Source organism: Protopterus annectens, chromosome 3.part1, assembly GCF_019279795.1.
Source record: "Protopterus annectens isolate FY-2018-M chromosome 3.part1, PAN1.0, whole genome shotgun sequence".
In the NCBI taxonomy this organism is placed as follows: domain Eukaryota; kingdom Metazoa; phylum Chordata; order Ceratodontiformes; family Protopteridae; genus Protopterus; species Protopterus annectens.
Window position 1 is genome coordinate 756,552,819 of NC_056732.1, and position 72,089 is coordinate 756,624,907.

Sequence of the window (72,089 nt, forward strand, 5' to 3'; positions counted from 1 at the left end):
AACAGTAACTTTCTTTCAAGTGAAACAAGGAAATAAGTACAGTAAGCAATGCAGATATCACTAGTGATCCACAGAAGCGCTTGAGAAGTTGCGATTAGGTGAATTAGCTTCCAGGAAATAACAAGCAAACAAACAACAAGTATATAAACAAAGCTAGATTCAGTAGGCCTGGATCTAGTCTTTGCTAGAGCAAACAAGGTGAACCAATTTCAGTAAGATACAGTTCAAATATTCAGGCACTATAAACCTTTAACCAGAAAATTCCCAGCTCAGAAGGGCAGAGTCCAGCCTCTTCTCCCACAAGAGTGCAGTCCACGAACCTTCTTAATGTAAAATAACTGGCCTGAAGCCCAAGTGCCTAAACCAGAACTAATACACTTGGACACTGGGCTCTCAATCAGCAGTTCCCAACTTAGAAGGATGAAAGCTACCTGTCCTGCCACCACAGTGCTTGCCACAACCTTCCTAATGTAAAACAACTGGTCTGAAGCCCAAGTGCTTAATCCAAAAGACTTGAATGATAGCTACACTTTAATCAAGTTACAACCAAGCAGTAATAAATACCATTGAATACTTTAGAGAATGTCTGGATTAGTGCTCAAGTTACACAAACAAAGCTAGATCCAGCAGGCCCGAATCCAGTCTATGCCACAGCAAACAAGGCGCACCAACTTCAGTAGAAACAGTTCAGATATGCATGCACTATAAGCCTTTAACCAGAAATTCCCAGCTCAGAAGGGCAGAGTCCAGCCTCTCCTCCCACAAGAGTGCAGACCACGAACCCTCTTAATGTAAAATAACTGGCTTGAAAGCCCAAGTGCTTAAACCAGAATTAATACACTTTTAGAATAACAGACACTGAGCCCTCAATCAGCAGTTCTCAACCTAGAAGGATGTAAGCTACCTGTTCTGCCACAACAGTGCAGACCACAAACCTCTCAGTGCAAAACAACTAACTGGTCCGAAGCCCAAGTGTTTAAACCAAAGGCTTAGAATGAGTTACACCAAGCAGTAATAAATACAATTGAGTATTTTAAGATGATGCAAAAGTAAAAAGAAGTAGGTAAAAACACAAGTACAGTAAAAGCAGATGAAATTTTTTTTTTTTTTTTTCTGAACAAGTGCTGAGATCAAAGAAACAGATTTGAGTGCTGAAACTAGAAAACTGGCTAGTTACAAGAAAAAAAAAAACAAGCTAGAAGGCTTCCCTCAAACACAGAAGGGCTTGGGGGCTCAGAAGCCTACAAATAGTCTGTACCACTTAACAAGAAAGGCAGGAAATAAGCTTAATTTTTTTTTTCTATTTCCCAGATGCTCTCTTTGTACACAGTAGGAGTGCCTGAAATCAGAATATGATCTCACTGCACTCAGTTGAGTGAGCAAATGAGATGGGCCCAGAGGCAGGCTGAGGGGCGGGCAGTTTCAATGCCACTAAGATTAACACAAAAACAGGGCGGGTGGGTGGGAATAACCTGAAGAGCAGAATAACCAGTTAAAAATTCCTTCAACACTCCTTCATACACAGTTTAAATCAATTTAAATACTGTATTTTTTAAAAGAAAAGTGCATAAAAAGGTACTTAAATTCTCTTATACGTCCAGTTGAATATAACCAAGTTCTTAGCTTGCCAAGCTGAAGTTTTAAAGCAGGAATTATTTCACATGCACCAGTTTAAATATGCAAGGACAGGAAATCACTGAATGTGGCTACCCCCACACCTGTAATTACTAGCAAATAACAAAATTCAGCCAACACTAGCTTTTAGTTCAAGTTACTGAAGAGCAGAATAACCAGTTAAAAATTCCTTCAACACTCCTTCATACACAGTTTAAATCAATTTAAATACTGTATTTTTTAAAAGAAAAAGTGCATAAAAGGTACTTAAATTCTCTTATACGTCCAGTTGAATATAACCAAGTTCTTAGCTTGCCAAGCTGAAGTTTTAAAGCAGGAATTATTTCACATGCACCAGTTTAAATATGCAAGGACAGGAAATCACTGAATGTGGCTACCCCCACACCTGTAATTACTAGCAAATAACAAAATTCAGCCAACACTAGCTTTTAGTTCAAGTTACTGAAGAGCAGAATAACCAGTTAAAAATTCCTTCAACACTCCTTCATACACAGTTTAAATCAATTTAAATACTGTATTTTTAAAAGAAAAAGTGCATAAAAGGTACTTAAATTCTCTTATACGTCCAGTTGAATATAACCAAGTTCTTAGCTTGCCAAGCTGAAGTTTTAAAGCAGGAATTATTTCACATGCACCAGTTTAAATATGCAAGGACAGGAAATCACTGAATGTGGCTACCCCCACACCTGTAATTACTAGCAAATAACAAAATTCAGCCAACACTAGCTTTTAGTTCAAGTTACTGAAGAGCAGAATAACCAGTTAAAATTCCTTCAACACTCCTTCATACACAGTTTAAATCAATTTAAATACTGTATTTTTTAAAAGAAAAAGTGCATAAAAAGGTACTTAAATTCTCTTATACGTCCAGTTGAATATAACCAAGTTCTTAGCTTGCCAAGCTGAAGTTTTAAAGCAGGAATTATTTCACATGCACCAGTTTAAATATGCAAGGACAGGAAATCACTGAATGTGGCTACCCCCACACCTGTAATTACTAGCAAATAACAAAATTCAGCCAACACTAGCTTTTAGTTCAAGTTACTGAAGAGCAGAATAACCAGTTAAAAATTCCTTCAACACTCCTTCATACACAGTTTAAATCAATTTAAATATTATTATTGAGCGTTTTCGCCTTGCTAAAATAGCTTGGCTTCCTCAGAGATCAAGTAAAAGTAATTAATTAAACAGGCTTAAATACTAATAGGAAGTGATGTCACTGAATAGCCATTTTTAAAAACCATCATAAAAAGCATATACATATATTTATAATACAAAACAAATTAATTCCCTAAAAATGTAAATATTACATTCTAAGTAAGTTATTCATTTAATATAGCGACTTGGATGTCTGACACAGTGGCATTTATGTTTACAAACACTGGTACTAACAATGTAAGTTCTACGGATGGTGTGAATACTATTACCTTATCGGACAAGTTGAAGCTTTTTGATGGCTACGTGTTGAAATTAAAGAAGCTTCAGCTCGAGTCAGCTTATTTTAAACAATGCATTCAGGAGGGTCTTATACCAAAGGGCTTACGCAATTCGTTTGCACCTTCAGGGCTAATTAATTCAGCTTCTTTCTTTAGTGACCTTAAAGAACTATTTCAAACACAGGGTATCCAATTACTTGACCTTATTATTAAACACTATGAACAGCAAGTGGGTCAACTACTGTTGGACATAGAGGTGCTTGATAAACAATTAAAAGAAGATTTGAACTTTCCAGCGTTCAAAATCGATTACGACCGGACATTAACAAGCATAGAAGCAATGCTTGTTAAACTTAAACAAAACAAGGTTAAGAAGCTTGCTAGAGATAGGCAGGCTTATCAATCTGACACTGCTTATCCTAAACTCCGTTTTTTAGAACGAGAGGGCCTAGCAATTGCTGGGACAAATTTCAGTAATGATTCAGTTGTAAATCACTCTGTAGAGGCTAATATTAATGATGATGTATCTGACCAGGAGGGGTATAATAATTCTGGTGCTGGCCCAAGACGCAGTAATAGAATAAAGAATTATTATGCTAATAACAAAAGAAGCAATAACAACTGGCATAATAACAACAACAATTTTTTAGAACAACGGAATCCACGGCAACGTCCCAACAGGAGATAGAACTGGAATCAAACAGTTCTTCTGGACTGACTTTGACCGAAGGGACGTTAACTAGAAATCAAACGGAGGACATTGAGGGGGGTTCATGTGTTGTGACAAGGGGTCCTGATATACTGACAAATTCAAGTGGTGACTTTAAAATTTATAATTTTACGGACTGTAAATTTGAAAAAGAACTAATTGAATTGTTAGCATATGGATATACTTTTGTCCCTAGCAGGTCTGGTGATGTATCTACGGAACTTATTAATTTGAAATGCTTTATTAGAAAGTTGAATTTGAAACTCTTTTTCAATGAAGAAGCTACCAATTATTGCAGTCTTCCATCTTTGAAACTCCCAAGTGTATTTAATCCACCCCTCCATCCTGCACTCTTGGTTTTTGAACAGGCATGTGAGGTGGATTTGAGACACCTATTTGTTAACAATTTTAAGAGGAGGTCTAAATATGAGTCTAATATTACCAGGGCCCAAACAGAAATGTTGCGTAATCTTCGCAACAAGTCTATTAGACTGCTTAAACCTGATAAAGGGGGCGGCCTAGTGGTACTTGAAGACAATATTTACAAAGAAAAGATGTTTAGTATTTTGGATTCAGTAGTATATGCCGAAGCATCCCTTAACGAGGTTCATTGTACATACAAAAGAATAAGGGGGTATTATCGTGATTTATTCCTTGAAAATAAAATAGACCACGATATATACGATTTTATAGACATAACATCACCAAAAATACCTGTGATGTTCGGCATTCCAAAGATACATAAAGACTTGTTGAACCCACCAATGAGAGCTTTAATAGACGGAAGGTCCTCCATTACTTATCCCTCAGCCAAACTGGTTGATAAAATGTTGTCCAAATATATGGGACATTTACCAGTGATTTGTAAAGATTCCTGGTCTTTTTTAGAGGCCATTAATAGTCAACCCTTCAACAGTGAGTTGAACTTTCTCACTGTTGATGTGGTTGACTTATACACCTCTATTCCTCATAATGAAGCCCTAGAATGGTTAACTTTATTGTTATTGGAAATAGGGGCCCCAAGCAATGAGATTGATGTAATAATTGGAGTGCTGGATATAGTGTTGTCCTCAAACTATTTTATGTTTGACAAAAAATGTTTCTTACAAAAAAAAGGCGTCGCCATGGGCTCCCCATGTGGAGCAGTGGTGGCGAACTTTTTTATGAGCTATTGGGAGAAACATTTCCTCTTTGCTTCATGTGATCTAGTAAAACCTATCAAATATTACACGAGATATCTAGATGATATTTTCATTTTATTTGAAGGGGATAGAATGGAAGCTGATAATTTTGTGTCAAAAATTAATACAACTACAGAATTTTTGAAATTTACCCACAATTTTGCGACAACAGGAATAGACTTTCTTGAAGTGAAACTTGAGAAAGATTTACAAACTAGGTTGTTTGTCTCAGGAATTTACAGAAAGCCAACGTACTGCAATTCATTCTTATATTTTTCTAGTCATCACCCACGTGGACAGAAGAAGGCCATAGTTAAAGGCCAATTTGTCAGGGCAGCGAGAATGTGCAGTACGTTGGATTTATTTTATGTTGAATGTAATACTCTGACTGATATGTTCCTGAAGCGAAATTACCCTTCCAAATTTGTATATGATATTTTGAATGAAGTAACTACGAAAAGAGTTAATGGTTTTTTTAGGGCCATTTTGTCAAGTAATACAGTGGAGGCTGTTTCAACACTTACTCCCATGCAGGAAATTGTTTTGAGTACTGAGAATAGGAGGCTTACTGAAGGAAAAAGGTTTGACTCTGCCCTTTGTTATATAACCACATTTAGCTTTGACTCCAGAGAAATTGTGTCAATCATCCAGAAGAATTGGGATTTCATTTTAAGCAACCCTATGTTAGTTAAGAAACTTGGGGTTTGTCCCAAATTTGTTTTCAAGAGGAGTAAGAACTTAAAAGAGTTACTGCAGATGAATAACCCTGATATACGGTTTAATAAAAGGTTGGGGATGTATTCATGTGGTTTTTGTAACAGATGTAACCTTATTAGGGTTGGTCAGACTTTCACAATAAGGGACAGGAAGTACACTATCAGAATGCCCCTTAATTGTGAAAGCAAAGCAGTGGTTTATGCCGCTTTTTGCAACTGCTGTCCCTCTTTCTATATTGGAAAGACGGACCGCAGATTGTGTGATCGTCTGTCTGAAGCACTTGCACGCCATGAGAACAGAAAATCCTAATAATGCTCTATCTAAACACTTAATGGATTTTCCAGGACATAGTTTTTCTTTCATGGCGATAGATCAAATCACTCCATCGATTAGAGGTGGCCCTTTCTCACTATTGTTAGAATTGAGGGAATTAGAGTGGCAGTTTAGAACGGATGCTTTCCATGCCCCCGGTTTAAATGACAATTGTAATATTTTACCTGTTTTAAAATTAAGAAGTTATTTACGTTGACCTTTTGACATGAATAACAGGAGTTGTCTGTCCTGGCACATCTTCAACTGGTACATACTTGGTCATTAGATATGTTTTACAAAAGTTTTATAAATAAGCTGATAGACATAAATGTTCATTGCTTGTCCTTTTGGATTTACGAATTTTATTTTATATAGATGGCGTGTCCATTGTTATAGATTATTTAGAATGTAATATTTATATTTTTAGGGGATTAATTTGTTTTGTATTACAAATATAGGTATATGTTTTTTGTGATGGTTTTTAAAAATGGCTATGCAGTGACATCACTTCCTACTAGTATTTAAGCCTGTTTAATTAATTATTTTTACTTGATCTCTGAGGAAGCCAAGCTATTTTAGCAAGGCGAAAACGCTCAATAATAAAATTTGCGTTCAGCTTTATTTTGGATTTACTTCGAGTGTTTTGTTCTGCTGGAGCAAGGTTCCGTGGCTTTGTTTTTGTTTTTTACAAGTTTGTTTTTTCTTTTTTATTGTATTACATGAAGGCAACAACAGGCAGTTATTATATAATAATACATTCAGAAAGGTTTGGTGGGGGGTAAAGTAGCATACTTCAGAATGAACTAAGATTTATAGCTAAGAAACCTAAGCAAGAGAGCAATGCAGTAAATAAACACTTGCCAGATTTTAAAGATATACCAGAAAAACTAAATCAATTATTCACAATTGTACAACTGGAAAATTGCCAGTAAAAGCACTTCAGGTATAGCTAGCCCAAGTTATTCAAGTCATAAAAGCACTTCTTCAATGTGTGTGTGCAATTTAAACATTAAAAAACACATGCAGCAAGGAGGAGCTCTGATTATACACTTTCTCTAGGTACAGGTTCAGTTTAAACACAAATATTACCACAGAAATTCAGTAAAGTCACTAGCTACTTATAGAGCCTCTGAAAAAAATAGAGCAGTCTGTGCAGAACCAGAATTTAGCTGCAGGTCATTCAGTTACACAAAAAAAGTAAAAGATCCATACAATGAAGAAACTTACACTAAGTCACACCAGGTCAGCCAAGGGGGAAAGAGAGGAAATCCTAAGCACCAAGATTTGAAAATGATGCCTGTACTGAATTGTAAGAGTTTAACCTGTTTGAGGAAAGAGGGGTGGGGAAAAGAAGGCAGTGGAGTGGTTACAGGAATACCCTGATTGACTCAAGACACCACACCAGAGATAAGTTGAATGTAAGGGCCTAAAATCTGCACTCAGCACTGTGTTATTTGCACTCAGTACTTTAATTTTAATGTTACTTGCACTCAGCACTGTAATTTCACTTATGTTTAGCAGGAAAGACAGACCAACAGTATACAATTTTGGGAATTTTACAAGGGTTACTTGTTCAAATGTCAGGCTATTGCAGTTTACAAGGTTTCCTAAGGTGTCCTAAAGCTATAAGGTAAGTATTACAGCTCTTAATGTAAGAGTCAATTTACTTCAGTTACAGGGGAAGGAGGCAACCACTCAAGTAGAAACAAAGAGCCCTATGGCTGACCAATATGGTGACCTGCTTAATTACAAAGCACTGTAAGTAAAAGCTTAACAAATGCTTTTGTGTGTAACCTACTCTGTTTAAATGTTGAGAGAAACTGATTGCAGTCCTGTAGACACCGTTTTGTAGGGAACTGTAGAGTTCAACTAGGAAAAGAGAAAAGCAGAAATTCTAGGGTAAGCATGAAGGCAACAACAGGCAGTTATTATATAATAATGCATTCAGAAAGGTTTGGTGGGGCTAAAGTAGCATACTTCAGAATGAACTAAGATTTATAGCTAAGAAACCTAAGCAAGAGAGCAATGCAGTAAATAAACACTTGCCAGATTTTAAAGATATACCAGAAAAACTAAATCAATTATTCAAATTGTACAACTGGAAAATTGCCAGTAAAAGCACTTCAGGTATAGCTAGCCCAAGTTATTCAAGTCATAAAAGCACTTCTTCAATGTGTGTGTGCAATTTAAACATTAAAAACACATGCAGCAAGGAGGAGCTCTGATTATACACTTTCTCTAGGTACAGGTTCAGTTTAAACACAAATATTACCACAGAAATTCAGTAAAGTCACTAGCTACTTATAGAGCCTCTGAAAAAATAGAGCAGTCTGTGCAGAACCAGAATTTAGCTGCAGGTCATTCAGTTACACAAAAAAAGTAAAAGATCCATACAATGAAGAAACTTACACTAAGTCACACCAGGTCAGCCAAGGGGGGAAGAGAGAGGGAAATCCTAAGCACCTAGATTTGAAAATGATGCCTGTACTGAATTGTAGCAGTTTAACCTGTTTGAGGAAAGAGGGGTTGGGGGAAAAGAGAAGGGAGTGGTTACAAGGAATACCCTGATTGACTCAAGACACCACACCAGAGATAAGTTGAATGTAAGGGCCTAAAATCTGCACTCAGCACTGTGTTATTTGCACTCAGTACTTTAATTTTAATGTTACTTGCACTCAGCACTGTAATTTCACTTATGTTTAGCAGGAAAGACAGACCAACAGTATACAATTTTGGGAATTTTACAAGGGTTACTTGTTCAAATGTCAGGCTATTGCAGTTTACAAGGTTTCCTAAGGTGTCCTAAAGCTATAAGGTAAGTATTACAGCTCTTAATGTAAGAGTCAATTTACTTCAGTTACAGGGGAAGGAGGCAACCACTCAAGTAGAAACAAAGAGCCCTATGGCTGACCAATATGGTGACCTGCTTAATTACAAAGCACTGTAAGTAAAAGCTTAACAAATGCTTATTGTGTGTAACCTACTCTGTTTAAATGTTGAGAGAAACTGATTGCAGTCCTGTAGACACCGTTTTGTAGGGAACTGTAGAGTTCAACTAGGAAAAGAGAAAAGCAGAAATTCTAGGGTAAGCATGAAGGCAACAACAGGCAGTTATTATATAATAATGCATTCAGAAAGGTTTGGTGGGGGTAAAGTAGCATACTTCAGAATGAACTAAGATTTATAGCTAAGAAACCTAAGCAAGAGAGCAATGCAGTAAATAAACACTTGCCAGATTTTAAAGATATACCAGAAAAACTAAATCAATTATTCAAATTGTACAACTGGAAAATTGCCAGTAAAAGCACTTCAGGTATAGCTAGCCCAAGTTATTCAAGTCATAAAAGCACTTCTTCAATGTGTGTGTGCAATTTAAACATTAAAAACACATGCAGCAAGGAGGAGCTCTGATTATACACTTTCTCTAGGTACAGGTTCAGTTTAAACACAAATATTACCACAGAAATTCAGTAAAGTCACTAGCTACTTATATAGCCTCTGAAAAAATAGAGCAGTCTGTGCAGAACCAGAATTTAGCTGCAGGTCATTCAGTTACACAAAAAAAGTAAAAGATCCATACAGTGAAGAAACTTACACTAAGTCACACCAGGTCAGCCAACGGGGGAAGAGAGAGGGAATCCTAAGCAACTAGATTTGAAAATGATGCCTGTACTGAATTGTAATAGTTTAACCTGTTTGAGGAAAGAGGGGGGAGGGGAAAAGAGAAGGGAGTGGTTGCAAGAATACCCTGATTGACTCAAGACACCACACCAGAGATAAGTTGAATGTAAGTGCCTAAAATCTGCACTCAGCACTGTGTTATTTGCACTCAGTACTTTAATTTTAATGTTACTTGCACTCAGCACTGTAATTTCACTTATGTTTAGCAGGAAAGACAGACCAACAGTATACAATTTTGGGAATTTTACAAGGGTTACTTGTTCAAATGTCAGGCTATTGCAGTTTACAAGGTTTCCTAAGGTGTCCTAAAGCTATAAGGTAAGTATTACAGCTCTTAATGTAAGAGTCAATTTACTTCAGTTACAGGGGAAGGAGGCAACCACTCAAGTAGAAACAAAGAGCCCTATGGCTGACCAATATGGTGACCTGCTTAATTACAAAGCACTGTAAGTAAAAGCTTAACAAATGCTTTTGTGTGTAACCTACTCTGTTTAAATGTTGAGAGAAACTGATTGCAGTCCTGTAGACACCGTTTTGTAGGGAACTGTAGAGTTCAACTAGGAAAAGAGAAAAGCAGAAATTCTAGGGTAAGCATGAAGGCAACAACAGGCAGTTATTATATAATAATGCATTCAGAAAGGTTTGGTGGTGGAAAAGTAGCATACTTCAGAATGAACTAAGATTTATAGCTAAGAAACCTAAGCAAGAGAGCAATGCAGTAAATAAACACTTGCCAGATTTTAAAGATATACCAGAAAAACTAAATCAATTATTCAAATTGTACAACTGGAAAATTGCCAGTAAAAGCACTTCAGGTATAGCTAGCCCAAGTTATTCAAGTCATAAAAGCACTTCTTCAATGTGTGTGTGCAATTTAAACATTAAAAACACATGCAGCAAGGAGGAGCTCTGATTATACACTTTCTCTAGGTACAGGTTCAGTTTAAACACAAATATTACCACAGAAATTCAGTAAAGTCACTAGCTACTTATAGAGCCTCTGAAAAAAATAGAGCAGTCTGTGCAGAACCAGAATTTAGCTGCAGGTCATTCAGTTACACAAAAAAAGTAAAAGATCCATACAATGAAGAAACTTACACTAAGTCACACTAGGTCAGCCAAGGGGGGAAGAGAGAGGGAGAGGGAAATCCTAAGCACCTAGATTTGAAAATGATGTCTGTACTGAATTTTAGCAGTTTAACCTGTTTGAGGAAAGAGGGGGGTTGGGGAAAAGAGAAGGGAGTGGTTACAACGAATACCCTGATTGACTCAAGACACCACACCAGAGATAAGTTGAATGTAAGGGCCTAAAATTTGCACTCAGCACTGTGTTATTTGCACTCAGTACTTTACTTTTAATGTTACTTGCACTCAGCACTGTAATTTCACTTATGTTTAGCAGGAAAGACAGACCAACAGTATACAATTTTGGGAATTTTTACAAGGGTTACTTGTTCAAATGTCAGGCTATTGCAGTTTACAAGGTTTCCTAAGGTGTCCTAAAGCTATAAGGTAAGTATTACAGCTCTTAATGTAAGAGTCAATTTACTTCAGTTACAGGGGAAGGAGGCAACCACTCAAGTAGAAACAAAGAGCCCTATGGCTGACCAATATGGTGACCTGCTTAATTACAAAGCACTGTAAGTAAAAGCTTAACAAATGCTTTTTGTGTGTAACCTACTCTGTTTAAATGTTGAGAGAAACTGATTGCAGTCCTGTAGACACCGTTTTGTAGGGAACTGTAGAGTTCAACTAGGAAAAGAGAAAAGCAGAAATTCTAGGGTAAGCATGAAGGCAACAACAGGCAGTTATTATATAATAATGCATTCAGAAAGGTTTGGTGGGGGTAAAGTAGCATACTTCAGAATGAACTAAGATTTATAGCTAAGAAACCTAAGCAAGAGAGCAATGCAGTAAATAAACACTTGCCAGATTTTAAAGATATACCAGAAAAACTAAATCAATTATTCAAATTGTACAACTGGAAAATTGCCAGTAAAAGCACTTCAGGTATAGCTAGCCCAAGTTATTCAAGTCATAAAAGCACTTCTTCAATGTGTGTGTGCAATTTAAACATTAAAAAACACATGCAGCAAGGAGGAGCTCTGATTATACACTTTCTCTAGGTACAGGTTCAGTTTAAACACAAATATTACCACAGAAATTCAGTAAAGTCACTAGCTACTTATAGAGCCTCTGAAAAAAATAGAGCAGTCTGTGCAGAACCAGAATTTAGCTGCAGGTCATTCAGTTACACAAAAAACAGTAAAAGATCCATACAATGAAGAAACTTACACTAAGTCACACCAGGTCAGCCAAGGGGGGAAGAGAGAGGGAATCCTAAGCACCTAGATTTGAAAATGATGCCTGTACTGAATTGTAGCAGTTTAACCTGTTTGAGGAAAGAGGGGGTGGGGGAAAAGAGAAGGGAGTGGTTACAACGAATACCCTGATTGACTCAAGACACCACACCAGAGATAAGTTGAATGTAAGGGCCTAAAATCTGCACTCAGCACTGTGTTATTTGCACTCAGTACTTTAATTTTAATGTTACTTGCACTCAGCACTGTAATTTCACTTATGTTTAGCAGGAAAGACAGACCAACAGTATACAATTTTGGGAATTTTACAAGGGTTACTTGTTCAAATGTCAGGCTATTGCAGTTTACAAGGTTTCCTAAGGTGTCCTAAAGCTATAAGGTAAGTATTACAGCTCTTAATGTAAGAGTCAATTTACTTCAGTTACAGGGGAAGGAGGCAACCACTCAAGTAGAAACAAAGAGCCCTATGGCTGACCAATATGGTGACCTGCTTAATTACAAAGCACTGTAAGTAAAAGCTTAACAAATGCTTTTTGTGTGTAACCTACTCTGTTTAAATGTTGAGAGAAACTGATTGCAGTCCTGTAGACACCGTTTTGTAGGGAACTGTAGAGTTCAACTAGGAAAAGAGAAAAGCAGAAATTCTAGGGTAAGCATGAAGGCAACAACAGGCAGTTATTATATAATAATGCATTCAGAAAGGTTTGGTGGGGGGGTAAAGTAGCATACTTCAGAATGAACTAAGATTTATAGCTAAGAAACCTAAGCAAGAGAGCAATGCAGTAAATAAACACTTGCCAGATTTTAAAGATATACCAGAAAAACTAAATCAATTATTCAAATTGTACAACTGGAAAATTGCCAGTAAAAGCACTTCAGGTATAGCTAGCCCAAGTTATTCAAGTCATAAAAGCACTTCTTCAATGTGTGTGTGCAATTTAAACATTAAAAAACACATGCAGCAAGGAGGAGCTCTGATTATACACTTTCTCTAGGTACAGGTTCAGTTTAAACACAAATATTACCACAGAAATTCAGTAAAGTCACTAGCTACTTATAGAGCCTCTGAAAAAATAGAGCAGTCTGTGCAGAACCAGAATTTAGCTGCAGGTCATTCAGTTACACAAAAAACAGTAAAAGATCCATACAATGAAGAAACTTACACTAAGTCACACCAGGTCAGCCAAGGGGGAAGAGAAAAGGAAATCCTAAGCACCTAGATTTGAAAATGATGCCTGTACTGAATTGTAGCAGTTTAACTTGTTTGAAGAAAGAGGGGGTGGGGAAAAGAGAAGGTATTAGAAGTGGTTACAAGGAATACCCTGATTGACTCAAGACACCACACCAGAGATAAGTTGAATGTAAGGGCCTAAAATCTGCACTCAGCACTGTGTTATTTGCACTCAGTACTTTAATTTTAATGTTACTTGCACTCAGCACTGTAATTTCACTTATGTTTAGCAGGAAAGACAGACCAACAGTATACAATTTTGGGAATTTTACAAGGGTTACTTGTTCAAATGTCAGGCTATTGCAGTTTACAAGGTTTCCTAAGGTGTCCTAAAGCTATAAGGTAAGTATTACAGCTCTTAATGTAAGAGTCAATTTACTTCAGTTACAGGGGAAGGAGGCAACCACTCAAGTAGAAACAAAGAGCCCTATGGCTGACCAATATGGTGACCTGCTTAATTACAAAGCACTGTAAGTGAAAGCTTAACAAATGCTTTTTGTGTGTAACCTACTCTGTTTAAATGTTGAGAGAAACTGATTGCAGTCCTGTAGACACCGTTTTGTAGGGAACTGTAGAGTTCAACTAGGAAAAGAGAAAAGCAGAAATTCTAGGGTAAGCATGAAGGCAACAACAGGCAGTTATTATATAATAATGCATTCAGAAAGGTTTGGTGGGGGTAAAGTAGCATACTTCAGAATGAACTAAGATTTATAGCTAAGAAACCTAAGCAAGAGAGCAATGCAGTAAATAAACACTTGCCAGATTTTAAAGATATACCAGAAAAACTAAATCAATTATTCAAATTGTACAACTGGAAAATTGCCAGTAAAAGCACTTCAGGTATAGCTAGCCCAAGTTATTCAAGTCATAAAAGCACTTCTTCAATGTGTGTGTGCAATTTAAACATTAAAATTACATGCAGCAAGGAGGAGCTCTGATTATACACTTTCTCTAGGTAAAGGTTCAGTTTAAACACAAATATTACCACAGAAATTCAGTAAAGTCACTAGCTACTTATAGAGCCTCTGAAAACCATTGAGCAGTCTCTGCAGAAACAGAATTTAGCAGCAGGTCATTCAGTTACCAAAAAACAGTAAACGATCCATACAATGAAGAAACTTACACTAAGTCACACCAGGACAGCCAAGGGTAGAAGAGAGAGGGAAATCCTAAGCACCTACATTTGAAAATGATGCCTGTACTGAATTGTAGCAGTTTAACCTGTTTGAGGAAAGAGGGGTGGGGAAAAGAGAAGGCAGGAGTGGTTACAAGGAATACCCTGATTGACTCAAGACACCACACCAGAGATAAGTTGAATGTAAGGGCCTAAAATCTGCACTCAGCACTGTGTTATTTGCACTCAGTACTTTAATTTTAATGTTACTTGCACTCAGCACTGTAATTTCACTTATGTTTAGCAGGAAAGACAGACCAACAGTATACAATTTTGGGAATTTTACAAGGGTTACTTGTTCAAATGTCAGGCTATTGCAGTTTACAAGGTTTCCTAAGGTGTCCTAAAGCTATAAGGTAAGTATTACAGCTCTTAATGTAAGAGTCAATTTACTTCAGTTACAGGGGAAGGAGGCAACCACTCAAGTAGAAACAAAGAGCCCTATGGCTGACCAATATGGTGACCTGCTTAATTACAAAGCACTGTAAGTGAAAGCTTAACAAATGCTTTTTGTGTGTAACCTACTCTGTTTAAATGTTGAGAGAAACTGATTGCAGTCCTGTAGACACCGTTTTGTAGGGAACTGTAGAGTTCAACTAGGAAAAGAGAAAAGCAGAAATTCTAGGGTAAGCATGAAGGCAACAACAGGCAGTTATTATATAATAATGCATTCAGAAAGGTTTGGTGGGGGTAAAGTAGCATACTTCAGAATGAACTAAGATTTATAGCTAAGAAACCTAAGCAAGAGAGCAATGCAGTAAATAAACACTTGCCAGATTTTAAAGATATACCAGAAAAACTAAATCAATTATTCAAATTGTACAACTGGAAAATTGCCAGTAAAAGCACTTCAGGTATAGCTAGCCCAAGTTATTCAAGTCATAAAAGCACTTCTTCAATGTGTGTGTGCAATTTAAACATTAAAAACACATGCAGCAAGTAGGAGCTCTGATTATACACTTTCTCTAGGTACAGGTTCAGTTTAAACACAAATATTACCACAGAAATTCAGTAAAGTCACTAGCTACTTATAGAGCCTCTGAAAAAATAGAGCAGTCTGTGCAGAACCAGAATTTAGCTGCAGGTCATTCAGTTACACAAAAACAGTAAAAGATCCATACAATGAAGAAACTTACACTAAGTCACACCAGGTCAGCCAGGGGGCGAAGAGATAGAGGAATCCTAAGCACCTAGCTTTCAAAATGATGCGTGTACTGAATTGTAGCAGTTTAACCTGTTTGAGGAAAGAGGGGTGGGGAAAAGAGAAGGGGAGTGGTTACAGGAATACCCTGATTGACTCAAGACACCACACCAGAGATAAGTTGAATGTAAGGGCCTAAAATCTGCACTCAGCACTGTGTTATTTGCACTCAGTACTTTAATTTTAATGTTACTTGCACTCAGCACTGTAATTTCACTTATGTTTAGCAGGAAAGACAGACCAACAGTATACAATTTTGGGAATTTTTACAAGGGTTACTTGTTCAAATGTCAGGCTATTGCAGTTTACAAGGTTTCCTAAGGTGTCCTAAAGCTATAAGGTAAGTATTACAGCTCTTAATGTAAGAGTCAATTTACTTCAGTTACAGGGGAAGGAGGCAACCACTCAAGTAGAAACAAAGAGCCCTATGGCTGACCAATATGGTGACCTGCTTAATTACAAAGCACTGTAAGTGAAAGCTTAACAAATGCTTTTTGTGTGTAACCTACTCTGTTTAAATGTTGAGAGAAACTGATTGCAGTCCTGTAGACACCGTTTTGTAGGGAACTGTAGAGTTCAACTAGGAAAAGAGAAAAGCAGAAATTCTAGGGTAAGCATGAAGGCAACAACAGGCAGTTATTATATAATAATGCATTCAGAAAGGTTTGGTGGGGGTAAAGTAGCATACTTCAGAATGAACTAAGATTTATAGCTAAGAAACCTAAGCAAGAGAGCAATGCAGTAAATAAACACTTGCCAGATTTTAAAGATATACCAGAAAAACTAAATCAATTATTCAAATTGTACAACTGGAAAATTGCCAGTAAAAGCACTTCAGGTATAGCTAGCCCAAGTTATTCAAGTCATAAAAGCACTTCTTCAATGTGTGTGTGCAATTTAAACATTAAAAAACACATGCAGCAAGGAGGAGCTCTGATTATACACTTTCTCTAGGTACAGGTTCAGTTTAAACACAAATATTACCACAGAAATTCAGTAAAGTCACTAGCTACTTATAGAGCCTCTGAAAAAATAGAGCAGTCTGTGCAGAACCAGAATTTAGCTGCAGGTCATTCAGTTACACAAAAACAGTAAAAGATCCATACAATGAAGAAACTTACACTAAGTCACACCAGGTCAGCCAAGGGGGGAAGAGAGAGGGAAATCCTAAGCACCTAGATTTGAAAATGATGCCTGTACTGAATTGTAGCAGTTTAACCTGTTTGAGGAAAGAGGGGTGGGGAAAAGAGAAGGCAGTGGAGTGGTTACAGGAATACCCTGATTGACTCAAGACACCACACCAGAGATAAGTTGAATGTAAGGGCCTAAAATCTGCACTCAGCACTGTGTTATTTGCACTCAGTACTTTAATTTTAATGTTACTTGCACTCAGCACTGTAATTTCACTTATGTTTAGCAGGAAAGACAGACCAACAGTATACAATTTTGGGAATTTTTACAAGGGTTACTTGTTCAAATGTCAGGCTATTGCAGTTTACAAGGTTTCCTAAGGTGTCCTAAAGCTATAAGGTAAGTATTACAGCTCTTAATGTAAGAGTCAATTTACTTCAGTTACAGGGGAAGGAGGCAACCACTCAAGTAGAAACAAAGAGCCCTATGGCTGACCAATATGGTGACCTGCTTAATTACAAAGCACTGTAAGTGAAAGCTTAACAAATGCTTTTTGTGTGTAACCTACTCTGTTTAAATGTTGAGAGAAACTGATTGCAGTCCTGTAGACACCGTTTTGTAGGGAACTGTAGAGTTCAACTAGGAAAAGAGAAAAGCAGAAATTCTAGGGTAAGCATGAAGGCAACAACAGGCAGTTATTATATAATAATGCATTCAGAAAGGTTTGGTGGGGGTAAAGTAGCATACTTCAGAATGAACTAAGATTTATAGCTAAGAAACCTAAGCAAGAGAGCAATGCAGTAAATAAACACTTGCCAGATTTTAAAGATATACCAGAAAAACTAAATCAATTATTCACAATTGTACAACTGGAAAATTGCCAGTAAAAGCACTTCAGGTATAGCTAGCCCAAGTTATTCAAGTCATAAAAGCACTTCTTCAATGTGTGTGTGCAATTTAAACATTAAAAACACATGCAGCAAGGAGGAGCTCTGATTATACACTTTCTCTAGGTACAGGTTCAGTTTAAACACAAATATTACCACAGAAATTCAGTAAAGTCACTAGCTACTTATAGAGCCTCTGAAAAAAATAGAGCAGTCTGTGCAGAACCAGAATTTAGCTGCAGGTCATTCAGTTACACAAAAACAGTAAAAGATCCATACAATGAAGAAACTTACACTAAGTCACACCAGGTCAGCCAAGGGGGAAGAGAGAGGGAAATCCTAAGCACCTAGATTTGAAAATGATGCCTGTACTGAATTGTAGCAGTTTAACCTGTTTGAGGAAAGAGGGGGTGGGGAAAAGAGAAGGCAGTAGGAGTGGTTACAAGGAATACCCTGATTGACTCAAGACACCACACCAGAGATAAGTTGAATGTAAGGGCCTAAAATCTGCACTCAGCACTGTGTTATTTGCACTCAGTACTTTAATTTTAATGTTACTTGCACTCAGCACTGTAATTTCACTTATGTTTAGCAGGAAAGACAGACCAACAGTATACAATTTTGGGAATTTTTACAAGGGTTACTTGTTCAAATGTCAGGCTATTGCAGTTTACAAGGTTTCCTAAGGTGTCCTAAAGCTATAAGGTAAGTATTACAGCTCTTAATGTAAGAGTCAATTTACTTCAGTTACAGGGGAAGGAGGCAACCACTCAAGTAGAAACAAAGAGCCCTATGGCTGACCAATATGGTGACCTGCTTAATTACAAAGCACTGTAAGTGAAAGCTTAACAAATGCTTTTTGTGTGTAACCTACTCTGTTTAAATGTTGAGAGAAACTGATTGCAGTCCTGTAGACACCGTTTTGTAGGGAACTGTAGAGTTCAACTAGGAAAAGAGAAAAGCAGAAATTCTAGGGTAAGCATGAAGGCAACAACAGGCAGTTATTATATAATAATGCATTCAGAAAGGTTTGGTGGGGGGGTAAAGTAGCATACTTCAGAATGAACTAAGATTTATAGCTAAGAAACCTAAGCAAGAGAGCAATGCAGTAAATAAACACTTGCCAGATTTTAAAGATATACCAGAAAAACTAAATCAATTATTCAAATTGTACAACTGGAAAATTGCCAGTAAAAGCACTTCAGGTATAGCTAGCCCAAGTTATTCAAGTCATAAAAGCACTTCTTCAATGTGTGTGTGCAATTTAAACATTAAAAACACATGCAGCAAGGAGGAGCTCTGATTATACACTTTCTCTAGGTACAGGTTCAGTTTAAACACAAATATTACCACAGAAATTCAGTAAAGTCACTAGCTACTTATAGAGCCTCTGAAAAAATAGAGCAGTCTGTGCAGAATCAGAATTTAGCTGCAGGTCATTCAGTTACACAAAAAACAGTAAAAGATCCATACAATGAAGAAACTTACACTAAGTCACACCAGGTCAGCCAAGGGGGAAGAGAGAGGGAAATCCTAAGCACCTAGATTTGAAAATGATGCCTGTACTGAATTGTAGCAGTTTAACCTGTTTGAGGAAAGAGGGGTGGGGGAAAAGAGAAGACAGTGGTTACAAGGAATATCCTGATTGACTCAAGACACCACACCAGAGATAATTTGAATGTAAGGGCCTAAATTCTGCACTCAGCACTGTGTTATTTGCACTCAGTACTTTAATTTTAATGTTACTTGCACTCAGCACTGTAATTTCACTTATGTTTAGCAGGAAAGACAGACCAACAGTATACAATTTTGGGAATTTTACAAGGGTTACTTGTTCAAATGTCAGGCTATTGCAGTTTACAAGGTTTCCTAAGGTGTCCTAAAGCTATAAGGTAAGTATTACAGCTCTTAATGTAAGAGTCAATTTACTTCAGTTACAGGGGAAGGAGGCAACCACTCAAGTAGAAACAAAGAGCCCTATGGCTGACCAATATGGTGACCTGCTTAATTACAAAGCACTGTAAGTGAAAGCTTAACAAATGCTTTTGTGTGTAACCTACTCTGTTTAAATGTTGAGAGAAACTGATTGCAGTCCTGTAGACACCGTTTTGTAGGGAACTGTAGAGTTCAACTAGGAAAAGAGAAAAGCAGAAATTCTAGGGTAAGCATGAAGGCAACAACAGGCAGTTATTATATAATAATGCATTCAGAAAGGTTTGGTGGGGGTAAAGTAGCATACTTCAGAATGAACTAAGATTTATAGCTAAGAAACCTAAGCAAGAGAGCAATGCAGTAAATAAACACTTGCCAGATTTTAAAGATATACCAGAAAAACTAAATCAATTATTCAAATTGTACAACTGGAAAATTGCCAGTAAAAGCACTTCAGGTATAGCTAGCCCAAGTTATTCAAGTCATAAAAGCACTTCTTCAATGTGTGTGTGCAATTTAAACATTAAAAACACATGCAGCAAGGAGGAGCTCTGATTATACACTTTCTCTAGGTACAGGTTCAGTTTAAACACAAATATTACCACAGAAATTCAGTAAAGTCACTAGCTACTTATAGAGCCTCTGAAAAAATAGAGCAGTCTGTGCAGAATCAGAATTTAGCAGCAGGTCATTCAGTTACACAAAAACAGTAAAAGATCCATACAATGAAGAAACTTACACTAAGTCACACCAGGTCAGCCAAGGGGAAGAGAGAGGAAATCCTAAGCACCTAGATTTGAAAATGATGCCTGTACTGAATTGTAGCAGTTTAACCTGTTTGAGGAAAGAGGGGTGGGGAAAAGAGAAGGCAGTGGAGTGGTTACAGGAATACCCTGATTGACTCAAGACACCACACCAGAGATAAGTTGAATGTAAGGGCCTAAAATCTGCACTCAGCACTGTGTTATTTGCACTCAGTACTTTAATTTTAATGTTACTTGCACTCAGCACTGTAATTTCACTTATGTTTAGCAGGAAAGACAGACCAACAGTATACAATTTTGGGAATTTTTACAAGGGTTACTTGTTCAAATGTCAGGCTATTGCAGTTTACAAGGTTTCCTAAGGTGTCCTAAAGCTATAAGGTAAGTATTACAGCTCTTAATGTAAGAGTCAATTTACTTCAGTTACAGGGGAAGGAGGCAACCACTCAAGTAGAAACAAAGAGCCCTATGGCTGACCAATATGGTGACCTGCTTAATTACAAAGCACTGTAAGTGAAAGCTTAACAAATGCTTTTTGTGTGTAACCTACTCTGTTTAAATGTTGAGAGAAACTGATTGCAGTCCTGTAGACACCGTTTTGTAGGGAACTGTAGAGTTCAACTAGGAAAAGAGAAAAGCAGAAATTCTAGGGTAAGCATGAAGGCAACAACAGGCAGTTATTATATAATAATGCATTCAGAAAGGTTTGGTGGGGGTAAAGTAGCATACTTCAGAATGAACTAAGATTTATAGCTAAGAAACCTAAGCAAGAGAGCAATGCAGTAAATAAACACTTGCCAGATTTTAAAGATATACCAGAAAAACTAAATCAATTATTCACAATTGTACAACTGGAAAATTGCCAGTAAAAGCACTTCAGGTATAGCTAGCCCAAGTTATTCAAGTCATAAAAGCACTTCTTCAATGTGTGTGTGCAATTTAAACATTAAAAACACATGCAGCAAGGAGGAGCTCTGATTATACACTTTCTCTAGGTACAGGTTCAGTTTAAACACAAATATTACCACAGAAATTCAGTAAAGTCACTAGCTACTTATAGAGCCTCTGAAAAAAATAGAGCAGTCTGTGCAGAATCAGAATTTAGCAGCAGGTCATTCAGTTACACAAAAAACAGTAAAAGATCCATACAATGAAGAAACTTACACTAAGTCACACCAGGTCAGCCAAAGGGGAAGAGAGAGGGAAATCCTAAGCACCTAGATTTGAAAATGATGCCTGTACTGAATTGTAGCAGTTTAACCTGTTTGAGGAAAGAGGCGGGTGGGGGAAAAGAGAAGGTAGTAGGAGTGGTTACAGGGAATACCCTGATTGACTCAAGACACCACACCAGAGATAAGTTGAATGTAAGGGCCTAAAATCTGCACTCAGCACTGTGTTATTTGCACTCAGTACTTTAATTTTAATGTTACTTGCACTCAGCACTGTAATTTCACTTATGTTTAGCAGGAAAGACAGACCAACAGTATACAATTTTGGGAAATTTTACAAGGGTTACTTGTTCAAATGTCAGGCTATTGCAGTTTACAAGGTTTCCTAAGGTGTCCTAAAGCTATAAGGTAAGTATTACAGCTCTTAATGTAAGAGTCAATTTACTTCAGTTACAGGGGAAGGAGGCAACCACTCAAGTAGAAACAAAGAGCCCTATGGCTGACCAATATGGTGACCTGCTTAATTACAAAGCACTGTAAGTGAAAGCTTAACAAATGCTTTTTGTGTGTAACCTACTCTGTTTAAATGTTGAGAGAAACTGATTGCAGTCCTGTAGACACCGTTTTGTAGGGAACTGTAGAGTTCAACTAGGAAAAGAGAAAAGCAGAAATTCTAGGGTAAGCATGAAGGCAACAACAGGCAGTTATTATATAATAATGCATTCAGAAAGGTTTGGTGGGGGTAAAGTAGCATACTTCAGAATGAACTAAGATTTATAGCTAAGAAACCTAAGCAAGAGAGCAATGCAGTAAATAAACACTTGCCAGATTTTAAAGATATACCAGAAAAACTAAATCAATTATTCACAATTGTACAACTGGAAAATTGCCAGTAAAAGCACTTCAGGTATAGCTAGCCCAAGTTATTCAAGTCATAAAAGCACTTCTTCAATGTGTGTGTGCAATTTAAACATTAAAAAACACATGCAGCAAGGAGGAGCTCTGATTATACACTTTCTCTAGGTACAGGTTCAGTTTAAACACAAATATTACCACAGAAATTCAGTAAAGTCACTAGCTACTTATAGAGCCTCTGAAAAAATAGAGCAGTCTGTGCAGAATCAGAATTTAGCAGCAGGTCATTCAGTTACACAAAAAGAGTAAAAGATCCATACAATGAAGAAACTTACACTAAGTCACACCAGGTCAGCCAAGGGGAAGAGAGAGGAAATCCTAAGCACCTAGATTTGAAAATGATGCCTGTACTGAATTGTAGCAGTTTAACCTGTTTGAGGAAAGAGGGGTGGGGAAAAGAGAAGGCAGTGAGTGGTTACAAGGAATACCCTGATTGACTCAAGACACCACACCAGAGATAAGTTGAATGTAAGGGCCTAAAATCTGCACTCAGCACTGTGTTATTTGCACTCAGTACTTTAATTTTAATGTTACTTGCACTCAGCACTGTAATTTCACTTATGTTTAGCAGGAAAGACAGACCAACAGTATACAATTTTGGGAATTTTTACAAGGGTTACTTGTTCAAATGTCAGGCTATTGCAGTTTACAAGGTTTCCTAAGGTGTCCTAAAGCTATAAGGTAAGTATTACAGCTCTTAATGTAAGAGTCAATTTACTTCAGTTACAGGGGAAGGAGGCAACCACTCAAGTAGAAACAAAGAGCCCTATGGCTGACCAATATGGTGACCTGCTTAATTACAAAGCACTGTAAGTGAAAGCTTAACAAATGCTTTTGTGTGTAACCTACTCTGTTTAAATGTTGAGAGAAACTGATTGCAGTCCTGTAGACACCGTTTTGTAGGGAACTGTAGAGTTCAACTAGGAAAAGAGAAAAGCAGAAATTCTAGGGTAAGCATGAAGGCAACAACAGGCAGTTATTATATAATAATGCATTCAGAAAGGTTTGGTGGGGGGTAAAGTAGCATACTTCAGAATGAACTAAGATTTATAGCTAAGAAACCTAAGCAAGAGAGCAATGCAGTAAATAAACACTTGCCAGATTTTAAAGATATACCAGAAAAACTAAATCAATTATTCACAATTGTACAACTGGAAAATTGCCAGTAAAAGCACTTCAGGTATAGCTAGCCCAAGTTATTCAAGTCATAAAAGCACTTCTTCAATGTGTGTGTGCAATTTAAACATTAAAAACACATGCAGCAAGGAGGAGCTCTGATTATACACTTTCTCTAGGTACAGGTTCAGTTTAAACACAAATATTACCACAGAAATTCAGTAAAGTCACTAGCTACTTATAGAGCCTCTGAAAAAAAATAGAGCAGTCTGTGCAGAATCAGAATTTAGCAGCAGGTCATTCAGTTACACAAAAAACAGTAAAAGATCCATACAATGAAGAAACTTACACTAAGTCACACCAGGTCAGCCAAGGGGGGAAGAGAGAGGAAATCCTAAGCACCTAGATTTGAAAATGATGCCTGTACTGAATTGTAGCAGTTTAACCTGTTTGAGGAAAGAGGGGGGTGGGGAAAAGAGAAGGCAGTGGGAGTGGTTACAAGGAATACCCTGATTGACTCAAGACACCACACCAGAGATAAGTTGAATGTAAGGGCCTAAAATCTGCACTCAGCACTGTGTTATTTGCACTCAGTACTTTAATTTTAATGTTACTTGCACTCAGCACTGTAATTTCACTTATGTTTAGCAGGAAAGACAGACCAACAGTATACAATTTTGGGAATTTTTACAAGGGTTACTTGTTCAAATGTCAGGCTATTGCAGTTTACAAGGTTTCCTAAGGTGTCCTAAAGCTATAAGGTAAGTATTACAGCTCTTAATGTAAGAGTCAATTTACTTCAGTTACAGGGGAAGGAGGCAACCACTCAAGTAGAAACAAAGAGCCCTATGGCTGACCAATATGGTGACCTGCTTAATTACAAAGCACTGTAAGTGAAAGCTTAACAAATGCTTTTTGTGTGTAACCTACTCTGTTTAAATGTTGAGAGAAACTGATTGCAGTCCTGTAGACACCGTTTTGTAGGGAACTGTAGAGTTCAACTAGGAAAAGAGAAAAGCAGAAATTCTAGGGTAAGCATGAAGGCAACAACAGGCAGTTATTATATAATAATGCATTCAGAAAGGTTTGGTGGGGGTAAAGTAGCATACTTCAGAATGAACTAAGATTTATAGCTAAGAAACCTAAGCAAGAGAGCAATGCAGTAAATAAACACTTGCCAGATTTTAAAGATATACCAGAAAAACTAAATCAATTATTCACAATTGTACAACTGGAAAATTGCCAGTAAAAGCACTTCAGGTATAGCTAGCCCAAGTTATTCAAGTCATAAAAGCACTTCTTCAATGTGTGTGTGCAATTTAAACATTAAAAACACATGCAGCAAGGAGGAGCTCTGATTATACACTTTCTCTAGGTACAGGTTCAGTTTAAACACAAATATTACCACAGAAATTCAGTAAAGTCACTAGCTACTTATAGAGCCTCTGAAAAAATAGAGCAGTCTGTGCAGAATCAGAATTTAGCAGCAGGTCATTCAGTTACACAAAAAACAGTAAAAGATCCATACAATGAAGAAACTTACACCAAATCACACCAGGTCAGCCAAGGAAGGAAGAGAGAGGGAATCCTAAGCACTTAGAATTGAAAATGATGCCTGTACTGAATTGTAGCAGTTTAACCTGTTTGAGGAAAGAGGGCGAAAAGAAGGCAGTAGGTGTGGTTACATGGAATACCCTGATTGACTCAAGACACCACACCAGAGATAAGTTGAATGTAAGGGCCTAAAATCTGCACTCAGCACTGTGTTATTTGCACTCAGTACTTTAATTTTAATGTTACTTGCACTCAGCACTGTAATTTCACTTATGTTTAGCAGGAAAGACAGACCAACAGTATACAATTTTGGGAATTTTTACAAGGGTTACTTGTTCAAATGTCAGGCTATTGCAGTTTACAAGGTTTCCTAAGGTGTCCTAAAGCTATAAGGTAAGTATTACAGCTCTTAATGTAAGAGTCAATTTACTTCAGTTACAGGGGAAGGAGGCAACCACTCAAGTAGAAACAAAGAGCCCTATGGCTGACCAATATGGTGACCTGCTTAATTACAAAGCACTGTAAGTGAAAGCTTAACAAATGCTTTTTGTGTGTAACCTACTCTGTTTAAATGTTGAGAGAAACTGATTGCAGTCCTGTAGACACCGTTTTGTAGGGAACTGTAGAGTTCAACTAGGAAAAGAGAAAAGCAGAGATTCTAGGGTAAGCATGAAGGCAACAACAGGCAGTTATTATATAATAATGCATTCAGAAAGGTTTGGTGGGGGGGTTAAAGTAGCATACTTCAGAATGAACTAAGATTTATAGCTAAGAAACCTAAGCAAGAGAGCAATGCAGTAAATAAACACTTGCCAGATTTTAAAGATATACCAGAAAAACTAAATCAATTATTCACAATTGTACAACTGGAAAATTGCCAGTAAAAGCACTTCAGGTATAGCTAGCCCAAGTTATTCAAGTCATAAAAGCACTTCTTCAATGTGTGTGTGCAATTTAAACATTAAAAACACATGCAGCAAGGAGGAGCTCTGATTATACACTTTCTCTAGGTACAGGTTCAGTTTAAACACAAATATTACCACAGAAATTCAGTAAAGTCACTAGCTACTTATAGAGCCTCTGAAAAAAAATAGAGCAGTCTGTGCAGAATCAGAATTTAGCAGCAGGTCATTCACTTACACAAAAAAGATCCATACAATGAAGAAACTTACACTAAGTCACACCAGGTCAGCGAAGGGGGGAAGTGAGCAGGAAATCCTAAGCACCTAGATTTGAAAATGATGCCTGTACTGAATTGTAGCAGTTTAACCTGTTTGAGGAAAGAGGGGTGGGGAAAAGAGAAGGCAGTAGGAGTGGTTACAGGAATACCCTGATTGACTCAAGACACCACACCAGAGATAAGTTGAATGTAAGGGCCTAAAATCTGCACTCAGCACTGTGTTATTTGCACTCAGTACTTTAATTTTAATGTTACTTGCACTCAGCACTGTAATTTCACTTATGTTTAGCAGGAAAGACAGACCAACAGTATACAATTTTGGGAATTTTTACAAGGGTTACTTGTTCAAATGTCAGGCTATTGCAGTTTACAAGGTTTCCTAAGGTGTCCTAAAGCTATAAGGTAAGTATTACAGCTCTTAATGTAAGAGTCAATTTACTTCAGTTACAGGGGAAGGAGGCAACCACTCAAGTAGAAACAAAGAGCCCTATGGCTGACCAATATGGTGACCTGCTTAATTACAAAGCACTGTAAGTGAAAGCTTAACAAATGCTTTTGTGTGTGCAACCTACTCTGTTTAAATGTTGAGAGAAACTGATTGCAGTCCTGTAGACACCGTTTTGTAGGGAACTGTAGAGTTCAACTAGGAAAAGAGAAAAGCAGAGATTCTAGGGTAAGCATGAAGGCAACAACAGGCAGTTATTATATAATAATGCATTCAGAAAGGTTTGGTGGCTGGGTAAAGTAGCATACTTCAGAATGAACTAAGATTTATAGCTAAGAAACCTAAGCAAGAGAGCAATGCAGTAAATAAACACTTGCCAGATTTTAAAGATATACCAGAAAAACTAAATCAATTATTCACAATTGTACAACTGGAAAATTGCCAGTAAAAGCACTTCAGGTATAGCTAGCCCAAGTTATTCAAGTCATAAAAGCACTTCTTCAATGTGTGTGTGCAATTTAAACATTAAAAACACATGCAGCAAGGAGGAGCTCTGATTATACACTTTCTCTAGGTACAGGTTCAGTTTAAACACAAATATTACCACAGAAATTCAGTAAAGTCACTAGCTACTTATAGAGCCTCTGAAAAAAAATAGAGCAGTCTGTGCAGAATCAGAATTTAGCAGCAGGTCATTCAGTTACACAAAAACAGTAAAAGATCCATACAATGAAGAAACTTACACTAAGTCACACCAGGTCAGCCAAGGGGGGAAGAGAGAGGGAAATCCTAAGCACCTAGATTTGAAAATGATGCCTGTACTGAATTGTAGCAGTTTAACCTGTTTGAGGAAAGAGGGGGTGGGGGAAAAGAGAAGGCAGTAGGAGTGGTTACAGGGAATACCCTGATTGACTCAAGACACCACACCAGAGATAAGTTGAATGTAAGGGCCTAAAATCTGCACTCAGCACTGTGTTATTTGCACTCAGTACTTTAATTTTAATGTTACTTGCACTCAGCACTGTAATTTCACTTATGTTTAGCAGGAAAGACAGACCAACAGTATACAATTTTGGGAATTTTTACAAGGGTTACTTGTTCAAATGTCAGGCTATTGCAGTTTACAAGGTTTCCTAAGGTGTCCTAAAGCTATAAGGTAAGTATTACAGCTCTTAATGTAAGAGTCAATTTACTTCAGTTACAGGGGAAGGAGGCAACCACTCAAGTAGAAACAAAGAGCCCTATGGCTGACCAATATGGTGACCTGCTTAATTACAAAGCACTGTAAGTGAAAGCTTAACAAATGCTTTTGTGTGTAACCTACTCTGTTTAAATGTTGAGAGAAACTGATTGCAGTCCTGTAGACACCGTTTTGTAGGGAACTGTAGAGTTCAACTAGGAAAAGAGAAAAGCAGAGATTCTAGGGTAAGCATGAAGGCAACAACAGGCAGTTATTATATAATAATGCATTCAGAAAGGTTTGGTGGGGGTAAAGTAGCATACTTCAGAATGAACTAAGATTTATAGCTAAGAAACCTAAGCAAGAGAGCAATGCAGTAAATAAACACTTGCCAGATTTTAAAGATATACCAGAAAAACTAAATCAATTATTCACAATTGTACAACTGGAAAATTGCCAGTAAAAGCACTTCAGGTATAGCTAGCCCAAGTTATTCAAGTCATAAAAGCACTTCTTCAATGTGTGTGTGCAATTTAAACATTAAAAAACACATGCAGCAAGGAGGAGCTCTGATTATACACTTTCTCTAGGTACAGGTTCAGTTTAAACACAAATATTACCACAGAAATTCAGTAAAGTCACTAGCTACTTATAGAGCCTCTGAAAAAAAATAGAGCAGTCTGTGCAGAATCAGAATTTAGCAGCAGGTCATTCAGTTACACAAAAAACAGTAAAAGATCCATACAATGAAGAAACTTACACTAAGTCACACCAGGTCAGCCAAGGGGATAGAGAGAGGGAAAACCTAAACACCTAGATTTGAAAATGATGCCTGTACTGAATTGTAGCAGTTTAACCTGTTTGAGGAAAGAGGGGTGGGGAAAAGAGAAGGCAGTAGGAGTGGTTACAGGGAATACCCTGATTGACTCAAGACACCACACCAGAGATAAGTTGAATGTAAGGGCCTAAAATCTGCACTCAGCACTGTGTTATTTGCACTCAGTACTTTAATTTTAATGTTACTTGCACTCAGCACTGTAATTTCACTTATGTTTAGCAGGAAAGACAGACCAACAGTATACAATTTTGGGAATTTTTACAAGGGTTACTTGTTCAAATGTCAGGCTATTGCAGTTTACAAGGTTTCCTAAGGTGTCCTAAAGCTATAAGGTAAGTATTACAGCTCTTAATGTAAGAGTCAATTTACTTCAGTTACAGGGGAAGGAGGCAACCACTCAAGTAGAAACAAAGAGCCCTATGGCTGACCAATATGGTGACCTGCTTAATTACAAAGCACTGTAAGTGAAAGCTTAACAAATGCTTTTTGTGTAACCTACTCTGTTTAAATGTTGAGAGAAACTGATTGCAGTCCTGTAGACACCGTTTTGTAGGGAACTGTAGAGTTCAACTAGGAAAAGAGAAAAGCAGAGATTCTAGGGTAAGCATGAAGGCAACAACAGGCAGTTATTATATAATAATGCATTCAGAAAGGTTTGGTGGGGGGTAAAGTAGCATACTTCAGAATGAACTAAGATTTATAGCTAAGAAACCTAAGCAAGAGAGCAATGCAGTAAATAAACACTTGCCAGATTTTAAAGATATACCAGAAAAACTAAATCAATTATTCACAATTGTACAACTGGAAAATTGCCAGTAAAAGCACTTCAGGTATAGCTAGCCCAAGTTATTCAAGTCATAAAAGCACTTCTTCAATGTGTGTGTGCAATTTAAACATTAAAAAACACATGCAGCAAGGAGGAGCTCTGATTATACACTTTCTCTAGGTACAGGTTCAGTTTAAACACAAATATTACCACAGAAATTCAGTAAAGTCACTAGCTACTTATAGAGCCTCTGAAAAAAATAGAGCAGTCTGTGCAGAATCAGAATTTAGCAGCAGGTCATTCAGTTACACAAAAAACAGTAAAAGATCCATACAATGAAGAAACTTACACTAAGTCACACCAGGTCAGCCAAGGGGGGAAGAGAGAGGGAAATCCTAAGCACCTAGATTTGAAAATGATGCCTGTACTGAATTGTAGCAGTTTAACCTGTTTGAGGAAAGAGGGGGTGGGGGAAGAGAAGGCAGTAGGAGTGGTTACAGGGAATACCCTGATTGACTCAAGACACCACACCAGAGATAAGTTGAATGTAAGGGCCTAAAATCTGCACTCAGCACTGTGTTATTTGCACTCAGTACTTTAATTTTAATGTTACTTGCACTCAGCACTGTAATTTCACTTATGTTTAGCAGGAAAGACAGACCAACAGTATACAATTTTGGGAATTTTTACAAGGGTTACTTGTTCAAATGTCAGGCTATTGCAGTTTACAAGGTTTCCTAAGGTGTCCTAAAGCTATAAGGTAAGTATTACAGCTCTTAATGTAAGAGTCAATTTACTTCAGTTACAGGGGAAGGAGGCAACCACTCAAGTAGAAACAAAGAGCCCTATGGCTGACCAATATGGTGACCTGCTTAATTACAAAGCACTGTAAGTGAAAGCTTAACAAATGCGTTGTGTGTAACCTACTCTGTTTAAATGTTGAGAGAAACTGATTGCAGTCCTGTAGACACCGTTTTGTAGGGAACTGTAGAGTTCAACTAGGAAAAGAGAAAAGCAGAGATTCTAGGGTAAGCATGAAGGCAACAACAGGCAGTTATTATATAATAATGCATTCAGAAAGGTTTGGTGGGGGTAAAGTAGCATACTTCAGAATGAACTAAGATTTATAGCTAAGAAACCTAAGCAAGAGAGCAATGCAGTAAATAAACACTTGCCAGATTTTAAAGATATACCAGAAAAACTAAATCAATTATTCACAATTGTACAACTGGAAAATTGCCAGTAAAAGCACTTCAGGTATAGCTAGCCCAAGTTATTCAAGTCATAAAAGCACTTCTTCAATGTGTGTGTGCAATTTAAACATTAAAAACACATGCAGCAAGGAGGAGCTCTGATTATACACTTTCTCTAGGTACAGGTTCAGTTTAAACACAAATATTACCACAGAAATTCAGTAAAGTCACTAGCTACTTATAGAGCCTCTGAAAAAAAATAGAGCAGTCTGTGCAGAATCAGAATTTAGCAGCAGGTCATTCAGTTACACAAAAACAGTAAAAGATCCATACAATGAAGAAACTTACACTAAGTCACACCAGGTCAGCCAAAGGGGAAGAGAGAGGGAAATCCTAAGCAACTAGATTTGAAAATGATGCCTGTACTGAATTGTAGCAGTTTAACCTGTTTGAGGAAAGAGGGGTGGGGAAAAGAGAAGGCAGTAGGAGTGGTTACAGGAATACCCTGATTGACTCAAGACACCACACCAGAGATAAGTTGAATGTAAGGGCCTAAAATCTGCACTCAGCACTGTGTTATTTGCACTCAGTACTTTAATTTTAATGTTACTTGCACTCAGCACTGTAATTTCACTTATGTTTAGCAGGAAAGACAGACCAACAGTATACAATTTTGGGAATTTTTACAAGGGTTACTTGTTCAAATGTCAGGCTATTGCAGTTTACAAGGTTTCCTAAGGTGTCCTAAAGCTATAAGGTAAGTATTACAGCTCTTAATGTAAGAGTCAATTTACTTCAGTTACAGGGGAAGGAGGCAACCACTCAAGTAGAAACAAAGAGCCCTATGGCTGACCAATATGGTGACCTGCTTAATTACAAAGCACTGTAAGTGAAAGCTTAACAAATGCTTTTGTGTGTAACCTACTCTGTTTAAATGTTGAGAGAAACTGATTGCAGTCCTGTAGACACCGTTTTGTAGGGAACTGTAGAGTTCAACTAGGAAAAGAGAAAAGCAGAGATTCTAGGGTAAGCATGAAGGCAACAACAGGCAGTTATTATATAATAATGCATTCAAAAAGGTTTGGTGGGGGTAAAGTAGCATACTTCAGAATGAACTAAGATTTATAGCTAAGAAACCTAAGCAAGAGAGCAATGCAGTAAATAAACACTTGCCAGATTTTAAAGATATACCAGAAAAACTAAATCAATTGTTCACAATTGTACAACTGGAAAATTGCCATTAAAAGCACTTCAGGTATAGCTAGCCCAAGGTATTCAAGTCATAAAAGCACTTCTTCAATGTGTGGTTGCAATTTAAACATTAAAAAACACATGCAGCAAGGAGGATCTCTGAGTATACACTTTCTCTAGGTACAGGTTCAGTTTACACACAAATATTACCACAGAAATTCAGTAAAGTCACTAGCTGCTTATACAGCCTCTGAAAAAAAAGAGCAGTCCGTGCAGAATCAGAATTTAGCAGCAGGTCATTCAGTTACATAAAAAACAGTAAAAGATCCATACAATGAAGAAACTTACACTAAGTTACACCAGGTCAGCTAAAGGGGCAAGATAGAGGGAAATCCTAAGCACCTAGATTTGAAAATGATGCCTGTACTGAATTGTAGCAGTCTAACCTGTTTGAGGAAAGAGGGGGTGGGGGAAAAGAGAAGGCAGAAGGAGTGGTTACAGGGAATACCCTGATTGACTCAAGACACCACACCAGAGATAAGTTGAATGTAAGGGCCTAAAATCTGCACTCAGCACTGTGTTATTTGCACTCAGTACTTTAATTTTAATGTTACTTGCACTCAGCACTGTAATTTCACTTATGTTTAGCAGGAAAGACAGACCAACAGTATACAATTTTGGGAATTTTTACAAGGGTTACTTGTTCAAATGTCAGGCTATTGCAGTTTACAAGGTTTCCTAAGGTGTCCTAAAGCTATAAGGTAAGTATTACAGCTCTTAATGTAAGAGTCAATTTACTTCAGTTACAGGGGAAGGAGGCAACCACTCAAGTAGAAACAAAGAGCCCTATGGCTGACCAATATGGTGACCTGCTTAATTACAAAGCACTGTAAGTGAAAGCTTAACAAATGCTTTTGTGTGTGCAACCTACTCTGTTTAAATGTTGAGAGAAACTGATTGCAGTCCTGTAGACACCGTTTTGTAGGGAACTGTAGAGTTCAACTAGGAAAAGAGAAAAGCAGAGATTCTAGGGTAAGCATGAAGGCAACAACAGGCAGTTATTATATAATAATGCATTCAGAAAGGTTTGGTGGGGGTAAAGTAGCATACTTCAGAATGAACTAAGATTTATAGCTAAGAAACCTAAGCAAGAGAGCAATGCAGTAAATAAACACTTGCCAGATTTTAAAGATATACCAGAAAAACTAAATCAATTGTTCACAATTGTACAACTGGAAAATTGCCAGTAAAAGCACTTCAGGTATAGCTAGCCCAAGTTATTCAAGTCATAAAAGCACTTCTTCAATGTGTGTGTGCAATTTAAACATTAAAAACACATGCAGCAAGGAGGAGCTCTGATTATACACTTTCTCTAGGTACAGGTTCAGTTTAAACACAAATATTACCACAGAAATTCAGTAAAGTCACTAGCTACTTATAGAGCCTCTGAAAAAAATAGAGCAGTCTGTGCAGAATCAGAATTTAGCAGCAGGTCATTCAGTTACACAAAAAACAGTAAAAGATCCATACAATGAAGAAACTAACACTAAGTCACTCCAGGTCAGCCAAGGGGGGAAGAGACAGGGAAATCCTAAGCACCTAGATTTGAAATTGATGCCTGTACTGAATTGTAGCATTTTAACCTGTTTGAGGAAAGAGGCGGTTGTGGGAAAAGAGAAGGCAGTAGGTTTGGTTACAGGGAATACCCTGTTTGACTTAAGACACCACACCAGTGATAAGTTGAATGTAAAGGCCTAAAATCTGCACTCAGCACTGTGTTATTTGCACTCAGTACTTTAATTTTAATGTTACTTGCACTCAGCACTGTAATTTCACTTATGTTTAGCAGGAAAGACAGGCCAACAGTATACAATTTTGGGAATTTTTACAAGGGTTACTTGTTCAAATGTCAGGCTATTGCAGTTTACAAGGTTTCCTAAGGTGTCCTAAAGCTATAAGGTAAGTATTACAGCTCTTAATGTAAGAGTCAATTTACTTCAGTTACAGGGGAAGGAGGCAACCACTCAAGTAGAAACAAAGAGCCCTATGGCTGACCAATATGGTGACCTGCTTAATTACAAAGCACTGTAAGTGAAAGCTTAACAAATGCTTTTGTGTGTGCAACCTACTCTGTTTAAATGTTGAGAGAAACTGATTGCAGTCCTGTAGACACCGTTTTGTAGGGAACTGTAGAGTTCAACTAGGAAAAGAGAAAAGCAGAGATTCTAGGGTAAGCATGAAGGCAACAACAGGCAGTTATTATATAATAATGCATTCAGAAAGGTTTGGTGGGGGGTAAAGTAGCATACTTCAGAATGAACTAAGATTTATAGCTAAGAAACCTAAGCAAGAGAGCAATGCAGTAAATAAACACTTGCCAGATTTTAAAGATATACCAGAAAAACTAAATCAATTGTTCACAATTGTACAACTGGAAAATTGCCAGTAAAAGCACTTCAGGTATAGCTAGCCCAAGTTATTCAAGTCATAAAAGCACTTCTTCAATGTGTGTGTGCAATTTAAACATTAAAAACACATGCAGCAAGGAGGAGCTCTGATTATACACTTTCTCTAGGTACAGGTTCAGTTTAAACACAAATATTACCACAGAAATTCAGTAAAGTCACTAGCTACTTATAGAGCCTCTGAAAAAATAGAGCAGTCTGTGCAGAATCAGAATTTAGCAGCAGGTCATTCAGTTACACAAAAACAGTAAAAGATCCATACAATGAAGAAACTTACACTAAGTCACACCAGGTCAGCCAAGGGGGAAGAGAGAGGGAAATCCTAAGCACCTAGATTTGAAAATGATGCCTGTACTGAATTGTAGCAGTTTAACCTGTTTGAGGAAAGAGGAGGTGGGGAAAAGAGAAGGCAGTAGGAGTGGTTACAGGGAATACCCTGATTGACTCAAGACACCACACCAGAGATAAGTTGAATGTAAGGGCCTAAAATCTGCACTCAGCACTGTGTTATTTGCACTCAGTACTTTAATTTTAATGTTACTTGCACTCAGCACTGTAATTTCACTTATGTTTAGCAGGAAAGACAGACCAACAGTATACAATTTTGGGAATTTTTACAAGGGTTACTTGTTCAAATGTCAGGCTATTGCAGTTTACAAGGTTTCCTAAGGTGTCCTAAAGCTATAAGGTAAGTATTACAGCTCTTAATGTAAGAGTCAATTTACTTCAGTTACAGGGGAAGGAGGCAACCACTCAAGTAGAAACAAAGAGCCCTATGGCTGACCAATATGGTGACCTGCTTAATTACAAAGCACTGTAAGTGAAAGCTTAACAAATGCTTTTGTGTGCAACCTACTCTGTTTAAATGTTGAGAGAAACTGATTGCAGTCCTGTAGACACCGTTTTGTAGGGAACTGTAGAGTTCAACTAGGAAAAGAGAAAAGCAGAGATTCTAGGGTAAGCATGAAGGCAACAACAGGCAGTTATTATATAATAATGCATTCAGAAAGGTTTGGTGGGGGTAAAGTAGCATACTTCAGAATGAACTAAGATTTATAGCTAAGAAACCTAAGCAAGAGAGCAATGCAGTAAATAAACACTTGCCAGATTTTAAAGATATACCAGAAAAACTAAATCAATTGTTCACAATTGTACAACTGGAAAATTGCCAGTAAAAGCACTTCAGGTATAGCTAGCCCAAGTTATTCAAGTCATAAAAGCACTTCTTCAATGTGTGTGTGCAATTTAAACATTAAAAACACATGCAGCAAGGAGGAGCTCTGATTATACACTTTCTCTAGGTACAGGTTCAGTTTAAACACAAATATTACCACAGAAATTCAGTAAAGTCACTAGCTACTTATAGAGCCTCTGAAAAAAATAGAGCAGTCTGTGCAGAATCAGAATTTAGCAGCAGGTCATTCAGTTACACAAAAACAGTAAAAGATCCATACAATGAAGAAACTTACACTAAGTCACACCAGGTCAGCCAAGGGGGAAGAGAGAGGGAAATCCTAAGCACCTAGATTTGAAAATGATGCCTGTACTGAATTGTAGCAGTTTAACCTGTTTGAGGAAAGAGGGTGGGGAAAAGAGAAGGCAGTAGGAGTGGTTACAGGGAATACCCTGATTGACTCAAGACACCACACCAGAGATAAGTTGAATGTAAGGGCCTAAAATCTGCACTCAGCACTGTGTTATTTGCACTCAGTACTTTAATTTTAATGTTACTTGCACTCAGCACTGTAATTTCACTTATGTTTAGCAGGAAAGACAGACCAACAGTATACAATTTTGGGAATTTTTACAAGGGTTACTTGTTCAAATGTCAGGCTATTGCAGTTTACAAGGTTTCCTAAGGTGTCCTAAAGCTATAAGGTAAGTATTACAGCTCTTAATGTAAGAGTCAATTTACTTCAGTTACAGGGGAAGGAGGCAACCACTCAAGTAGAAACAAAGAGCCCTATGGCTGACCAATATGGTGACCTGCTTAATTACAAAGCACTGTAAGTGAAAGCTTAACAAATGCTTTTGTGTGTGCAACCTACTCTGTTTAAATGTTGAGAGAAACTGATTGCAGTCCTGTAGACACCGTTTTGTAGGGAACTGTAGAGTTCAACTAGGAAAAGAGAAAAGCAGAGATTCTAGGGTAAGCATGAAGGCAACAACAGGCAGTTATTATATAATAATGCATTCAGAAAGGTTTGGTGGGGGTAAAGTAGCATACTTCAGAATGAACTAAGATTTATAGCTAAGAAACCTAAGCAAGAGAGCAATGCAGTAAATAAACACTTGCCAGATTTTAAAGATATACCAGAAAAACTAAATCAATTATTCACAATTGTACAACTGGAAAATTGCCAGTAAAAGCACTTCAGGTATAGCTAGCCCAAGTTATTCAAGTCATAAAAGCACTTCTTCAATGTGTGTGTGCAATTTAAACATTAAAAACACATGCAGCAAGGAGGAGCTCTGATTATACACTTTCTCTAGGTACAGGTTCAGTTTAAACACAAATATTACCACAGAAATTCAGTAAAGTCACTAGCTACTTATAGAGCCTCTGAAAAAATAGAGCAGTCTGTGCAGAATCAGAATTTAGCAGCAGGTCATTCAGTTACACAAAAAACAGTAAAAGATCCATACAATGAAGAAACTTACACTAAGTCACACCAGGTCAGCCAAGGGGGAAGAGAGAGAAATCCGAAGCAGCTAGGTTTGAAATTAATGCCTGTACTGAATTGTAGCAGTTTAACCTGTTTGAGGAAAGAGGGGAGAGGGGAAAAGAGAAGGCAGTAGGAGTGGTTACAGGAATACCCTGATTGACTCAAGACACCACACCAGAGATAAGTTGAATGTAAGGGCCTAAAATCTGCACTCAGCACTGTGTTATTTGCACTCAGTACTTTAATTTTAATGTTACTTGCACTCAGCACTGTAATTTCACTTATGTTTAGCAGGAAAGACAGACCAACAGTATACAATTTTGGGAATTTTTACAAGGGTTACTTGTTCAAATGTCAGGCTATTGCAGTTTACAAGGTTTCCTAAGGTGTCCTAAAGCTATAAGGTAAGTATTACAGCTCTTAATGTAAGAGTCAATTTACTTCAGTTACAGGGGAAGGAGGCAACCACTCAAGTAGAAACAAAGAGCCCTATGGCTGACCAATATGGTGACCTGCTTAATTACAAAGCACTGTAAGTGAAAGCTTAACAAATGCTTTTTGTGTGCAACCTACTCTGTTTAAATGTTGAGAGAAACTGATTGCAGTCCTGTAGACACCGTTTTGTAGGGAACTGTAGAGTTCAACTAGGAAAAGAGAAAAGCAGAGATTCTAGGGTAAGCATGAAGGCAACAACAGGCAGTTATTATATAATAATGCATTCAGAAAGGTTTGGTGGGGGTGTTAAGTAGCATACTTCAGAATGAACTAAGATTTATAGCTAAGAAACCTAAGCAAGAGAGCAATGCAGTAAATAAACACTTGCCAGATTTTAAAGATATACCAGAAAAACTAAATCAATTGTTCACAATTGTACAACTGGAAAATTGCCAGTAAAAGCACTTCAGGTATAGCTAGCCCAAGTTATTCAAGTCATAAAAGCACTTCTTCAATGTGTGTGTGCAATTTAAACATTAAAAACACATGCAGCAAGGAGGAGCTCTGATTATACACTTTCTCTAGGTACAGGTTCAGTTTAAACACAAATATTACCACAGAAATTCAGTAAAGTCACTAGCTACTTATAGAGCCTCTGAAAAAAAAGAGCAGTCTGTGCAGAATCAGAATTTAGCAGCAGGTCATTCAGTAACACAAGTAAAAGATCCATACAATGAAGAAACTTACACTAAGTCACACCAGGTCAGCCAAGGGGGAAAGAGAGGAAATCCTAAGCACCAAGATTTGAAAATGATGCCTGTATTGAATTGCAGCGGTTTAACCTGTTTGAGGAAAGAGGGGGGTGGGGGAAAATAGAAGGCAGTAGGAGTGGTCACAGGGAATACCCTGATTGACTCAAGACACCACACCAGAGATAAGTTGAATGTAAGGGCCTAAAATCTGCACTCAGCACTGTGTTATTTGCACTCAGTACTTTAATTTTAATGTTACTTGCACTCAGCACTGTAATTTCACTTATGTTTAGCAGGAAAGACAGACCAACAGTATACAATTTTGGGAATTTTTACAAGGGTTACTTGTTCAAATGTCAGGCTATTGCAGTTTACAAGGTTTCCTAAGGTGTCCTAAAGCTATAAGGTAAGTATTACAGCTCTTAATGTAAGAGTCAATTTACTTCAGTTACAGGGGAAGGAGGCAACCACTCAAGTAGAAACAAAGAGCCCTATGGCTGACCAATATGGTGACCTGCTTAATTACAAAGCACTGTAAGTGAAAGCTTAACAAATGCTTTTGTGTGTGCAACCTACTCTGTTTAAATGTTGAGAGAAACTGATTGCAGTCCTGTAGACACCGTTTTGTAGGGAACTGTAGAGTTCAACTAGGAAAAGAGAAAAGCAGAGATTCTAGGGTAAGCATGAAGGCAACAACAGGCAGTTATTATATAATAATGCATTCAGAAAGGTTTGGTGGGGGTAAAGTAGCATACTTCAGAATGAACTAAGATTTATAGCTAAGAAACCTAAGCAAGAGAGCAATGCAGTAAATAAACACTTGCCAGATTTTAAAGATATACCAGAAAAACTAAATCAATTGTTCACAATTGTACAACTGGAAAATTGCCAGTAAAAGCACTTCAGGTATAGCTAGCCCAAGTTATTCAAGTCATAAAAGCACTTCTTCAATGTGTGTGTGCAATTTAAACATTAAAAACACATGCAGCAAGGAGGAGCTCTGATTATACACTTTCTCTAGGTACAGGTTCAGTTTAAACACAAATATTACCACAGAAATTCAGTAAAGTCACTAGCTACTTATAGAGCCTCTGAAAAAAAATAGAGCAGTCTGTGCAGAATCAGAATTTAGCAGCAGGTCATTCAGTTACACAAAAACAGTAAAAGATCCATACAATGAAGAAACTTACACTAAGTCACACCAGGTCAGCCAAGGGGAAGAGAGAGGAAATCCTAAGCACCTAGATTTGAAAATGATGCCTGTACTGAATTGTAGCAGTTTAACCTGTTTGAGGAAAGAGGGGTGGGGAAAAGAGAAGGCAGTAGGAGTGGTTACAGGAATACCCTGATTGACTCAAGACACCACACCAGAGATAAGTTGAATGTAAGGGCCTAAAATCTGCACTCAGCACTGTGTTATTTGCACTCAGTACTTTAATTTTAATGTTACTTGCACTCAGCACTGTAATTTCACTTATGTTTAGCAGGAAAGACAGACCAACAGTATACAATTTTGGGAATTTTACAAGGGTTACTTGTTCAAATGTCAGGCTATTGCAGTTTACAAGGTTTCCTAAGGTGTCCTAAAGCTATAAGGTAAGTATTACAGCTCTTAATGTAAGAGTCAATTTACTTCAGTTACAGGGGAAGGAGGCAACCACTCAAGTAGAAACAAAGAGCCCTATGGCTGACCAATATGGTGACCTGCTTAATTACAAAGCACTGTAAGTGAAAGCTTAACAAATGCTTTTTGTGTGCAACCTACTCTGTTTAAATGTTGAGAGAAACTGATTGCAGTCCTGTAGACACCGTTTTGTAGGGAACTGTAGAGTTCAACTAGGAAAAGAGAAAAGCAGAGATTCTAGGGTAAGCATGAAGGCAACAACAGGCAGTTATTATATAATAATGCATTCAGAAAGGTTTGGTGGGGGTAAAGTAGCATACTTCAGAATGAACTAAGATTTATAGCTAAGAAACCTAAGCAAGAGAGCAATGCAGTAAATAAACACTTGCCAGATTTTAAAGATATACCAGAAAAACTAAATCAATTGTTCACAATTGTACAACTGGAAAATTGCCAGTAAAAGCACTTCAGGTATAGCTAGCCCAAGTTATTCAAGTCATAAAAGCACTTCTTCAATGTGTGTGTGCAATTTAAACATTAAAAAACACATGCAGCAAGGAGGAGCTCTGATTATACACTTTCTCTAGGTACAGGTTCAGTTTAAACACAAATATTACCACAGAAATTCAGTAAAGTCACTAGCTACTTATAGAGCCTCTGAAAAAAATAGAGCAGTCTGTGCAGAATCAGAATTTAGCAGCAGGTCATTCAGTTACACAAAAAACAGTAAAAGATCCATACAATGAAGAAACTTACACTAAGTCACACCAGGTCAGCCAAGGGGGGAAGAGAGAGGGAAATCCTAAGCACCTAGATTTGAAAATGATGCCTGTACTGAATTGTAGCAGTTTAACCTGTTTGAGGAAAGAGGGGGTGGGGGAAAAGAGAAGGCAGTAGGAGTGGTTACAGGGAATACCCTGATTGACTCAAGACACCACACCAGAGATAAGTTGAATGTAAGGGCCTAAAATCTGCACTCAGCACTGTGTTATTTGCACTCAGTACTTTAATTTTAATGTTACTTGCACTCAGCACTGTAATTTCACTTATGTTTAGCAGGAAAGACAGACCAACAGTATACAATTTTGGGAATTTTACAAGGGTTACTTGTTCAAATGTCAGGCTATTGCAGTTTACAAGGTTTCCTAAGGTGTCCTAAAGCTATAAGGTAAGTATTACAGCTCTTAATGTAAGAGTCAATTTACTTCAGTTACAGGGGAAGGAGGCAACCACTCAAGTAGAAACAAAGAGCCCTATGGCTGACCAATATGGTGACCTGCTTAATTACAAAGCACTGTAAGTGAAAGCTTAACAAATGCTTTTGTGTGTAACCTACTCTGTTTAAATGTTGAGAGAAACTGATTGCAGTCCTGTAGACACCGTTTTGTAGGGAACTGTAGAGTTCAACTAGGAAAAGAGAAAAGCAGAAATTCTAGGGTAAGCATGAAGGCAACAACAGGCAGTTATTATATAATAATGCATTCAGAAAGGTTTGGTGGGGGTAAAGTAGCATACTTCAGAATGAACTAAGATTTATAGCTAAGAAACCTAAGCAAGAGAGCAATGCAGTAAATAAACACTTGCCAGATTTTAAAGATATACCAGAAAAACTAAATCAATTATTCACAATTGTACAACTGGAAAATTGCCAGTAAAAGCACTTCAGGTATAGCTAGCCCAAGTTATTCAAGTCATAAAAGCACTTCTTCAATGTGTGTGTGCAATTTAAACATTAAAAACACATGCAGCAAGGAGGAACTCTGATTATACACTTTCTCTAGGTACAGGTTCAGTTTAAACACAAATATTACCACAGAAATTCAGTATCAGCAATAAACATTGTGCATCCTGAACATTAGCATAGGTTCAAAGGTTGATACTATCCTATCCTCCCTAGTGCATGTACAAGCCTAGCTTTTGCAACCCTGTCAAAGTACAACACTGTGCCTGTGAATAGTAGGTCACACAAGATAGCCCATTTAAGTTTAGTGCATTGTGCCTCTGTCTAGCAGCAACCCAGAAGATATCCCATGGGTAATCATACGATCACCCATCCACTTGTCAAGATGTCTCCTGTAGGTGGTCAGTGGGTGGCTCTGCTCATGCAAAACCGGGATTACAATCCAGAGTGACTGGAGCCTCTGGGATAAGAATCTGTCCCTCCAGCATGCCCTATTAACATCTGTGCTGAGGTATATGTCCCTGGAGTGTTTAGCTCCAAGGGATTCGGATATCCTGAGGTGGAGCATGTCCATTAAATCTTGGTCGGATATCTCCTTAAACTACAGGCACACAACACATCCGTGTAGGTGGTAAGCAACTGAGTAGAGCTGGAGTTCCTGTATCTGAACTGTGCAGAGCATCCATGTGAGTCCCTACATCTGCTTGTTGAGAAACATTTGTGGCCATTACAGTTGCTGCAGGTGTCAGATAAGGTACATCCCAAATGTGGCATTGTAACCAAGCATGGTCGTGATGAGTATAGGGGCACAATGACTTCACTTGATCAACATGTGAAACCATATGGGATAAGGTGGGCTATATAGAAGTTCTGTCTAACCACTTTGGCAACGTGATTGTCAAAGGCGAGAGTACAAACAAGTCATGTCCCCAAACCCCTAACGACTACTACCGTATGTAATGGATTACTACCTATGTGGTAATGTGTGGGCATGTTGTTATTCCCAAATGGGATGACTATGGAACTAATGGCATTTAGCTGTAGGCCATGGCTCAGGCACCAGTCATCCTTTCTCTGTGAGACCCCGTTAGAGTATGCATGTGCCAGCTGGAGAGTTGATTATGGCACCCAGTTTGCAGTCATCTGTGAACATGGTCAGCCATATTCCTCCTGTGTTAGCTGTATCTCACACAAATATATACTGAACAAGAGAGGTCCCAGGACTGAGCCTTGTGTGATGCCATGTGTAACTGGTGTATAGTCAGACATGGCACCTGCAACACTGAGCATGTGGGTGCTATCCCTGATCCAGGTAGCAATCCATCATGTGAGATATGTGTCGATATCGATGCCGGTGAGCCTATGCATAATGGCCGAGTGGGGCATTGTGTCGAAGGGTTGTGCAAGGTCCAGGCAGGCTGTGTGGACAACCGTCCCTACACCGATGGACCTGGTAACTGTTTAAAGAATATGAACAGGTCTAGGAGGCAAGATCTTCCCACAACAACGCTGAAATGTGTAGGACCCAGTGTCTGTAGGTTCCCGATGTCTATGTGCATGAGTCCCATTACAATATGCTCCATAGCATTGCAGAAAAGGCTAGTTAGCCTTATAGGCCGATATTGTCTGTGGTCCGGTGTGGCAGCAACTCTGTGGAGCGGGACCACTATCACTGTACGCCATTCCATGGGTACATATCCTGCAATAACTCTGATATTGAACAGTGATGTAATGTGAGGGTTACATCTGTCATGAAGCCAATGTAAGTTGCAGGCTGGGACATCGTCTGGTCCCATTGATGCTGTGTTGTCTGCTGTGGGGAGGGCAGCACTCACCTGTTTATTTGTGATGTCAGGGAGGTTACACTCTGTTGGGATGGACAGTAGCTCCTTATGGGGGATGGGGGGGGAGACATCTGCACTGAACCTGTTTGCCAGGATGTTGGCAATGTCTGTGGGTTCAGGGTATGTTTAGTCAGTATGCAGTAACTCACAGCATATCAGTGAGTGTCCACCCAGGTTCCTGAATTAAATGAAGAAGGCCTTGTGAGTGTCCTACGTGTCTGGTGCAATTGTCCGTTAGAAGCGGGCCTGACATAAATACATGAGTGATTGTAGCTGTCTGCTAGTACAGATCACAGATGCCTTCCCTGTGTGGGATTGTGCTCTATCATATAGTAGCATCCTCCTTTCATTGTATAGCTTATTAATGGCCAGGGTCTACCAGACAGGTCCCCTGCCATTGGAGGAGTGAGTCCAGTTGTTATTTGGGATAGCACGATCCATGCAGTCCACTAGGTGTCCATAGAATGTGTATGTAAAGGATTCAGCAGTCAGAGCCATACTTACCACTGTCACAGGTTCTCTGAAGGATACCACCTTGGTTTGGAGAAGTGTGACGTTTGCTTTTGAGAAGTTCACCAAGATTACCCAGGATGGGTGTGGGGATGGGATATGGATGTCCAGTGAGATAAATGTATGTTCTGACCTTACCAATGAGGGGCACATTAAAAGAGGTACATTCTTCTTTGGAAAGCTGATGAAGTCAGCAACCTACAAATATAGCAGGAGAAGAGAAACCACCCAGCAAAACATATAGCGCGTCATGTTAATGCGTGCATCTCTAGTATCATAACATAGTTAGGTAGGGGTTTGAATCCTGCAAACGCTTACAGTATGTGTGTGTGTGTTGGGGGGTGTGTGTATGTGTGTGATTTCCTTTGAGAGGAGTGCCCTTTTTGGAGACTGGGAAAACACATTAAGAGAGGTAAATTCTTCTTTGGAAAGTCTGATGATGTCAGCATCCTACAAATATAGCAGGAGAAGAGCAACCACCCCGCAACGCATATAGCGTGCCGTGTTAATGCGTATCTTTCTAGTATCATAACATAGTTAGGTAGGGGTTTGAATCCTGCAATTGCTGTGTGTGTGTGACACAGTTGATCAATGCAGTGTGGGCTTTGCTTTTACTATGGTATGACATATCATGATTAAAACAGTATGTGCAATGCACACATCAGGTATCTGCGTGGCAAATAAATATGTGTACATGTGACCTCAATCAGTACATAGGTATGAAGCCTGCATACTACATGAATACATTTGTTTCCTTTGACAGATTGTGCCACTGCTTCTCAGATCGTAGGTCACATATGTATGTATGTGACAAGCCCGGCCACTGTAGTGATCTGTGTCCAAGGTCATCTGTGCCACACACACCCATGACAGTTACTATAGAGTACTGTGAGTGAGAGTACATGCCTGGGGTATATGTCAGACATGTTCATACACAACAATGACTGGCAGTAATGGACAGTCATTATAGGTGTACAACAGCCCTGTGAATATGCATTCAGGCCCCTAAAGTCTTATGTGACACACCGAGAGACTCCACAATACCTATGGATATGTGGATACCAAGGGACAGATGACATAACATGTGGCTGTATGTACACATTGTTATCCAACATACATGTTGAGCGCTACCATCTATGTGGTACTGTCGGGATAGTATGTATAGTAAATGTGGAGTTGGAGGGTGGCCTAATAGTTAGGTGTTTGCCTTACAAACACAAGGTGCAGGGTTTGAGTCTCACAAGGGATAATTGGCTAGGCTTAAAATGACTCGCAAGGGCAGTTAGCTTAGTACTAATCTATGAACCTATGAACCTATGACTATGCCATAGTCAGCTTACTGCTATACAGCATGTATTGGACAACAGGTATCTGTCTGTATGATACCCTTGTGTAGGATATGCGTCCCATCCAGGGAATGCATTGTAGGCCAATGCATGCATTTCCAGATGTGAATGGACATATCCCTAGTGTGTCTGCATGTACCTAAGAGGGCTATATGCCAAACAGGTGTGGTCCCAGGAACAGGGGGCGGTCAATACCACTGGTTACTGTTATAGTATAGTACCAGAAGGATCCAACTGTTACTGAGTTCCCTACAACTGTGTGTCATTTGTCAAGACATCATCTAATGATTGGTTATAGTCATGCTGTTGAGGTTGTGTATACTACCAGACTGCAAATCATTGACAGGTATTAACAGTATCACCCACAACATACTGTCAACCCATGTCATACACACATGTGTACCCATGTTAGTACATATCTGTAGTAGAATGCATACTGTCCATCGAAAGATACTATGAGATGTTAACAATGTGTACAACAGGTATGTCACATGTCCCATGTGTCTACTATGCACGTACATGCAGACAGTGCGCACCCACCATGTTCACAGATGTACACCTGCTAATCTGTAATGCACACACCACACATGTACTGTTCACTCACTAACACATGCTGGCAACACTGTACACTTCAGCCAAGTGGCACAAGGGTGGACAATACATACTCAGACCTAACACTGGTGTAAACAATGCTACATTGACAATCAGAGCTGTGATGCATAATGCCTGCTCAGATATACCTACAAGGATATCATTACACTTTCCTGTTGACAACTTGCTAATATTGCTACACTGCTATAATGTCACCCTGTGCATCAGAACCATGTTTGCCTGTTCCTGCATCAATGTTACAGATGACAGGAGGTGGCACAGGTGTCATCATATGCACAGGGTGTGTTGTTGGTTTGCCAGAGCCCGACATTGACCCATCCAATCGACATGTCTGTGTGTGTGTGTGTGTGTGTGTGTGTGTGTGTGTGTGTGTGTGTGTGTGTGTGTGTGTGTGAGGGACAACAGTACAGCATGAGCCAATGTTGATGTAATGTGTGTGTGTATGTGTGAGCCGTAGTTGTTTGGTTAATGTGTGTGTGTCTGCATGCACACAGCTCCACCATGTGGCTGCCATATACGGGAGGTTGTGGGACAGCCACAGACTGTACCTGCTAGGCTGTACAGATCACTGTCTCTGGGCATGGACACAGTACCTGTGCCTGGCAGGGGTGCTACGGGCAGTATCGAGTACCAACCCTGACTGGGTACTATCATCAGAGGCAGATGTATGATGACTGGACCCATGTCCCTGCTGGGACTGGCCAGAGCCACGTGCACGTGGTCTACTAGGACGGTCAATAGACAGGCCATCCCCAGCATTGCTGGGGCTGGTACTGCCACTACGGGAGCGGCTGTGATCTGTGTGCCATCTGCATTGACTGCCAGCTGTTGCTGGCATGCATCCGCGTCAACATCTCACCCATCCCGCACGGTCCTGGCTCATGGAAGACACATTGTGGAGGGCATCTATTGTCTCCCCCCAACGTCTATCAATGACCTTGGTGTAATTCCGGATGGCACCGGCAAGGTCATGGATGCTGTCATTGATAGCGGTGTAATGGGCCCTCTGCGCCCTTAGTCCCTGTCTGCTGTACCGTTCCATACGTGCCTGTGCCTGCATTACAGCCCAGAACATACTGGAGGTTGTAATACCTCTGGGGGCATGTCTGCCAGGGGCAGTATGACCAGTGGTGCTCCCCCAAGAACCCCTGGACATCTGCCTATGTGGTACTGTCCCACAAATCCAGCTATGGCTGCTGTGAGGGGATGCAAGTGCCATGGGTACCACACTCTCCCGGTCAATGCCAACTGTATGCTGTCCCTTGGCTAAGGCCATTGGTGATGAGGAATGTATCGGCAGTATGAGTGTGCGCATAGATGGGGTTGAACGCTGTGTACTGCTGATTGGTGGACCAATGGCAGACCCTGTCAAACCTTCCTGTGCCAGAATACATGTCTCATCATCTCCACTATTAGTGGCAGTGACTTCAGGTTCCCTGCTGCTTTCAGCCACCCCAAACTCAGCATCTGTGAGAGGAAGACAGGAAACACACTTTACAATCTGTACATAATGTTAGCACACATGCACACATGCACACATGAACACATGAACACATGCACACATACACACATGAACACATGAACACATGCACACATGCACACAAATACACTCCTCACTACAGCACATACACACGCACACACCAGCAATCCAACACATACTCAATAATGGGTGAAGGTGGGTGCCAGTATCACAAGGCAAACAGTCACCTCACATGTGTCAACATGCAGAATATGTGTTACTCAAGACCATGCTGTGCAAGTGTAGACTGCCCTAGTTAATGACATTATACATGGCTTTGATGCATGTGTGTAGTTGTTCAGTGATTGGCTACACCCTGGAACACAATGTGTACATGGACACAACATTGCTGTGCATGTATTATCAGCTCTGCAATGTCCTGTGCACCATCACTCACAGGTATACATACCATGGCTGCATGTGTTATCTGTGTGACACATAGATTGCCATGTGTGATTACAGTGTCTGTGTCCATAGCAGATAATAGTGGGCACATGTGTAGTACATGCATGCTATGTACACACATGGGATGAGTGGTGAATGTAGACGTGAAGGAATCCCAATGCACAACATGGCACTTGTACAGTGGTTATGGTGATTGTGGGACATATTGCAGATATGTCGGTGCCAGCCATGACATGGCATGCTACACGACTGCACCATTAAACACCACACATACCCAATGTGTGTCATGTGACCTATACACCCAATAGCATTCCAGGACATATATGTGACACTTTGTACAGATGGCGACTGCTGTGCATATTGTGTATACTGGCATATGTAAGCACACACACAACATGCTATGCATATTGTGTATAGGTGCATATGTTTGCACACACAACATTGAGGTGCAAAGCAATGACTGCTATGTGTAGTACTGTGGTCACTGTAACTGGATGGGGTATAGTACCATGTGCCATCATCATCATGCATCTTGTGGTCACTCATGGCTACTAATGTGCGACAGACCACCGCCTAGCATGCTGTACCTGAACTGCAGTGCCATGGCTACATTCACAATTACACAGCCACTTTGTACATGGGTGTGTGAGGTGCCCAATAGGGAGCATTGCCTAACATGACTGTGTTATGTGTTGAAGAGTGTTGCACAGCCCCATGATAGGCCTCTACCCCTGAGGTACATCATGTGTGTGTGGATGACATGTGGGATACTGAAGTGTGACCTTACAGCGGGTGTGTGGTAATGCCATATGTAGCATGTTTTTTGTGTACTGCGTATGATAAACGTGTTATGTTGTGTACAGCTGTAGCAACTATGCCTATCCAATGTGCAGTACGGTGTTGCCACAATTGTGTCTGATGCTCTGTGTATTGCATGTCATTGAGGCAGCTACTGACATTACTGAGCTGTGCAACGTCTTACAGCAAACATGCACTGCATGCATTATGCATAGGTGTGTTACGTGTACATGGCCTACATCTCACCTATGACATGCACATTTCATTACCAACATTGCAGTTATACCACACTCACCAGCATGGATCGTCTACCCTGCTGTCACACCAGAGGGACCTATGAAAATATGAGAGAGTTTGTCAGTGGCCACAACTGTGGCATTGCTACAGTGGGTATGCTAAACTACAGTGGAACAACAGTCAACAGTCACAGATATAGAGATAATATTCCAAATATCAGTATTGCATAACACTAGGCAGCACAACTGCTAAACACACAGTACACATCTCACACAGACATAATCTAACAATACAGTTAACTGTAGTCTACAGATAGGGCATGTTACCTGCTCGCTCCATGTGTACATGCTGGGTGGCTCCGGCTTCCATGACAACACATGTCACAGGTTGCTGCTGCTGTTGTCCAGGAGCCACCATGCTTAGGAGCAGCTCCTCCACTCTGGTGAGGGGGGGATGAATGGCCACCCCACCACCTGTGGCAAGCTGTTGTCTTTGGATATCAGATGCACGCCGATGGACATGTCTAATTAAATCAATGCAGTGAAGGCATACCTGCTCATATGTCCGGTTATGCATGCCTATGTCATTTACCTGACGAACAAGATCCTGCCACAGTGCAGTCCACTCCTGCTGGTGCTGGCTGCTTCGGGAAAACAGCATTGTGTACTGCTGCACCAGGCTTTGGACAATTTCATCTTCCTCCACTGCTGTGTATGACAGGTTGCATTGGTGGGCCATCTGGCTGAAAAAGATATGAACAATATGTGTGAGCGAGTCCTGTGGTACACTTTAAACCTTTAACCAAAGATATCACTTTACTGACATATATACCATCTATTTGTCTGGCAGGGGTTACACACATTCACTATCACTTATTGGTTCTTAGGCCACAACTGACTAACAGTGCCTGGCACACTCTATATATCACACCACTATACAACAGTACCTGCCACACTGTTTGTGACACAATGCACAACCTCGATGCAGGGGTATATATCACGCTAATGCACGAACAGAGATGTCATCCATTGCAATGAATGTAAAGTACAGTTACAGTAGTACCAGTCAACCACCCTAGTCATTAATGACATAGCCCTGCCTAACATATGTGTACAGTTGTTACTATAGGTGGCATACTGCTGTAACAGAGTATATATGTTGCTGGATACACACGTATACCCTGTAACACACATATGATTGCAGCCATGGTGCAGGCATAATTACACACACATCAGACAAACATACAATGCACCACTGCATGCCAACACAGATGAGCATTACCTGTGTACCATACAGTAGTGTGTACCTCTACTTACAAACCCTTATGTCTGAGTTTTGTCCTCTGTGCAGACTACAGGAAACACACAAGACAGTGTTTCCAAGCAATGTGAACACACACCATACTGTGCTGTTTAGGCCTACAGCTTCAGGTAGTACTACAGTTCCTATGGGAGTTGGATTCACCAGCAGTACTACTCACTAAGCATACATGTATTGCTTTAGCCTACAATGAGACACCACGGTCATCAACAAGGAACTACATCACATCGTATGCCATACTACTATGTCTGCCTAACAGTACAATACACATCTTTTCCTGGTGTCACAGCTAGAATAGACACTACCATGTCAGATACAACTTCAAACTAACCTATCACACATTTACAGACCTTGCACACATTCAGCGTTACACGTATTCAACCTCACATAGCAGATATTGCATTGAGTACATGTGTGAGTGCATAGTGTCATAGGTAGGTTATATGCTATTGGCCCTAGGGCCTACAGCAGCCTAGCCATATTCTACCCTGGCCTTTGACACACATGTACTTTGATTTCACTTGCCCCTGCCAACCAGAACCACAGAGGGGGTTCCTGGGGTGTATTACCAAGTGTATGGCATATCTCTGAGATAGGAACCTATCCCTCCAGCATGTGCTGTTTAGTGAACTGATGAGGTTTAGGGCCCTAGAGCGTGTATCCCGGAGGGATTGTGATATGTTGCCATGGTGGTTGTCACCCAGCTATGGGTGTGACATACCTCTGTATGTCCGGCAGAGGTCACCTCTGTGTGGCCGGTATGCAATACAGTCTAGATGTGGTTTTGTGAGTCAGTCTGCATAGGGCATCTGTTTGCAGCCAGTATTACCCTTTGTGAGGTATGTCTGTGGCCTTTCCACCTGCTGTAGTTGTCATGTGAGGTACATACCACACAGGGCATTGTGATGAGTAGAGGGGAACACTGACCTATATTTCCCTAGATGGCACACCTGTTGTCATGACACATACCACACAGACAGATTACAGGTCTAGTGTGGCACTGCCTTTATCAAAGAGGTGGCTACTGTCCACCTGTGTCCCATGTTCCCTTTTCACACCTTTGGTGTTGGGTAGATCTCTACCTATGCGGTAGTTAATGGGTACAGTGTTTTGGAAAGGAGAAATGGCACTGCAGTATCAACACTTGTCTACAGTCCATGCCTTGGTCACCACACACCTGTTGCAGTACACATACATGTACACATCCATTGCTGTAAACATAGATGTACATATAGGCACATGTACAGTCCACCTTTCATTGTGGGGATATCAGTTATGCGACAGTTGTGGGATGTACAGTTATGTGATTATATTGCACAGTGTTGTGCAGAATGCATGTGGGTGTCCTCGGCTCATGTCGCTTTAGCAGGCCTCACTGGCTGTAACACAGCAGATCTGACAAATCAGTCCCACAGCGTTTAACTAGCACATGACATATATCAGCACTGCATGCTGTTTTGTATGCCACGCACTACGACCTACATAGATATATGCACATAACAACCTTCAACGACAGATATCTGTCCACCCTTCACTAACAGTTGCAGTATGTCCCTTGCACTATGCACATATGCATATACAGATAGATATGTACTGCTGCCACACATGGATGATTTGCAGTGTGTAGAGTACTCGTCAGGAACATCTACTACATGCCAACACATACATATGGGTCACATACCTTACCTTTGTATTTCCCTGCTCCGTCTGTTAATTAAAGTTTTGTAGGTTTTTTTTTTTTTTTTTTTTTTTTTTTTGGTTGTTTGTTTGTTTTGGGTTTTCTCCCTCTGTTTCTGTTTCTGTCTCTGTTGCCTGTGTCTCTGTCTATGTCCCTCTCTCGCTCTCGCTCTCTATCTCCCTGTACCTGCAATGATAGAATTGCATGTGTGGACAGCAGGTACAGCCTGCTTTTCTAGGTATCTGCACTTGTGCATGTGACAACCTCTGCACCAATTGCTGCCCACCATTCAGTAATTGCATGCAGCCTGCTGTGTGCTGATTGCATTACTCACTGTGATTGCAGCCCACTGCTATAAAATGCTAGGTTAGGTAGGTGTAGCCCTTTCAGATTTCCAAGGTGGGGCCCATGCTTGTTTGCTCTGGACACCGTTGTGTCAGTCAGATGGTTGGTATATGTCTCTTATCTGAAGCTAGTGTTGTAGCCAGTGATATGCATGTTGTACTCAAACCTGAATGTTGCTGCTTCCAGTACACACTTCTCAGTGTAGACATGCACTCACCCCTCCAAATGCTAACACATAATACATGGGAGTATGTACTTTCTTTATGAATTAGACATTTAACTGCCATGCAAATGTGGTTAGTGCACTGTATTCCTGTGGCACATGCAGTGTTTGTGAACTGCTATACTGTAATTATTACGTTATTCACCTCTGAACAGTTTGTGGTTTATTTGTGTTGACATTAGCACAGGCTGCTCAAGACAACTGGACATATTTCAGTACTGAGTATGCCTACCTACACTCTGTTTTTTGCCTGAATACACAGGTGTGTTGTACCTTTGGGTAGGGGTGCAGAACTGCAAAGAACATTTTTTATTATCATATGAGGTTTATCTTGCTGAACATACAGGATTGTTGTGTACCTGTTAGTCTATCAAGGCAAGTAGTCTGTCTGCGTAGCTCCCACCTGTGGACATATCCAGATGGCAGCTAGAGGTTAGCCTATTATACTTTGTCTGTGCACCACACAAGTCTTTTCAGCACTGGCACATTGGCATTGTCACAGTTGGTTGCTAGCAGTACATGGCTATATCCTGTGATATTTCTGTGTTGTACTCCTACATATGGCATGCTTGTGGAATTCCTTCCAAAGCTATTTGCAGAGTGTGTAACAGCAGTAATGCTGATATGCCTGTGTGTTTCCGCCTCTGCCAGGCCTCAGATACTCTCAGGTATATATTTGAACGGCCTCAGTGAAAGGTACATATACATTAGATACACGTGGAATATATTATAGACATATTGCAGTTGACACTTTCTTGTGTATCCGAGCATATGTATACCTACACCTTTTCTGACATGCAAGCAGTGTCTACTCTCACCTATTGAGATTATTCATTACATGTGATTCCACACTTGTCTGCCTAAAGTTAGTACTTTCCAGAGTGATTCAGTGGGGCACAGCTAACATTTGTTTACAAATCAGGGACATCCCTATAAAGCAGCCACAGTTGGGGTGTCTGGCCTCTGCCCTAATCAACCTTGCCAGTATTTATCCTGGTCTGATACTGTGTGGTGTTTGTAAGGTGCTACTGTAACATTATTCCCTGCTTGGATGGCTGGTTCTGTTTTCACAGTCATGTCATGCAATTCCACAACAACTGCTGGTAAAGACCCACAGAACAGGATTTGTGTTATACCATTCCTAATTTCCATTTACATTCCCTCATTGTAATGCATGATATATTTATGTCAGCACCAAGTTATTTGTATATCTGCTGTGGCTTAGTGGTAATTCATGCAGTCTATTGTGTCAATGATCTGGGGTTTGAGACTGGCAGAGGTCTTTTCTTTTGCTGCTGAGCAGAACAAGGGCCCTTCCATAGAGTGACTAAAGCACTTTTAAGCAGTTGTAAGTGGGTTTGCGTGGGTTTGCATGATGCTTAGCGATGCTTAGCTAAGCGCACACATGCGCACACTTGCTTAAACCCGCTTACTACCACTTAAAAGTGCTTACACTCGCTAACCCCTGTGCTAATTTCTTTTAAAGAAAAGAAAATGGAGAGATAGGAAAGTGGTGAAAAAGGGGGCACAAAGAGGAACAGACAGTAGGTAGACAAGCTCGGGATGTGCAGGACAGGTGTAGGGAAGGTCCATAGCTGCCCAGTTCTTTACCAGCAACAGCTGTGCATATGCAATAAATTTGGAGTGAAATTTCAAACCTTCCACCCCTGGGAGAGGGCTGAGGACAACAAAGTATGTTGTATTGCCAATTATAATTATCAGTTTACATGTCTATTGGACATGTCTGCGAAATGGGCAGCTATGTATGGGGCGTAATTTTTTTGTGGGTACAGATTGCCCTTTTTTTTTCAGGTGAGAGTGGAAAGTGAGGTAGAGGAAGTAGGTATGTTCAGGGAGGTACGTTGGGGAGGTAAACAGAGAAGACAGACAAGACGCATACAGGGGCGGTGTATGACACATGGGGTGGGTGAACACAATTGAAGGGGACAGATGTTTGGAAATCGCAAGCCCATGAGCCCACAGATGGTAACAGTGGAACTGAGATCCCCACCCATGGGCAGTCACCACTGCACTTTCACAACCCCAAGGGTGGCTATGCTGGGGGCTGTGTAGGACGGGCAGGCTCACCCGTGAGATGTGCCTCTCTCGCCTTGAGCTGGCATAGGGGATCAGCGACTGAACGCTGGATCTCCCTACATAGCCCGGACCCTTTCGAAGGGTGACAGGTGGCCCTTCTCCACCCATGCTTGCATGGGGGGGCAAGCCCCATCCCCTGCAGCACTTCCACCCGAAGGTGGCACAGGACCAATGGAGGAGGGGAGCCCGAGCTGGGCACCGGACCTGCTGGTGCCAGGTGCACTCGCCAGCTGAGGAGGGACAGGTAGGTCTGCTGGGACCGGCCTTCCCATACATTCTGTGATTAGGTGTGTTTAATTACAACATAAACAACAGCATTCCAGATTAGTTGTAACAGCATGCAGTAATATTCCCATTAACCCAACACACCAAGGTTCCAACAGTTGAACAGCAAGCATAACACATGCATATATTGAACGACAGTGGATATTCCAACAGCATGCAGGGATGTTTGGTAGCAACAGGCCACCATGATTGTGGAGTTTGAACAGGGCACATGCATGAACGTGAATGCAAATATTTATAGAACAATAGGACATATGTCTCAAGAAATATTTAAGATTACACATACCCATTGAGATATGGAATTGCATGGTTTATGCACATACAGTAGGGTGTAGAAAAAAAACTCGATTAACATCTTATAATTACTTTTAGTCTACACTACATTCCTAGTGACTGCAAGTGTATATCCCCTACATGTATTATTACACTTGCCACCATCATTAGGTTGTGTAATGGGATTGGCTAGTTCAATATATGCCTGACCTATATCTGACATAGTAACTATCCAAGATGCAGATGTTACTGCTACATATTCCTTGATTGCATTTATATTTCTTTATCTACATATCTGGATGTTTTCACATTTTCACTTCTATTTGTACAGAACCCTGCATTTCTTGACACACACTCACATTTCTGGGGAACAAATTAACATGCTACTCATGTGCCAGATTTACTTATGCATGCCAGCCAGTAACTGACTGTTGAGGACTGTATATATGCTTCACAGCTACTAGCACTTCCATCACCCACTTTATATGGGACTGCACAACTCTGGGTTGCCAGCACTTTTTAAAACAGTACTATTTGTATAATGCAAGGGTACAACAACATTTCAAACTAAGTGACACATACACAGTCTGGGTTTTAGACCTTTATTAATGACATTACACACTTTTCCACAGGCTCACTCCTTTATTTGTTATAACGGTGCATATGGAAGACATATTCAATACATATTATACCTTTATTAATAGGTTGGAACACTCTTTTTCAGGCTCACTCACTTATTTTATATGACAGTACCTGCAGAGATATTATTCTGGACATATGTTACCTTTATTAATGGGTTACTACACTCTTTTTCTGGCTCTCTGACTTTTTTATCTGACAGTACATGCAGAGGACTTATTCAGGCCATTTATGACTGTATTATTGGACTACAACACTTTATTTCATGCTCTCTCCCCTATTTTATATAACAATACATGCAGAATAATCACTAACCTGCCTGGTGGTGCAGCCTTAGCAGCCTATCTGCATAGGCTTGCTGATTCGCAGCACGGTCACCTGCAGCTGTAAAGTAAATTAAGGGATATTGAGACATACCTATCTGTTATACAGAATCAATTATCAATTCCTACATACTGCATTCCATGGCTACCTACTCAGTTGTGGGGCATCCTGCATCCCACGGGCCTCCTTTATCCATTGGTTCAGGCGGTCCTGTTTCCATCTCTTCAGGTCTGCATGGTGGTGACGGACCTGCTCACCAGTCCGAGGAACGCCTGTGACACTGGTGAGGTCATGAGCTAACCGGTTCCAAGCCTCTGCCTTGTACTCCGTCCCTTGGAACTGGCCCTGTAGGAGTCTTGACTCATGATGGTGGACAAGGAGCTAAACCATGTATTTTGACTCCTTGATGACCCAACGTTGCGCTCGGTACCCTTTCCAGCACCAGCCATTCTAACTGCAGATGTGAGCTACAATCAGTTATGGCGAGTATTCCCACCTATGGGGCTTAAATATGCCGCATTTCCCGCACTTTTTTGTGATTGGCTGTTTTTGAAAATTCTCGGCTGACTGCAGACCTTCTTAATAATGGTTAATCTACCATTACTAAGTATATGTATGTTAACAGTGGCTGTTTCTCCTAAACTGTCATGGCTTAGTGGTTCTGTACTTTGATTATGATGCACAGAGTCCTGGGTTCGAACCTTGTCACTCATTTTATTTTCATACTGTCCAGACAGGCTAGGGGGTGTGGCTGCGTTTAAGCAACTTTGCTCTACGTTGCTCCACAGTGCCCTACGGTGCCCTGATTGGTGCGGCGCACATGTCCGCACAAACAGATTGCGCTGGTTAAAGTGCAATTTTGCTATGAGCGCCTCTATTGCACTGGGTAAAGTGCTCTTAAACTTTGGGCAACTCTATTGCACTGGCTAAAGCGCTATTAAACTATGGGCATCTCTATTGCACTGGGTAAAGTGCTATTAAACTATGGGCAACTCCGTTGCGCTGGGTAAAGTGCTGCTTAACTGCAAGCAATTATATATCAGGATCCTTTAAAAATATAATATTTTGTTCATGGATACATTGGCCATTTCACTGCTTTTTACTGATATTTTAATCATATTTGTCAGGTATTATTCCATGTACTGATTTAAAACATAAATAAGAAGGGGAGTGGTGGGACTCGAACCGTGAATACCTCTTCTTTGTGCAAACACTCAACCATTACGCTATTGCTATTTGGTGTGATTTGCATAAACATTCTTTCTTACGCTCTTCCATGTCGGAATTCCTAACTACAGCTAAGCAATGGGCACACCCGTGCACACACACGCAAATACGGGCAGCTATTTTGGGAATTTTAAAAAAATAAAATTATTTTTTTAATTTTTATAACTGTGATGGGGGTTTACAATGTCAAGGAGTGTGGTGTTGGGTGCAAGGACATTTGAGCGGACTCGCTCTTGTGTACTTTCATTTTCCTTTTCCAAACCTTGCAGGGGCGTGGACATTTAGACTGCTCGACAGTTGGAAACGCCCCCTGCTTTCCTACCCGGTCCGTGTAAGACTTACGGTTGAGTCAGTGTGCCGTCATGAATATTCATGGCACGCTGACATCATACCATTCGACTGCAGCCTCCGAGTAAGACTTATTAAGTCTTACACGGAGGATTCGTGAATCCGGGGGTCTATATATACAATATATATATATATATATATATATATATATATATATATATATATATATATATATATAATATATATATATATATATATATATATATATATATATATATGTGTGTACATATATATATATATATATATATATATATATATATATATATATATATATATATATATATATATATATATGTGTATGTATGTAGAAGACACTTTATCACAGGACTTTAGGTGAAACCTGTTCAATAGAATAAAACATATATAAATAAATAAATAAAAATAAAAACTCAGTATACATACAAATACAAATGAAAACACAAAACCAAGATTTTCTTGGGGAGGGGTCCTCATCTTTAAATATTGTAAAAAGGGAATACACAGTAGTTAAAAATATAGGGAAATTCAAATGTGCACATAACTGTGATCTCAGACCATTTAAAGAGGCTAGCAAACCAGTACCCTGAAATACCTAAATAAACATAAACATCAAACTGTAACAAGTCCAAAAATAATATTTTGCCAGGGGCAAATCCCATCCACTCCCAAACATCTGTATTTCTAAATATAGTTTAATTGAGATCACATAACAATGGGAGTATGGCGAAATTCTTGTTACCCCAACTGTTATACAACCCAGCAATTTTAATGTAGTCAATCGCTGTTCAAGTGGAATTTCCAAAAATGATCTGACATCTTTCAGTTTGAACAAACAGACATCAAACAACTTTCAGGGATCCGTGTAATTACAGACGTTGCATACTATGCACACACAAACTTTAGTTTAGTGCAGCAGCCAGGATCTTACTGAGAGGAGGGACAAAATGAGAGAACTCAGACCCCCGGAGATGTAAAGAGAACACAGAGATTAGCCAGCCGCTGGGGCTCATCCAGTGACACATGCAGCTGTGAGACCGATGTCTCAGTACTGAGATACAGTAGTGTCCTTAATTCAGTAAGAAAAGGCATTTGTATTTATTTCTTACTATTACAGGAAACAGTTATGCTACTTGACTCATCAAGTGGAACTCTTGATTCTAAGAAGATAAGAAGGCTACTGAATTTTGTCCAGTGTGCTCAGATTCATAATCCAGCACTGAGAATCTAATACAGCATACAGTGGCTTTTGCATTTCTGAAGTGCTACTTTACCTTTATACATTTTATTAACATTTTAAAATTTGCAGTTAGACACTATATCCAGGTATGTTTACTCAAATATACCTGCAATTATGGATATATCAAACTAATTTCTCTTTACATTAATCCAACTTAATTAACAAATATGTCTCCTCACATTTAAACCAACAGACAAGACATAAAATCAGCCTTGCCCTTGTGAACTGTTATGCCTTTCCTCTCTGGGAACCATAGCATTTACAACTGTCAGTGTCATTCACTCTACAATAATTCCTGCATTGTTAGAAGCCATTAGACTACTGGCACATTCATTGGCCAGTTAGAATAATAAAGCATCTGATTATCCCACCTAAAACCTGATTTTCACAATAATCCTATGTCCTGAAACATGTCTCAGTAGAACAGCTTCCACACTCTTCTGCATTTCATTCTCTTCAAGTCTACCATCTAGCTTAGATGTCAGTCTTTTCCCCAAATTCACCACCTTTTTATTTCCAGTTCTCCCTACCTTGACCCTCCTCACACAATATGTACACACTTTTTCACTCAACTCATCTGCTGCAGATTTTCTAAACATCCACTCATACCTTTTTCATCCCTCTCAGACACTAGCTGCAGTTTCACTCATTCCACCACAATCCACTCTCCTGTCCCTAACTCCACCCAAAACAGGTAAAACAATCAGCACTTATTAATATTTCCATATAAATCATTCCATAGGTCTATCAATTCTTTCTGTAAGACTACTACTGTCATATGTTCTGTTGCAGTTTCCTCCCATGTTCATCACATCACCCCCAGAAAGCCTCTCCTTTTCTTCAGTCTCAAGCATGTTTTGTATCATCTGTGCAAAATCTCCCAGTGCACATCAGCTACTGGTCCCATGCAACTCATTCTTCCTGCCACCATCCAAACCCATTCTTATTTACATTTCTTTACTGTCTTATTACTTTCCCTCTTACATTGAGCTTTTAACCTAAGACCTCAGTATCCCTTTAAGACCATATGTTTACAACTGTCCCCGATCCACCCTTTCAAAATCTCTTTCCAGTCTTCCCATACTGTATGCCCCCTTTCTCAGCCAGTTAACTGAGTCTACTCTCTTTTTCCATTCAAAGCCTCCTTTACCCTCATCGTATCACGCCTGTATGTCAACTGCTATGCATTTCCTAAAGGAAAATGCTCTGCCAAGACTTCAACATCTGAAGTCACTCCTGGACCCACATTCCTCATTGATTCTCTTTCCTGCCCAAACATTTCTTTTCTATCTCCTCAAAGCTCCTCATTTCTCCTAGCAAATCTCTTTTCCTCAAACCCTGAAATGTTAAATTCTCTACTTCATCTCCCTCTTTCACATTACTCTCATACTTCTAATTATCATATCTTTATCCACCATCAATATCCAAGAGGAATCCATACACTTGCCCACCATTCACTCCTCCCAGAAAAAAAGCCTCTAATTATTCTGTTCATTCCCCCTCAGCTTCTGTGCAATTTTTATTGCCATCATGAAATTAAGCAACCACTATTGCCCTCAAACTCTCTGCTGTCACCTTGAAATTAGTTACTTTCCACACAAATCTATCTCACAACTTCTAAATGTCTCCCACTTTCTATCTAGTAGCCTGATGATATTCTTTCAACCCAGACAGCTCATAGGAGATGACATCATACACTTGTCCACTTCTGAGCAATCTTTCAGTGAGTACAACTTAACACACCACCTCCTGAAGTATTGTTCCCTTTTGCTGGTTCCCTGCATCTTATTGCCTGTATGTAAAGCTGAGTACTTCCCACTAGTTTTTGGATGATTGTCTACGTTTCACAAACTCAACATTTTATTTTGTATGTCTTTGGGGATTGGCTGTTTTATTCTCATTGACAGGAGCTTTGCTAATATTTTACCATCTTTGTTTATCAGCGATATGTCTGAGTGCCCCTACATGTGAAAGTGAAGTACATGAGGGAACTAACCTTTGAAGAGTATGTTTTTAAAGAAAGGTAAAAATCATATTACAGGAATAACTAAAGAAAAACAAGAAAATAAGTACTTTTGTCTTTCATGCCTTTTCTATGTCCATTTTTAATCAAGTTTGTGCATGCCTGACATATGAAGCAAATTAGATATTTCCTTTGCTTCTTCCATTTCTGGGTTTACACATCCATTTCTCCCAGAAACCGTGCTGTTTGTTGAGCAGCACTCATATTACTAAACTGGTCTTGATATTCATGCCAGCCATTCACCCTGTTCTGGTTGTTGCATCAGCTGATTCTCCTTACTACTTAGTTGTTCCTCAAGGATTTTGGTGAGTTCCATCCACTGCTCCTGTTCCTGCTTCTGCTGGTTTTGTAACCTCCAGATTGGATGCACTGATCTTGTGATTCTGATTTTTGTTTTCATTTTATTTATTTATTTATTTATTTAACATTTGCTGACTGGAATAGTCCAACTGGGACAAAGCCCCTTTTCAGCGGAGGCCCGGGGAGAAAAGATCCACAGTGCGGATATAAATTAAACATACATACTGCATTAAAATGTGTAATACAGAAAGGCTTCTATATTTCTATTCTATATTTCATTTCTATATCTTCTTTCATCCTTTGAAGATTTTGTTCACCTCTGTCTGACTTGCTCAATTATATAATTACAGTCCTTCCTTGGCAAGATGATTGGTGGCACCCCCCCCCCCTTGTGCTTAGTCACTGAGTATCTGTCCTGGGTTTTGCAGGGACTTTGTGTTTCCTCTTGCTTCATCTCTAAAACTGGAGTATGCTTAGATCATATTTTGATGAGTGGTTTGCAGTCTTATCCTCTGACACATTATAAGTTTTTGTTTTGCAAAAAAAGTTTCTTTACTTTCATTTTTTGTATTTCTTCATTTGATTTCTTAATTCTTCATCTCTAACAGCCCCCATGCCTTTTTTACAATGGTTTAGTACCCTGCAATGTTTATCAGTTTAGGTGGGTATTGGAGTCTGGAATTTACCCCTATTATTTTTAGTTATTCTCTAATTATTTTGTTTTCTTGCTTTTAAAATTTCTCCAAATCTTTCGGGTTTCTAATACCATGATGAGAATGGGCCCTATTCCTAAGTCAAAGTACAATTAAAGTTCAGGAAATTAGCATTGTTTCATTCTTTGATGCCAGTCAGAAGTGCTCTTCACAGCACCTGCAATGTGCCCGGTACTGACTCCTTCTGCATTTCATGCAGAGTTACATGTATCAGTAACATACTTAATATAATTGTAGATTATTTTTTATAAGACCTGTTGCTCCTACTACTATTGGAACTGTCTAGGTATCTTTCTTCCACATTGCTCTCATTTCTGACTGGAAATCCTGATATTTTATGACTTTGTGCCTCTCTGTACACAAGACACTATAGTCACTGCGTGTAGCCACTTCAATGATCAATGCTACTTTTGTCTTCTTTTCATGGACCACTATATCTGTTATTTTCAAACTATCTTTTGAACTGTTGGTAATGGGTGATTCCATGTGATGTAGATGTCACCATTTTCTATGATGCCTTCTGGCTCATGTTTCCATTTTTTTCATGTACTTCAGTATTGTAATGTTTTCAAAATCCCCAGTGCAACAGTCTTGCCACATTATTATGCCTTTCAGTAAACAGCCCTTATGCCATTAGTATGTCACAACCAGCAACAAGGTGTGCAACTGTTTCCAATTTTGTTTTTCAAAACCTAAATGTATCTGTTTCTCCCACATGTTCAATGGACTTTGTAAACTAACATGTATGCAGCCCACTGTCTTGTGCCACCAATATTAACCTTTCATCCTTTGGTTTGAATTCGTCTCTCGTTAACCATTCTTGCATTCAGTCCTGATCAACATGAGATTGTGCTAGGAGTTTTCTATACTTGCAACTATATTTACGCATGTTCTACATTTCTTGTCTTCTCATCTGATTCTTTACCTTATATTCTTTGTTTTGTTTTTTTGGCACATTCATTTGCTGCCTGATTTTTATCTACTAAGCTTCTGCTAGACTAAGAAGGGAAGTCATCTTAGATTTATTCTCCTTGTGTTTCAAAACTTTCACTATTTTGGGGTCTTGTGAGGTTAGCAGATGTGTATGCAGTCCCACAAGTGCCGATATATACATGTAATCAATTTCATGGAGGCCTATACCTTCTTCGGACTGGAGAATATATAATCTTGGAATGCACTGATTTTTATAAATAATTTGATGAGCATGAAGCATTCTTCTTGTTTTCCTGTCTAAACTATCTAACACCTTTTGGGGCCAGTCAATCACTCCAAAGCAGTAAATTAGGACAGGAAGAGCAAATTGGTTTGTAGCTTGAACTTTGTTCCTAGATGTCAATGCTGTTTTCAGGATTAATTTAATCTTCTAAAATATTCCTTATAGAGTTTTATTCACATTTTCTGATGTTCTGTTGTTGATCCTTCATCAATTCCCAAATAGTTATACACTACCTCTTCCTCAAGTTCTTTTATATCACATTCTTGTCCCAAATTAATCTTTTCTTGATGCTGCAGCTTTCCTGCTTTAAAGGATGCTTTTGCTCATTTATCAAGACCAAATGACATTCATCATCTGAAAAAGTTTTGACTACTTGCATTTGTGCTTTCAATTCATCATCTGATGAGCTATACAGTTTTAAATCATCAACAAAGAGAGGAAGAGAAATCTCTACACTTTTTTGCTTACTGTGAGCCAAATTATAGCCATAACCTAATCTGTTAAGCAGACAGCTTAATGGGTTAAGGGCAAGGCAAAAGAGCAGTGGTGACAGAGAGTCAGTCTGAAATATCCCTATTTGGATTTTTATCCCTGGAGTAATACTTTGTCCTTTATTGTGGCTTAACTACAGAGTGGTTTGCCACTGTTTCTTGGCCACTGTGATGTAGTTTATCAGTGTAGGGTGTATCCTATCCATTTTAAGCACTCTTTTATCAATGAATGTGGGATACTGTTAAATACATTTTTATAATCTATCCATGCCCTACTTAGATTCTTCCCCTTTTAACAGTTCTGTACTATGACTTTATTTAACAACAAATATTTGTTCCTTATGACTTTTTTATTACTCTTTTGTTCTAGTGCCATAATTGAGTTTTCTTCTAAATTACTATAAACTCTGTCAGGATCAATTCCAGTATAATGTATATGTTGTTGGAATAGTCTATACAGTCTATAGTTTTTAGGGTAGCTTGCAGGTTCACTCTTAAATAGGAGCTGTTGTTAGCCAGGCTGGTATCTGTTCTGTGTGCACATATAAATTGTTCTTGCTCATGGCTAAATCTTCATGCAAAGATGTTAATACTTTTAGCCAGAAGTTAGGTACTGCATCTGGACCTGTGGTTTTCCAGTTAGAGGCTTTACTTAACTTTGTTTCAATATCTCTAGCTGTTACTTCATCCCATTTCATATCCTGCACATTTGAACTTCTTATTCTTACTTTTACTTCTATCCATTTAGCAATTTTGTTCTGTTCCACAGGATCTTCTCAATTCTCTACAAAACCTTTTTGGGTCATCAATAAATTTATTATTTCGTACTTTTCATTATATTTATCAGTGTACCTTCAGAGTTTCTCTGCCTGTGCTGATATTTTTAATTTATTATTTGCGACAGTGCATGATAAATCGTGATCTGTTATAATAATGAGCATTGCTTTTATCACATCTACCTTTCTGAGTATTTTTGTTGATGTGTTCCCTCTTCTGTACTCTTCTAACAGTGACACTTCTTGTCTTAATTGCTTTATAGTTTTCTCTGTTTCATACTTTCATGATGGCATTCGATTTCTCCCTGTCTTTTTCCTTACTACCCTGTGTTCTTGTGGTAGGACTTTATCTATTATTAATTTGGCTGCACAGCAATGTATCCTTTTTACCTCTATTATATCGCATGAATCTATATGGACAGTCCTAATTACTGTATTCATTTGTTTTATCAAACTTCTAACTTTTTGAGTTTTATTGACCTTCTGTAGTCTATGTCTTTCTCTGATTTTAATATGTCTATCTATCTCTATTAAATCAAGCAACTCTTCTCTTAGATCACTTTCTTCTAAACTGAGGGCACATTCTTTGTTTGTCATTTCCTGTGGGCATTCTATAGAAAGATCCAGAGCTTCTTCCTGCGCCACATTCTCTTCAGTTCCACTCTGTGTCATCTGTTGCTCTTTCATGTGGAAACTCACTGGCCTATTACTCTCCAGCATTGACTGTGTCAGAGTTGCCATAGTTTCATGTTCTTTCCCTTGCTGTATAGCTCCATCCCTTGCTGTATAGCTTCAAATGAACTGGTTTCCTATGGGAGGCTCCAAAGTATTTTCATATGTCAACTGATGATATGCTTCCTGCTCCACTCCTTAATTTGGGTGTCCATTGCTCTAACTTGTTGTATTGTTATCTGAGTTAAATTTTCTACACTAAATCCTTCATTTTGCAGGTAGTCCATAACCTCACTTTCTATTTATTTAACTTCTCCATTACTAATCCTATTTCTACTTTTCTTCTTTGTTTTCTTATTTTTTGTATTTTAAAATGTTCCAGGAAACACAAAAAGAACCAGTCCTAGGATACAAATCCAAAAACCACTCTGAAGAAGTTCACAGAATTAAAAGTGGATGAAAGCACTAATATACTGTTCCAGAGTGGTTTTTGGATTTGTATCCTAGGACTGGTTCTTTTTATGTTTCCTGGTTTGGTCTTTAAAAGTTTGTTTCAAGTAAAATGTTCCATATACAGGTGTCTTTGCCTATATTTCTCTTCAAATATCTTTGATGCTGCTTTTTTTGCATTGATTAGTTTTGCTATCTCCACTGCATAAATATTGCACCATATTAAATCTCTTTTTTCTTTCTCCTGCCCACATTTCTTCTTCAGATATCTCCTGCTCCTCTTGTTTCTCCTTACTTTGGGGACAAGTTGTTCCGTTGTGCTGTGATATGTCCTGTGTTAGACTTTCTCACTGAATCTTTCACCTTGCAAATATTCCATAACTTCAGCTTCTACTTTTTTAACTTCTACTTGACTAAACTTCTGTTCTACATTCCCTCTTTGTGATATTATTTTTTTTTTATTTTGAAATTTTCCATATCAAGATGCCTTTGCCTATATTTTTATTTGAACATCTTTGAGGCTGCCTTTTTTGTGCTAATTAATTTGGCTTTCTCCTTTGCATAAATATTGCGCCATATCATATATCTCTCTTTCTTTCCCATGTCCATATTTCTTTTCTATACCCTTCAAATGTCTCTAAATTTTGTTCTTTAAATTTTTGCAACTTCCTCGGTTGCTTCTTTTTTCAAACAGCACAATGTTTCTTGGTGTATATAGTGTTTTTCGTGAATCTGTTGTATTAATAAACACAATTTTTTATTTGAAGCTTCTGACAATTTTTCTTGTGAAGTATTTTTATTTCCTCTAATTTCTGTCTTAATCTTTACGTATATCTTTTGTCTGGAAATTCTGGCCTTTTTGCATAATAATAGTAACAATACATCATTTCTTTCTTATCCTCAATAGTCCACTGAATCGTCTGTATGGCTCTTTTCTGGCCTACCAGTTTTTGTGATTTTTTTATGGTCTGCTACTTCATTCTGCAATGGGGGGGGGCTTCCTCTCACTTGGCCTGGCTCCATTGTAGGAATGCTTCCGTATTTTGAGGATTCTACACTGTCATTTCTTCCACTCCTGCTACCAGTGCACCTATCAGGATTGGACAATTTTTTATCCTGGGACTTGTGCACCCACTGTCTTCTTTGATTTTTAGCCTACTTCTGTCCATGATATATGTTATATAAAATACAGTCTGTATAACAGTGTCATCTTAGTGAGACTTTGTGAAAAACAGGTTCCACCTCATGAAGGTATTCACCAAGACTTGAGGATGAATTCAATTCCAGCAATACTTCTTTTTTTGATGATTTTATCATCTCTCCCTTCAGTCCCTTTGGTCTTGCCCTTGGGTAGTGTAATCTGTATAAATAGTCTATAGTAGTTCTCATCTTCCCATCTCCTGGGCCTTTTTTCCTGGCACTCTTCTGTTGTGCATGAGTGATGCATATACAGCACATGTCTTGGCTATCCTCTGGGCCTCTGATTTTTCCCCAGTTCTCACTGTTTTGTCCAGATCCAGGTACAAATTATCAGATGAGTTTATTTTATCAGAGTCTAGCAAAAAGAAACTGTACAGCTTCACTTGGAATTTTCTTACCAACTCAAATAATTAGGTTCTTCCACCATGATCAGTTTTCTTGAAAAGCTTTCTCATTTTCAGCATTTTTGTTTCATCTTTCAGGATTTTAGATTTTAGTCTTTCTAGAAAACTTGCCAGATGGCCATGTTATATATATATATTATATGTGTGTGTTTGTGTGTGTGTGTGTGTGTGTGTGTGTGTGTGTGTGTGTGTGTGTGTGTGTGTGTGTGTGTGTGTGTGTGTGTGTGTGTGTGTGTGTGTGTGTGTATATATATATATATATATATATATATATATGTGTGTGTGTGTGTGTGTGTGTGTGTGTGTGTGTGTGTGTGTGTGTGTGTGTGTGTGTGTGTGTGTGTGTGTGTATATATATATATATATATATATATATATATATATATGTGTGTGTGTGTGTGTGTGTGTGTGTATGTTGTGTGTGTGTGTGTGTGTGTGTGTGTGTGTGTGTGTGTGTGTGTGTGTGTGTGTGTGTGTGTGTGTGTGTGTGTGTGTGTGTGTATGTACACCAACCAAAGCCCCGCACACTAATGGTGAATAACAAATAGATTCACCATACCCTCAAATCAATAAATAATCCAATATGGGCAAATAATGAGCAGAACATCAGGTAAACCAAATAGCATTTACTTTTTCATCATAAACCATTCAGGAAATGATGATCAAACCAAGCAGACCAATTTCATCCCTGACATCATCAGTGCAATGGAAAAACCATAACCCTTTACTCTTAAATACTACTAATTTAAAGCAACAACCATACAAACATTTTTTTTAACTTATAATAAATAGTAAAAACTTATCCAAGGCCACATTATTACGAATGGACAAATGCAGGCAAAACTATTTATAAAAGACCATATCACAAACAATGTAAATGTAATGACAGCACCACTTATCATCATTTTTAATATTGACTAATAATGCTAACTAATATATTAACTACTAAAAATATTAAATAACCAAAAAAAAAAAACCTAAAGAACTAATTCTAACCTCAAACACTCCCCTTTACCAGTATTTATTAAGTTCTGACCTGTACATTGCACCCAAATTAATTGTCCATAACCTCTCTTTGCGATCTAATATTTGATGTCTACATAAATCCGACATATTTCTACCCCTAACCAAATCTATCTGAACAAAAATAAAATATGTGGAAGCATGTAAAAGTTTGTGTTTATAAAGTGCACTCCTAGGGTGCTTACAGTTGATGTCATTAAGATGAACTGCTATTCTATTTTTAAAAGCCCTAGAGATCTGAAAAAGACAGAATGATACACACTGACAAATATAGACCGTCCATTCTGTATGGCATGTAATCATATATCTAATATTAAAAACATTGGGGGTATTAACCAATGTGAATGACTTAGTCTCGGAAACTACTCTGCAATAAACACAGTTACCAAAACTAATACAACCCATTACAGCATCCCCCCTAAAGTCATCTTGGTCCGAACCCATCTTTTTAAACCAAGAGAGATTCACCTATATTTTTGCCATGTCGATAACTAAAAGAACAATTTTCTTTGAGACATTGTCAAACAACTCATCTAATTTCAATGCATGCCAATGCTTATTTATAACCTCCTTGATCTTAAACATATGCGTACCATAAGTGGAAACAAACCATAGTTTAGGTATCCCATGCTCTAGAAATTCACACCCATTGTCATACTTATCAAGTAATACATTTTCCCTCTTCAGATTCAAAGCCATATTTTTTGCCATCCTAACTTGGGAATCATTATACCCCCTCTTCAAAACTCTCCCACTCATTTTATCAGATTCAGTTCTGAAATCTTCATCATCACTACAAATATGTCACTGCCTCTGAAACTGTGCCTTCAGTATATTCATTTTCATATGTTTAGGATGGCAAATATTAACCTCAAGTAGTGCATTTTTAGTAAATGGTTTCCTATAAAAATTAGTTATCATTGTCCCATCTAGGACTTTTGTAATATTAACATCCAAAAAATCAATATTGGATACTTCAAGCCTATCGACAAATTTCAAATCAAACTCATTCGAATTCAAGTATATTACAAATTGCTGCCATGTTTCTAATTTCCCATACCAGATGCCCCAATAGTCATCTAAAAATGTTGTCACGTGACTAACTCATTTTTAAACTGGTTCCTCTCATTGTAGATCCAACCACATTCTAAATATCCCATAAAGAGGTCGGCATAAATAGGAGCAGAGGTTGTACCCATTGCAGTACCCTTAGTCTGCAAATAAAATCGAGTTCCAAAATAAAATGCATTATGTTCCAGAACAACCTGTATCACTTTAATAAGAAATTTAGAATGTTCAGGTGAGTACAAGCCTGATTCTGTAAGCCAATACCTCACAGCTTGTATGTCACCTGAATCAGGAATGCTTGTATATAAAGATTGTACATTTAAGGTTCAAAGATACAAGTTACAGGGTATCTGTAGGTCATTCATTAGTTGCAAATGTTCAGTAGAATCTTTCAGTCTTGCCCTTGCCAAGATTAACAAAGGTTTAAGTTGATTTTCTAAATACATAGATAGGGTTTAGTCAATGAACCCCTTCCTGATACAATAGGTCTTCCGAGCTGAGAAACAACAGTTTTATGTATTTTAGGAAGTATATAAAATCTTTGTGGCCTGAGATCATCCACCGTTAACTGCTTACATAGAGCTTCTGATATAAGGCCACAACTTTTAGCCTGCAAAAGAAATCTATCAATTTTACTTTTAAAATCCAACATTGGATCTAAAGGTAGATTAAAATGCAATCTACCATTGTGTAATTGTCTCAAGGCCTCTCTAGTATAGTCAGATGTGCCCCATAAAACAGTTGCTCCACCCTTGTCTGCTTTGACTGCTACCAGTTTTTTATTGTCAGCCAACTTTACCAATGTCTGCTTTTCAACCTTAGTTAGATTATTACCATAATTTCTAAACAAAACACTTTGCTTAGTATGTAGATCATGTAATACAAGTTCTTTAAACATCTTAACCCTAGGATGATAAGGTGGTTGAAAAGTAGATTTCCATATTCAAAATTCAGTATCCAGTGATCTACATTTATCTTTCCTTAAACTATAGAAATATCTCAAATTCAAATTTCTACAGTAATGTTTTACTTACATGCAGACATTGTAATGAGATGTAAAATGAGATGGTACATAACCCAAACATTTATTAAGTACACTCCTTTCCCCACCTGTTAAATCAAAACTAGTTAAGTTCACAATTAAAGCAGCCTCACTGTTGTCAGTCCCATTTGTGTCAATCACATCCTGACCAAGTCCCTGAAAACCTTTTCCATGTTGTCCTCCAGGTGGTTTCCGATGTTTCCTTCCTCCTCTCTTAAAGACCCCCTTTGCTTTTGGATTTCTTACACACTGGTGATGCTACTTCAAATGCATCCCCAAGATCAGTCTCCATATCTGTACTAGGTGGGTTGGATGAAAAGTCAGAGGCACTAGAATCAGTATTACTAATACTGCAGGATTTTTTAAAAATTGATCTTCCTCTTTTATGCTTGGTTCTATCATGTCTGTTAATTGTTTCAGAAAATCTCACTGCTCATTTAGAAGATTTCCATGAAAATGCAGTACTACTTTTAAAATTCCCCAAGTCCACCTATATTAATTAGCATTATTAGTCAATATCAAATTGTTGAAAAGTGGTGCTGTCAGTATATTCACTTTGTTTGGGATATGGTCTTTTATAAATATGTTTGTTTGCATTTCTGATTTTGTAATAATGTGGCCTTGGATAAGCTGTTACTATTTGTTTTAAGTTAAAGAAAAATGTTTGTATGGTTGTTGGTTTAAATTAGTAATGTTTAAGAGTGAAGGGTTATGTTTTTTCCATTTCATTGATGATGCCAGGGGCAAAACTGGTCTGCTTGGTTTGATTGTCACTTCCTGAATGGTTTATGATGAAGAAGTAAATGCTATTTGGTTTATCTGACATTCTGCTCATTATTTGCCCATATTGGATTATTTATTGATTTGTATATATTTCACTTCTTTTCCCCCATTTCCTTAACTATTTTTCTAGATTTTCTTCGTAGGCTTAGATAGGCCTTTGGCTTTGGCAACCCTCTCAGTTGGTGCCTCCCATGACATAATTGCATGCTTTATAAAAAGTTGATATTCCCTCACATTAAATACAAATAAAAACAGAAGAGCTGACTGTGAAGACATCATTAAAGAACCGCAGTCAGAATGTTAATGCAGTAAACAAGAAAATATAACTATTCATTTAAAAAAATGATTAGATATCTTCAGTACAAGCACTAGTGTTAGCAACTATATGATGCCAGGACACATTCATTGCATTACCATAAATACATTAAATATTTCATGAGAACTTGAAAAGCTAAGCATAAAGAAAGCATCAGGAGTGAACTAAATATCCACCGCAGATATAAGCCCAGCAGTACCATAAGCTGTACTTCTTGTACAAGGGTCTATATCACAACATCGAACTTACAAAAGTTTAAGCATTGTAATAACAAACCCTTATGTCCAAAACCCAACAAAACCAAAAGCACAGAACAGAGATTTTTTTTTTCCCCCAGAGAAAAACAATCGCTGTTCCGTGACAAAAAAAAAAAAAAAACTTAATCTTAAACTTAAACTGAAGTTAGGGGCTTCATCCCCCACAACCCCACACCTCCCTACTTAAATATACCAACTCTGAGATCGCACCACAGTGGAGGAAATAGCAAAGCCTCAAAAACAGCCCACCATTTTTCAATGTGCCGTGGCTTTGCTATTTTCCACTTTTGGACTTTAGGGTTCGATATTACAACGGAAACACAAAGGAAAATAGGAGTCCACAAGTCACAAGAAACAGTTCCACAAATGTTTAATAGTAAGCGCTTTCATGCACGACAAATACATGACTTGAGGACTCCTATTTTCCTTTGTGTTTCCTAAGTTTTTTGGTTGTGTGTTTTTTTTTTCGATATTACAACGTTTGAACTTGTTTTAGTTTGACGTTGCAATATAGACCCCTTGTACAACATTGTAATCACCATAAAAAGTGCAGTCTGCAGGCATAACCAACCTCCATGATTCTTCCTGTCCCTCATTATCTGGTGTCATCCATTCTCTTTCCCTATA